This window comes from Phascolarctos cinereus, unplaced genomic scaffold, assembly GCF_003287225.1.
Source record: "Phascolarctos cinereus isolate Bilbo 61053 unplaced genomic scaffold, phaCin_HiC Scaffold_2;HRSCAF=192, whole genome shotgun sequence".
NCBI classification, from domain to species: domain Eukaryota; kingdom Metazoa; phylum Chordata; class Mammalia; order Diprotodontia; family Phascolarctidae; genus Phascolarctos; species Phascolarctos cinereus.
In genome coordinates, this window is record NW_027555625.1 from 104238826 (window position 1) to 104310914 (window position 72089).

General features: G+C 37.3%; 1 pseudogene; it reads right to left on the reverse strand.

Annotated features, from left to right (window-relative positions):
- Positions 1 to 7459: 7459 nt before the first annotated feature.
- LOC110215085 (small ribosomal subunit protein uS2 pseudogene) lies at positions 7460 to 33659 on the reverse strand (annotated as a pseudogene).
- Positions 33660 to 72089: the final 38430 nt, after the last annotated feature.

A 72089-nucleotide genomic window follows, 5' to 3' on the forward strand; every position in this document is an offset into this window, starting at 1 on the left:
CCTGTGACAGTCAATGGAGGATTGGCACCAGAGCAGGGTGGAGAAGTAGGAAAAAAGGAGTGGAAGCTGTGGAAGGAAGAAGTTCCAGCCATGAGATCCTCAGTGCAAGACTCTAGGACCAATGAAAGTTGTATAGGTTGATCTTTGCACAGTGTCTGGGTGATTGCTGCATCTTTAAAACCTTCTCTCCCATTTCTTCTTCTCTTTTCTTCTGTCTATATCCCAAGAAGGCATATACCTGTTTACCACAAAATTTCCGTTTCTTGAAAGTTTGCTTATTCTTTTCTTTAGTTTGCCTTTTAACCATTGCATTGTTGATCTCTACGTGTCCTTGTTCAAAGGAACAAGAGAGGGACCACATAGTAGCACCAAGAAGAGAAGAGAGATCAATTTACAACTGTAACATCTCGCCAAAGTGGTTCTTTGGCTGGTGGCTTAGAATTGGAGAAATCATTATTTATTCATTTTTTCATAGTTTCCAAAGTGGAGGGAATTCCCAATTCTCGAATTTTTCTCTAGGCAATGAATGAGTCAGAAGTCTGACTGTAACTAGCTGGGCTGATATTGGAAAAAGGGCTTTTGCCACTTTCCTTCTTGTTATTTCCCATAACTTGGTTTGAAAGGAAACCATTCCTGTAGAAGGATGGTGCCAAGGGAATGGATAAAAAAATAGATTTCCTCGCACAAGTCAGGGTCAAGGGCAAATGAGGGTGCCTGTGCTCTGACAACCCTCCTCAGCAGCATAGTATGACCCTACAGCTGCAAGAAGTCTGGAGAACTAACCAACAGTCTTCCTATAACCAACTTTGGAATTTTAATTCACATTGGGAATTATTCATATTGAATTGTTTTCTACTTAGGTCAGTGTCTCCCCACTGTACAGCATGATCCTGGGGAACATCTGATACCTAACACAGGAAAGTTAAATTAATTTAATATTGGCTTAATAGGAAAAGATAATGGGGTGGCAAATTGCCAGTAAAGTGAAGAAAAAGCTAAGGATAGATTGTTTTATGTGATTTGGTGTTTTAGTTTACCCACTCCACTGTTCTGTTCCATTAGTGCAGGTTTGGGGGATATTATATTTTTGTTGTTTAGTAGTTTTTCAACCATGTCTGACTCTTCATAGTGCCTTTTGGGGTTTTCTTGGCAAAGATACTGGAGTGGTGTGCAATTTCCTTCTCTAGCTCAATTTATAGATGAGGAAACTGAGGCAAACAAAGTTAAGTGACTTGCCCAGAGTCACACAGCTAATAAGTGTCAGGGGCCATATTTGAACTCAGGAAGATGAGTCCTTTTGATGATAGGCCCCACACTTAATTGTCAAGCAAATGACTAACTTCAAGGAAATAGAACTCAGGTGGGGAAGTAAATGAAGTCTGCTATTTTGAATTTCTCCTATCTTGTGCTAAATGGATGCCTTTCTCATGGAAAACGTTTAGGTGAAACACATTTCCATTAAGCAAATATAATTCTGTTATCTGTCAGCCAAATTAGGTGCTTGTTTGTTTTAGGTAAAGTCCATATCAGAGTCAATGGAGATCACACTGCTATCAGTGTGAGCAGATTATAATGTAGTGTCACTTTGGAGACAGAAATAACATTCTTCCTGCCAATTTATATACAGGGGCTATGTGCTATGTGTTTGCAGAATCTTTATAGAAAAGTAAAGAGTTGGTCTTTTAACTTATCTCCCACCGAGCCCCAAGTAGGAATTCTGCCAAAATTCAGTTGGAAGAATGTGTATGGGTGGAGGGGTGCCTATGGTTTGACTCCTCTAGTTTGTGTTTGAAGTGGACTGGAGACACAGGTTATGGGATATGAGGAGACTGATAAAATGGATTGGGACAGTGATTGCAGCAGAAAAGTGAGATATACTGAATGTTTTTGGGAGGAGAGAAAGTGACTTGGAGGTTCATAGGATCATAACAAAGGTTAGGACAGGGTAGAGAGAACTTTTGAAGGAAGAGAAGAGTTTGTTGAGTGATGGTGACAGAGGCAGTGTAGATCAGGAGAAAGCTCCTAATTCTACTTATGACATGACCTGTGTGACCTTAAGGAAGTGGCACCTCTCTGGGCTTTTGTTCCTTCATCTATAAAATGAGGCAACTGGGCTAGATGGTTTTTGAGGCCCATTTCAGCTTTAGGTCTTTGATTCTATGAAATATTGTAGTGGTGCAGAGTAACTAGAATGCCTACTCCTTAAGGGGATTCCAGAGAAAAGGAGGGTGAAGAAAGATAGGACCTGAAGAGATAGTTACAGCTGAGTTTATTATTTGGGAGGGAGGGTCAATGGCTGCTGCCTTTGCAAATGACTCCTCCCCAAACCCTCCTCCCCCTCACCCCTTTTGATTTTTCCATTGATCGTGAGTATCCTGCATAACTTCAGTTCCAAGACCAGGTGATACGTCAGGCTCAGCCTGTCCTGGTGGAAAGGCATGAGAAGGAGCCATGGGACTCGTGGTAGGTTTCATGGTGCCTGGTGGAGGCAGCACATTCAGTTGGATGACCAGCACTCCAAAGTATACCCCTCTGATGGCAAGTCCTGGGGAAAGACCCAGTCACCTCATGCTAGTTCCAATTCTGGCAAGTCCTATTCCTGTAAACGTTTTATGCTGTAAATATTAGAGGAGTACTACTACAGTTTCCCAATATCATTCTAAGCTTTTATTGGTTAGGCTTGAAGTAAAAACTATCCTAAGTTTTGGTGCTTGTAGACAGGTAATGCAGCGGGTCCTGTATTCCTAATTGTTTACTAGAATAGACCAATAATGTACTAAAAGCTAAATTCTGTAAAAATGTTAAACATTAATGAGAGAAATGATGAAAGAAAGCAGGAGTTTCCTGCCAGCAGCACTGTGGTCAGCAGCAGTGCCCTGACCTGATTACTTAAGTTGATGTTTTTCCTAAATCAGTCATGAATCAGTAATTATCAAGTTTTGCAATACTCAGTGGTTCTCTTGAGAGCAGCAAATAATTTGTAATACTTTTCCTCCTTTTCTTAAAAAAATAATAAAGCCTTTTCATTCGTCTTGGTGGGTGTCACTGGACTGCAGGCAGAATTCCTGTTAGCTCGATAGGGGGCATGTTGGCTGCTGGAGGTTTGTAGATTTATTTTTCTTATTCCACTAAACAGTGCATTTTTCTTTTTTCTCCTAGCAAAAACAAAAACAAATGCAACACTGTTAGGAACTAGTGCACGCCATCACTATTCATTTTCATGCCTTTGGCTTAACTCTTTAATCCATGATTCAGCCCTAGAAGGAGAAAGCCAGCATAATATAGTTCTGGAATTCAAGTTTTAGTTCTAACTTCTTTCTTGAGATGTTATGTATGTGATGTGAGTTAAGTAGGTCACTTGATGTTCTTTGATATCTAGTCTTTTTTTTTTCTGTCATATCTCAGCATTTGTCTCAAGGGGGCAACTAAATCCCCAAACTGTAAGAATTCTCACAGAATCATAGATCTTGAGGAGTTTAAGTATTTATCTGGTCAAATCTAGTCCAGCAGGTTATCATTGCTTTCATTTTATAGTTATAGTGGCCAAGACACAAAGAGGTTAGACAATTTGCCCAAGGTTATACAGCTAGTTCTTACAGTAGAATGAGAATTAGAATCTAGGTATCTTATCTATTCAACACTCCTTGTACCCAACTACAGTGTATTATTAAGGGTTTGGATGACATAGTAACACAGCAGTACTATTGAAATGTATTAGACCTATTGTAGTCAGAGCTTAATGGTTCAACATGTAGTCTTGTGTCAAACCTGACTTCTTTTGATAATCCATTTGATACTAGCACTGTTGCAATTACAATACTCAGTTTCTGGGCAATATCCTGAGGATCCCATTGCTCTTCTGGGTTATTATACTATTGTTCTTGTGTTATTATCATTTTCTTCCACTTTTTGCATGGGAATCACACTGCTCTGTTTGTAGTTGCTTTAACATTATAGGCAGATGGATATCTTTTCTCAAATAGCCTGCATTGATGAGTAAGAAATGCTGAAGTACTTGGGAGTCGCCAAATTTGAGGACAAGCAGGAACAAGTAACCTATCTTGTGTATCAGGAAGATGATGCAGGATTCTTTATTTCATTGTGAAAATTTATTCTGAACTTAGTGACCATCACCAAAAATATACAGACAGAAATAAAATGAATTCTGTTATTTACTGTTTGTTAAAAATTACAAATGTTAACAAAATAAAAGATAATATTGCTCCATTTGTTTTCATGTGTATTTTTTTTTTGTATTATATCTTTAGTATCATTTGTTGTTCAGTTGTTTCCATCGTGCCTGATTCTTCATGACCGCATTTGGAGTTTTATTAGCAAAGATACTGGATGGTCTGCCATTTCCTTCTCCAGCTCATTTTACAGATGAGACAAACAGTGTTAAGTGACTTGCCCAGGGGCACACAGCTAGTATTTGAGGCCAAACTTGAACTCAGGTTTTCCTGACTGCAGGCCTGGTGCTCTATCCACAATGCCATCTAGTTGCCCAAGTATTAAAGAGCTATAGATTTAAAGCTGAAAAGGATGTTAGCAAACATCTAGTCAAACTAATTTTACAGATGAGGAAACTGACTTGCTCAGCATCACAGAAGTAGTAAAAAGCAGAGCTGAGATTCAAACCCACGTCCTTATTCCAAATCCAGGACACTTCCTACTATATCACACTGCTAATCTTGTAAGAATCTATCTTTGCCAGTTTCCCACACTAGTGAAACCTATGCCCTGGAGCCCCACTTCACTAACCATGAATATCTCTTTCAGACCATTATTTCAGGAAAAGTCCCAGCATGCTTCACTTTACTCTTAACTCACCAACCATCTTCTTTATATCCTTACTTTCACAGGGGCATTCTTTCTTTCACTGTTTTTACACTTTCTCCTACCCCCTAAGTTCTGGAACTATGATCAAATGAAATCTTCTATTATTCCAGGATGAGGTAGCTCCATACTATCTCACTCATCATTCCTATATCTTTACAGACCAAAGTGCACCTCTATAACCACCATTTGCCTTTGCATATTGTTTCTCCTTTAGAATATAAACTCCTTAAGGGCAGGGACTATTTTTGCTTTTTATATTTTCAGTACTTAGAACAGTGCTTGGTATGTAGCAAGTACTTAAAATGCTTTTTCATTCATTCATCCATCCACTCATTCATTCATTCAGAAATGGTAATAGCTCATGCCAATTTCTCTTCTTTTGTCCATTTCTAGTTTTAACACCTTCCTTAATGATGTAGGGCTGAACTTCTCTGAATTGTGTATCATACTCTCTCCATTTTATTCTTCTACTTTGGTTCTGATTTTGATCTTTTTTCTAACAAGTTGGTGGTCTATCATACACAGAGGGCTAATTTGGAAATGACTGCTATATCAATAACCAGCCATTTCCTGTTAAAAATAGAATCAATTTGTTTTTTGGTATGTTATGCTCAGTACCTTCCAACTATCTTCTTAAATAAAATATTCATGTATGTAGGTATGAGGTTTCTATGAGGTTTTCTATGAGGTTGACTTCTCTAATTTCTTATTCCTGAATTTCTTTTCTTTTCTTTTCTTTTCTTTTCTTTTCTTTCTTTTCTTTTCTTTTCTTTTCTTTTCTTTTCTTTTCTTTTCTTTTCTTTTCTTTTCTTTCTTTCTTTTTTTTTTTAAGGTAGACTAACCGTTTCATTTTCTTCTGATCGGTTCAGGAATGTTGATGGGCAGACAGCTCTTTACATGGGCTTTGGAGGAGGTCTGGGGGCAGCACCCGCAGGTCTGAAGCGGGGTGGGGGTGTCCGATCCTTTTGTGCCTCACGGGACCGATTCCTCACTACCTTGCTGCGGATCACGCAGCTCACACAGGAATTCAGTTTCCACATACAGTTTGGGCAGCACAGAGGAGTCGAAGACGCTGGCCTTGGAGATGTTCCTGACGGCTGCGGCTTACACGATGTTGCAGATGACGAACTTCTTGATGGCCTCGTCCTTGGGCACGCAGGGGGCGCAGTTGATGCAGCGGCCGGTCTGTACGTGGTCCAGCCCTTCTTGACACGCTCTTGATCCTCCTCTTCTTGGTCATCTTGGAAGCCAGGAACCGAAAAATCCTGAATTATATTTTCTAACATGTTTTCTACCGTCCTCGCCTCTGGCCATCTTTCGTTTGAAGTGACTGAGTGTGAAAGTATAGCTTGTTTAATTTGGAGGTCCTTTCTGAGATCTTTATCTGTCATATTTCTCTACTTCCTCAATCTTTGTAACAGATGTTGGCCCATAAACTGTAATTATTTTAATTTTAATTTTTGGTATATGCTTATCCCAAGCACTGCAAGCCAAGCAAACCAAGAGTCTGACAAGTGATGTTTCCCATTGACCTTGAATGCACAATTAAACCAACTCTTCCAGCTCCTTTATTCTCCTTTACAAGGAGGAACTGTGAGCCACCCCTCCATTTAGCTGCAACCTTTTTTTCTTCTAGTTTCATTTAGAAAGAATGTCAAAATTCATACAACTCAGTTCCTCTAGGAGTATGTCGAATCTTCTTCAAAGATCTTACGCTACTGAGTAACAAAACTGAAATTAATGTTTGTTAACAGTCTGAAATTTGTGTGATTCTAAGCACCTGTTGTGCCCCTTTATACCATCTCTACGGAAGTAGAAGGGGGCTGTGAAGGTTTGAGAGCCATTTTGTGCTGTCATTATATAAGCTGATATTCAACAAGCAGAAGTCATCTGTTGCCAGAGCTGTCCTTGAAGCTTTTCCAGCATGGTGAAATGAGCCAGAGAAAGCTTTGCAGGTATAGCCTTTGGAAGTCAGAGTTAACTCCTCACTATGGTAAAGCATTGGACATTTAAAAAAAAACCAACACTAACCTTGCCAATTTAATGGATGTAAAGTGGCAGAACTGTTTTAATTTATGTTTTCTATCAGATAAATAATTGGCATTATTCAGAATTCTCCATGTTTCACTTGTTCAAGTGACTGCATTCTTTTTTAGGTGGTATAATTGTAATTTATATCTTTATTTTGGGTTATTGTCTCTCAGTTCTTTGTCCCCTGGAGTACTACGGAAATTTGGCATTGTTAAGTTTGAATCAGCAGTTCATAGTCTGTTGACCTGCTTACCCTGAAGACCTGTGAGTAAAGTGGTATCATGAGAGTTTGCTCAGTCTTAGTGTAGAGGTCAGAACACCTTGGCCTTCAGTCTAAAAATCCTTCCCTTTGCTTTCTTTCACTCTTCCCCTTAATCTTACTCCTTAAAGGAGTCTTTTGGATTGTGGACTGAACCTACATCACATCTCCCTTTTAATATTTGTGGGCTTTCCCCTTGATTTATGGTGCTCACAAGCTGATAAATTTTATCACTGCTCTCATAGAGGAACTAGAGCTATAGTGATCTGCTTTAGCCCAGCCCCATCAATAAACAAGTGTAAGAAGGGTTTGATAAGGGTAGTTTCTCAATCAACTTGATGAACTGACAGGGCAGTGAGTCTTTGGTTGGAAAAATCCTGGGATGCTTCCTAGGGGCTGGATTTCAGTGATTGGGGCCATCCCCAAGATGGTTTGTTTGACTAGGAACCGGGATGATAGACTCATTGATGGAGCCACTTCTTGATGCTGGGTATCAAGAAAGAGCAGTTCTCAATTTTTTTTGGGGGTTTCAGGACTCTTTTTGTTATTGTTGAGTCATTCAATTGTGTCCAACTCCTTGTGATGCTGTGGACCCTTGCACTCCAGGCCTTTCTATTTTCCACTCTCTCTCTCTCTTTTTTTTTTAGGTGAGGCAATCGGGGTTAAGTGACTTGCCCACAGTCACACGCCTAGTGAGTATGATGTGTTTGAGGCCGGATTTGAACTTGGGTCCTCCTGATTCCAGGGCCAGTACTCTATTCACTGTGCCACCTAGTTGCTCCTATCCTCCACTATCACTTAAAGTCTGTCCAAGTTCATGTCCATTGTTTCCATGCAGGACTCCTTTACACTTTTTAAATTAAAAATATTTTATTTATTTTTAAAAAATAGTATTGTATTTCCCCCCCACAATTACATATCAAGAAAATCTTTAGCATTCATTTTTATGAGATTTTGAGTTCCAAATGTTTCTCCCTCTTTCCCTCTCCTCCCCTCTTTTGAAAATGTTAGGCAGTTTGATATAGTTTATACATATGCTATCATATAAAACATTTCCGTGTTTATCACAATTGTGGAAGAAGAAATAGATCAAAAGAAAAAAAACATGAGAAAGAGTAAAGCAAGTGAAAAAAATATGCTTTGACCTGCTTTCAGAATCCATCAGTCCTTTATCTGGATATGGATAGCATTTTCCTTCATGAATCCTTTGAATTTGTCTTAGATTGTTGTGTTGCTGAAACAGGCTGAGTCATTCATAGCTGATCATCACGTGATGTTGCTGAAACTGTGTACACTGTGCTCTTGGTTCTGCTCATTTCACTTTGCATCAGTTTGTACAAGCCTTTCTAGGTTTTTTTCTGAAATGTGCTGTTCATCATTTCTTATTGCACAATAATATTCCATTACATTCATTTGCTACAGCTTGTTCAGCCATTCCCCAATTGATGGGCATCCCATCAGTTTCCAATATTTTGCCAGCACCAATAGGGCTGCTATAAATATTTTTGCACATGTAGGTCCTTTCCCCTTTTTATGGTCTCTTTGGGATATAGACCTAGTAGTGCTATTGCTGGATCAAAGGGTATACACAATTTGATTGCCCTTTGGGCATAGTTCCAAATTGCTTTCCAGATGGATCAGTTCTCAACTCCACCAACATTAGTGTTTCAATTTTCCCACATCCTCTCAAACATTTATCAATTTTCTTTTTTGTCATATTAGCCAATCTGATTGGTATGAGGTGATACTTCAGAGTTGTTTTAATTTGTATTTCTCTAATCAAAAATGCTTTAGAGCATTTCTTCATATGCCTATAGATATTTTTTATTTCTTCATCTGAAAACTTCCTGTTCATAACCTTTGACTATTTATCAATTGAGAAATGGCTTGTATTCTCATAAATTTGACTCAGTTCTCTACATATTTGAGAAATGAGGCCTTTGTCAGAGACACTTGCTGTAAAGATTGTTTTCTGGCTTTCTACTTTCCTTCTAATATTAGTTCATTGGTTTTGTTTGTACTACTTTTCAATTTAATATGATCAAAATGATCTATTGCACATTTTTTAATGCTCTCTATCTCTTGTTTGGTTATGAATTCCTCCCCTCCCCATAGGTCTGACAGGTAGACTATGCTTTGCTCTTCTGATATGATTGTTTCATTGACTATGGTACCTTCTAGAAAGATGTAATTTCCTTCCTTATTTCTTTTAATTAGGTCTATTTTTGCTTTTAACTTTGTCTAAGATCAGGATTGTTACCCCTACTTTTTTTTTTTTAGGGCACTGGGGTTAAGTGACCTGCCCAGAGTCATACAGCTAGGAAGTATTACATGTCTGAGGCAGGATTTGAACTCAGGTCCTCCTGACTCTAGGGCCAATGTTCCATCCACTGCACCACCTAGCTGCCCCTCCTACTTTTTTTTTTTTTTTACTTTAGCTGAAGCACAACAGATCCTGCTCCAGCTCCATACCTTTACTCTGTGTGTGTATCTCTGCTTGAAGTGTGTTTCTTGTAAGAAATATATTGTAGGATTCTGGTTTTTGATCCACTCTGCTATCCACTTTTGTTTTATGGTAGAGTTCTTTCCATTCACATTCATAGTTATGATTACTACTTGTGTATTTCCCCCTATCCAATTCTTCCTCCTGTTTGTCCTCTCTCTCCTTTCACCCTCTCCCAACTCACCAGTGTTTTGCTTCTGTTTACCACCTCCCCTGATCTGCCTTCCCTTCTGTTAGTCCCCTCCTCCTTTACTTAATCATCTCCCCTCCTACTTTGCTGTTCATCTGATTCTGTATGTTATTCCCTCCTTGAGCCAATAATAATGAGAGTAAGGTTCCAGTAATGCCCATTGCCTCACCCCTCTCCTCTTCTCCTTCACTGTAACAGGTCTTTCTCGCCTCTTCATGTGAGATAATACTCCATTCTACCTCTCCCTTCTGCACCCATTGTACTCTTCTTTCTCATCCCTTAATTTTTTTGATTTTTAAAAAATGTATTTATTATTTTTCAATGAACAAAAATACATTTCCTTTCCCATCCATGCCCATTGTGAGGGGCAGACCTCATAACAAATACACATAGTAAAACAAAACTAATCCTCATATTAGTCATGTCAAAAAATATGTCTCAGTCTACATTCTGAGTCCATCACTTCTCAGTCTGAAAGAAGGCAACATGTTTCATCACGGTCCTCTGAAATCATCTTTGGTTATTCTATTGATCAGGGATGCAATTCTTTTTTCTTTTAACATTTTTTTATTTATTTGTTTTGGGTTCCAAATGGTTTTTCTCCAGACCCTCCTCTACCTAAAGAGAAAGTAAGCAGTATTAAACTTATTACATATGTGAAGTCAAGCAAATCCTATTTCCATATTAGCAAGTTGAAAAAGAAAAAAAAATGAAGAAAGTGGGAAAAATGTTTCAATGTGCAAAGTTCGTCAGTTCTCTTTCTGGAGGTGGATAGCATTTTTCAGAATTGTCATGGATCACTGTATTGATGAGCGTGGATAAATTTTTTCACAGTTGATTAGCATTAGAATATTGCTAAGAAGAGCTAAGTCATTCATAGTTGATCATCACACAATGTTGCTGTTACTGTGCACAGTTATACTGGTTCTGATCATTTCGCTCAGCGTCAATTTATGTAAGTCCTTCCAGGTTTTTCTGAAATCTACCTGCTCATCATTTCTTATAGCACAATTGTATTCCATTACATTCATATATTCAGCCACTCCCCAACTGATGGGCATCCCCTCAATTTCCAATTCTTTGCCACCACAAAAAGAGCTGCTATAAAAATTTTTGTACATGTGGGTCTGTTCCCCATTTTTATGATCTCTTTGGGATACCACCCACAAAATGCTGGGTCAAAGAGTATGCACATTTTTATAGCCCTTTGGGCATAGTTCCAAATTGCTCTCCAGAATGATTGGATCAGTTTGTCAAACAGTAGATTACTATATCTAGCTAGATATCTAGATCTAGCTTATCCCCATTACATATAATGCTTGCTGATGGTCCTTAATTTTTTTTAATACTATTCTCTCAAATTCATTTTATATCCATACCCTCTCTATGCATATTCTTTCAATCTGTACTGTTAGTGGTACAATTTCAAGAGTTACAAGTATCATTTTCCTGTGTAGGGATGTAAACAGTTTAGCTTTATTGAATCCTTTATTCTTTCTTTTCCTTTTTTATCTGTTTATGTTTCTCTTGGGTCTTGATATTAGAGGTCAAATTTTTGGTTTAGTTCTGATCTTCTCCTTATGAAGACTTGAACTATTTCATTGAACAACTAGCTCCTTTGCCCACCAGAATATCATGTTACATGACCTCTGATACTTTAATGTTGTAGCTGCCAAGTCTTGTCTGATCCTGATTGTGACTCCCCAAATATTGAATTGTTTCTTTCTTCCACTTATAGCATTTTTTCCTTGACCTGATAGATCTGAAATTTGGCTACAATGTTCTTTGGAGTTTCATTTTGGTGGATTCTTTCAATGCCTATTTTGCCCTCTGGTTCCAGGACATTAGGGCAGTTTTCCTTGATAATTTCTTGGAAGATGCTGTCCAAGTCCTCCTTTTGATTATGACTTTCAGGTAGTCCAATGATTCTGATATTGTATCTATTTTCTAGGTCAGTTGTTTTTCCCGTGAGGTATTTTACATTTTTTTCTATTTTTTTCATTCTTTTGAATTTGTCTGATTGATTCTTGATGTCTCTTAGAGTCATTAGCTTGCTCTTGCCCAATTCTAACTTTTAAGGTATTGTTTTCCTCAATTAGCTTTTGTACTTTCTTTTCCATTTGGCCAATTGTACTGTTTAAGGACCTGTTTTCTTCAGTGGATTTTTGCATTTCCTTTTCCATTTGGTCAGTTCTACTTTTTGAAGCAGTTTTTCAAGCAGTTGATTCTTTTTTCATAATTCTCTTGAATCACCCTCATTTCTTTTTCCAATTTTTCTTCTATTCTCTTATATGATTTTTATCTCCCTTTTGAGTTCTTCCATGAGCTTTTTCTGGGTTTTGCCTATAGCTGTTTTGACATTGTTGTCCTCTTCTAAATTTGTGTCTTGGTGGTCCCTGCCACCATAATAACTTTCTATGATCAGATTCTTTTTTTGTTTTATTTTGTTTTTTGCTCTTTTTTTAATGTGTATGTGTCTTTTCCCTGTCTTTTAAATTTGATCTCTGCTCCCAGAGTGAAAGGGGCTCTGTCTCAGGCTTCTTGTTTCAGTGACTGCAGGCCCTGCTTGTCTACCTGATGCTGAGCTGATGTTGCCCTGAGGCCCCTGGGGGACCCTTATGTCTGGTGCTGTATTGAGGGGATGGGGTGGGGCATGGCTGGTATTCCTGGAGGCTCTTGGGGTCTGGCAACTCTCCTGGGGCTGAGCTGGGGTTCTGAGGTGGTGTCTGGCATGTGCTGAGGCCAGGTGGAGTTTTTCCTCCTTTTCCCCAGGGCTCCACTGAAACATGTGGAAGTCTGGCCTCTGGAGGACGTCTGCCTGCCTGGGGCTGCTCTAACACAAGTGGTGGTTCTCTAAGCTGATGTCTGTTGATTCCCCAGGCTATGATAAGGCATGTGTGTGTGTGTGTGTGTGTGTGTGTGTGTGTGTGAAGTTCCTGGTGTTGTTGTTTGCTGTCTTCATTACACTGGGGCTTGGGATCTCTTGCTGGTTTGCTGAGGTAGGGCTTGCTGGGGTACTTCCTGTCCTAGAATGCACTCCCCTTTCACCTGAGTGAGATGAACCTTTTTTGCTGATCCTCCAAATCTCCCAGGCTAAAAGATTGCTTCACCCCATCTTTCCGCTGACTCTGCTGTTCCAAGATTTGTTCTGGGGTGCTACTTTATGGTTGTTTGGTTGTTTGGAGGTGAATATGGGAAAGCTACAGCCATTTACTGCTTATTCCACCATCTTGACTCCTGAAAGTTCCACTCTCCTTTACACTCTTAAAAAGTATTGAGGGCCCCAAAGAGCTTTTGTTTATGTGGATTATATCCATTGATATTTACTATATTAGAAATTAAAACAAAATTTTAAAATGTTTATTAATTTACTTAAAATAATAAGCCTGTTACATGTTAATATAAATAACATATTTCTAATGAAAATATATTTCCAGAACAAAAAAATTAGTGAGAAGAGTGGCATTGTTTTATATATGTTTACAAATCTCTTTAAAGTATGGCTTAATGGAAAATAGTTTGATTGTCATGATTTCTTCTGAATTTGATTGGTTGCAATGTATTATTTTGGTTGAAGTATATGAAGAAAATCTGGCCTCATGCAGATATATAGTTGGAAAACGGAGGAGTATTTTAATAGACAAATGACATCTTAGTATTATTATGAAAGTTGTTTTGACTTTACCCCTCACCCCCAAAAGGGTGGTACACACTTTGAGAACTGCTGCCATAAAAATAAGATAACATACCTACTTGATCTTTTTTTTTTTTTTTACTTTGTGAAGAAGGGGTTATGCATGGGCATGGGGGTGGGGTAGGGTTCTATGTTTCTTCTCACCAGTAGCTGTTATTAGCTGACATGGGACAGAAGTGCATAGGAATTATATGTGTTCACCAACAACTTTTTCACCCATGTGCCACGAAAGAAGAGTTTATGAAAAGTGTTCCTTAATCACTGCCTAGTGGTTAGAGGAAGAGGTAGTTTCCCAGGCAATGTGAGTTCAGAATTTAGTTTTCTAGTAAAAAAGGAAAATTTCTTGTGGGTTGTTTCTAGAGTAACACCTGGTTTAAGAGTTTTGTATTGGACCTATTAGAAAGAGAATAGGAATTCTTGAATTATGTGCCTTTTGTAGAAAGAAGAAGATTGCTCACATGACCCCAGTAGACAAAGAGGAGTAAGGACTAGTGCCATGTCATGGGGGAGAAGAACTATACATTGTCCCCTACTATCACATTAAGTTATTTAGATAGTGTAGGTCTAATGGGAAAGAAGTGACCTGTCCTGCAGTTCTTGTGTGATTCCTATGTACAGGGAGTCCAAACAACAGGGTAGAAATATTTGTCTGGGAGCAACTTTGTGGGTAGGTCCCTGTGGGACAGCCAGGGATTTATTGGAATGTTGGAATACTGCCCTACTGGCAAGTCCAAGTTCAGTTTCCTTCTGAGGGTAGCTTATGGACCACTATGAGTGTGTTATGTACTTTCTGAATCTGCTTGTGGGCTCCTGTGAGTCCAGCGTGTCTTCTTCATTTTCTGTTGGATGAAATTAAGAACTGTCCTCTACCTGATATGAATTTGTTACCTTGAGTGCTTGTGTAGAAGCTGCGGACCCTGGCATATTTATTAAAACCTAGGCTTGATCCCATTTGGAGATTTCCCAGAGAAAGCTCTGGGTAAAGATGTAGTAAGTCAAAGAGAAACTTCCCTTTTTGGTCATTACTCAAACTCAGACACAAGTTTGTGTGAGTCCAGAGCTTGGGTGGTCCTGGGCTGTGACTTGTACAAGAATTCCTTTTGATTAAATACTTATCCCCTTGTCCCCAAAGTCCAAAACTTTTACAGGGTTTATATAACTTGACTTCTTTAGGAGGATAACTTTGACTCAGATCCACAGTGGAGAATGGATATTGCTCATAGTATTCACAGTTTATTTGCTCTTTTATGTAGTAATATCAGCATTGTTACCTATTATGCTTTAAGGAATGCAGATAGTATCAGCACTATTGTGCTATTATAGCACTGTACTAATTATTTGCAACTTACCTTATACTGCCTGATATCATTAATTATCTTTTCATTTGTACATGTTTTATCTACCCAGATCGAATATAAGCTCCTTACGGTCAGGGATAGTGTCTTATATAGGTGATTCCTGACTTACTTAAAATCATGGAATCACAAGTTCTCAGTTAGAAGGTACTTCAGTATCTGCCTAATCTAACTCATACCTGAGTAAGAATCCCTTCTATAACTTACCTAACAAGTATTTATCCAACTTTTGCTTGAGGGACTTCAATGAAAAGAAACCCATTATATTCCAAGGCAGTCCATTCCATTTTTGGAAAGTTTCAATTATTAGGAAGTTTTACCATATATTGAGCCAAAATTTGACCCTCAGCAACTTTCACTCAGAGTAATAACATGTAACAAAGACATAAAAATAGCATGTTCTCTACTTTCAAGGATCTTACTTCCTATAAGGGGGATACAATGTATACACATATAAAGGAGGAAAATTACATGAGTAGTGGGGTGAGGGGGAGGAATCAGGGAAGGCTTCATGATATAGCTAATGCCTAACTGAGTCTTGATAGAAGATAAAGCTTTTGAAAAGTGGGGATGAAAAGGTTTTGAAAAATAGTTTTTGTTTGTTTGCTTTGGTGAATGCAGGAGATCAAATCTAAATTTGCATTAAAAGTAATAATCAGTTTACAGGAATAAGTGAAGGGGGAGCAACATGGAATAAAGTTGGAAAGGTAGGTTGAAGTCAGATCATGGAGCCTTAAAAGCCAGGCTGAGGAGTATATATTTTATTCTGGAGGTAATGTGGGGCCATGGTCAGGTTTCGAACAAGAAGTGACTTGGTCAAAATATGCTTTAGGAAGATTATTTTGACAGCTATGTGGAGAATGGGAGCAGCTAGGTGGTACAGTGGATAGAGCCTGAAATCAGGAAGAGTAATTTTCCTGAGTTCAAATCTGTCTTTAGACACTTACTAGGTCTATGACCCTGGACAAGTTGCTCAACCCTATTTGACACAGTTTCCTCCTTTGTAAAATGAGCTGGAGAGGGAGACACCACGCTAGTGTCTCTGCCAAGAAAACTCCAAATGGGGTCACAAAGAGTCGGACACAACTGAAAAATGACTGAGCCACTAAACTTCGGAGAATGCACTGAGGAAAGCTTTTTCCATCATTCACTCTTGCTCTCTTTCACTGTGTGTGTGTGTGTGTGTGTGTGTGTGTGTGTGTGTGTGTGTGTATGTGGTGTGTGGTATGCCCATGTTTCTGTGCACATATACTTCATTTGTTTTTGTTTGGACCTGTGATACTGTGATTTATTGCTGTAGGGAATTTCTATAGAGGCTTCTTCTTCTGCTAATGTGAATCAGCAACTTTTCTCCCTTTTATAGGCTTAGAGTGTTGCCTTGGGACATAGACTGGTCACTGGATATCTGGTCTTCTTGACGGGGAGGTTGGCTCTCCCGTGGTCAGTCAATAAGACTGAGAAGTGTTCCTATTTTGCTATGTGCCAGGTGACCTGGGGGGAAGAGCCATAATTCGGAATTTCTTCACTTGGAACAGAAACAATTTGAGAATGGGGCGGGTGGAAGTAGTGCAGCAGACAGTCTGCTGGCACATGTAGCTGCCCAGAGAGTACAACCCTCAGCCCTTTGGGGGCCTGCAGAGAGGTTGGGGCTTGGAAACAAGGTACCATGGTGATAGGACCACAGGGCTGGGGCAATGGAGTGGTTGTGCCTGCATCCTGACTGGGAAGCAAGGTACAAGATGGCAGTCATAACAGGGAGCAAATATGTTGCCACACACACACACTTGTCAGGGCACTGTGGCAAAGTCTTGTGAGCCTTGTGCTGGGAGCTATGGCAACTTGGCTAGGAAGGAGTAGAAATTTTCATCATCCCTGCTTTCTTTTCTTGCTGCATGTAGTAATAATGAGTTTTATCACCTTAGTAAGATAGTAGGAATGTTTGTCAACTTAGCATAACTAATTCCGTTTTCTTTTCAGCCTCCATTTTATGATTGAGTTGTTTTGAATAGGTTGTTTTTCAATACTGGGAAAAGTAGTTATGTGATATGATGTAGTAAATGGCATGTGTGTGTTCTTAAACAACTGATAAACATAATACGGGAAACTGCTGAGAGAATGGACTAGCAATGGAAAAGTATTATAAATGATTTTATCAGTAGTTTATGTAATAAGCTATGAATCAGATTAACTGGAAAACAAAAACTGTAAGTAACTCGCTGGCATCTCTAGCCTTCAGAGCACTACAGGCTGAGACGGTGATCTGGTCCTGAATTCTTTACACTTGAGACTTGAGCATCCTTGTGTTTGCTTGAGAGCGGTGCTGATTGATGGAGACTTGTAGACAACCACCTTGGAGGGAGAAATGTGGCTTCCAGCTGGACAGAGAGGGGACTTTGTCTTGAGCACTGACATCAAAGATGCTTATAGGAACCTTAGAAGTCAGTTGGCGGTTTGTTCTTGGAGGGGACAGATGTTTGCATGTTTTGATGACTAAGATATGATTGCATGCATTGAAAGGTGTACATCTAATTCATCACACTGTTTAGCATACATAAATCAATTATAAATGTGTTTTGTGGGTTATACTGCAACATTAACTTTCCCATCAAAACAATCTTATAAATTAACATTAAATTGCTAGTATGTGTAAAAAATTGACAATAAGACCATTATAATATGGCATAACAAGATTGCAAGATTCCTTTGTCACCATAGTCCTGATGTATTTTGAAAGGGTAACTGAAAAGTCTGCTTAACTTCAATTTAAAAGATACCTGAAAGAAAATCTGAGGGATGTTGGTGGAGATTATATAGGAGAACACGGATGAGATTTGCATGAGGGAGGCATATAAGGTCAATAACTACACTGATGAAAGCACAGCTCCATTAAGTAAGAATGAACAGCTTACAACATAGCTAAACTATGGCATTATTTTAGCTACATTGTAGGTTAAAAGGGCTTTTGTGGCCCAGTTGGGGAGGCTAGTAATTATTTATAGTATTGTTTTTTAAAGCAAAATACATTTTAAATTCCAAACAGCCAGGTTACAAAGAAACTTTTGAAATACAACTTGCATGTGAATTAGTCTTTCAGCAACTTGAACAGAGCCTTGCAAATTAGATCTTAGGATCATAGATTTTAACTGGAAGAGACTAGCTCTAAAAAACTACAGTAACAGCAACGGGGTCACAAAGAGTTGTACATGACTAAAATGCCTGAATAACAAGGGTCACACAGTTGTTAGTGTATGAGGCAAGATTTGAACTCAGGTCTAGAATTCTATTCACTGTGCCACTAAGCTTCCCAAACCAAACCAAACCAAAACTCCCTCATAATATTTCCCTCATAATACCTTTCTCTTTTAAACTTCCTTATTTTTCTTGGAGGAATCACTATTCTAGTCACAGTTCATAAGGTTCATAACCTTAGGATGATACTTGAGTCCTCACATTCTCTCACCTCACTTATCCAGTTACCAAATCTTGCCATTTTTATCTCCAGGATGTCTCTGGACCCCTTGCCTGCTCACATAGACACCATTCCCCTCATTCAGGCCCTCATCATCTGTTTCCCAGACTTTTGCAACCGTCTCTTAATTGTTCTCTCTGACTCCAGACTCTCCCCACTCTTCGACTTAGTTGCCAAAGTGATTTCCATAAAGAATTGGTCTGACCACATCACAACCTTTTCCAATAAACTGCAGTTGTTCTCCGCAGCCCTAGGATAAATAGAAACTCCTCTGCATACCTTTTAAAGCCCTTCAGAACCTGGCCACCCCCTTTTCTCAGACTCATTATACATTATTTCCTGTCCTGCCCTCTACAATCTGACCAAGGTGGCTTTCTCTTTGTTCCTCATGCATGGTACCCTATCCCCCATGTCCTTACCTCTGTACTGGCTGCCCCTATATCTGAATGCACTCCCTGATTGCTTCCCCCAATAGGTTCTGTCTCTTCCTTCAAGATGAAGCTTAAGCACATCCTTCTACATGAAGCCATTCCTGATCCCTAGAACTGCCAGGGCCTCCTCCTACCTACCTTGCATTTATTTGTATGTATTCTGCATACATTTATGTATGTACTTGTTACCTTTCCATGGAATATAAATTCCTTAAGGGGAGGAATTGTTTCATTATTTGCATTTGCACCCCCCGCTCCCATCCAGTGTCTAGCTCTAGCTCTAGCTCTGCACATAGCAGGCTTGTTGATTGACTGACTGATCTTAGAGGCCATCTAGCCTAAACCCCTCATTTTACAAATGAGGACCCTGGAGCTCAAAGAAATTAAGTGATTTAGTTAACTGATTTGTCCAAGGTCACATAGGTACTAAGTGGAGTCAGAAATCAAACCCAGGTTACCTGAATCCAATTCCAGCCTTCTTTCCGTTTTTCTAGTCTGCTTCTGCTTAACAAATATTTATTGATGAAATAATTATTAAGATTATTTTCTTGGGGCAGCCAGGTGGCGCAGTGGATAGAGCATCAGCCCTGGAGTCAGGAGGACCTGAGTTCAAATTTGACCTCAGACACATGACTTACTAGCTGTGTGACTCTGGGCAAGTCACTTAACCCCAATTGCCTCACCAAAAAAAATATGTATTTTCTGTCTGGATTGGGCAGCTAGATGGCTCAGTGGACAGAGTACTGGCCTTGGAGTCAGGAGGACCTGAGTTTATATTCGCCCTCAGATACTAGCCGTATGACCCTGGACAAGTCACTTAACCCTGGTTGCCTCAGTTTTCTCATCTGTAAAATGAGCTGGAGAAGGAAATGGGAAACCACTCCAATGCCTTTGCCAAGAAAACCCCACAAGGAACATGAAGGGTAGGAATAAACAATAACAATAGTTACCTGGCTATAGGCATGTTGCCTGATTTGTAGAGTTCAGACAGTAGGTAGGGCTACCTCATTTGGCTGTATCCAGTCTGTTTTCTGGAACAGGGAAGGAAGTTATAAACACTGATATCAATAATAGCATCTCACATTTGAAGAACATCTTACACTTTCACATTTGATTCTTCCTGTGATGTAGGTATAATTATAACCCATTTCACAGATAAGGAATTTCATTGTGCAGAGGTGAGCTTGATCTGCCAGTCTCATCTGCTCAAAGACACTTGGCTCTCAGCAGTCAGAAGTCAGTACTCTTTCAGGGTTATCATCCCACTCCTTATATTATATCATGGTCACTGGCAGTGAAATAGATTCAGGCAGCATTTTAAGGTTGGTTTGATTCACCTGTTATCAATTAGAGTAGGTCCTAGATGGTTCTGAGAATCCAATACACTCACTTTTACAGTGGGGAAAGTCAACCCAAGTGCTACTGATGGAGAAACAATTTCAAAAGGACTAAAGAGAAGTAAATAAGGGACCATGAGATTGGGCGTTAAGGTCTGTTGTGAGGAAGGATTCTTTGAATGTCCTTAAGTAAAAAAAGAAAATACCAGTGATTTTGAAATGGCAGTTATTTTCAAGGACTCTTTCCTTCCTCCAAGTACCTAAATATTATTTGGTACAGCCTAGCATTGGGAGCTTTGGATTAGAATCAGATTTCAGATTGACTGTATTCTCTTTTACTTATTATTTTTGTGACCTTAAATAAGTCACTGTTCCTCTGTAGGGCCCCCAGTTTCTCTCATTTGTAGAATCGAGCATTTCTAATTTTCTTTGAGCTCTAATTCCTATGATAGTATATGACATTTGTGTTCCATGAGAATTCCTTTAAGTTTTTAAAGTACATGGAAAACACAAAAACAATAGACTAATACTGGAAGAAGCTGCCATTGATTTTTAGTGAATAGAACTGTGGGCATAAAAATTTAATGTATACATTTAAAATTAGTCATTTAATTTATAGCTATACCTTTTAAGAGAGTAAAATAATAAATTCAATTATGCATCAACATAAAACCAAAAGGATAGTATATTTAGGTGTCATTAATAATCTCTATTTTCCTGCTCACAGACCTCCCACTCTTTAGTTCAGTGATAAATTTCCTAATAAATTTGATCTTGGATGCTTTTAGGAAATTAAGATGAGGATAAAAAATGACTAAGCACTGATGAAAATATTTGGCAAAAGCCCTCAAACTCTTAGAAGAAAATTCTCTATTGAATTCAGGGAAATAAAATAACTATTATCATTTTATTTTTATCCAGGGTCAAACATCATTAAAATAAAAACATCTCCTGGTTTTTTCCCAAAATTGTCAAGTAATTTATTAGTCTCCAAAGATCTTTCTAGATAGCAATCTTCTTTATAAAGTCCTAAAAAGGGACACACTTGTTCCAAAAAAAAGAAGACTGAAAAGGACTTGTTTAAAAACAGGAATTTAAAAAATGTTACTAGAACAGCTCTGAAATAAATGTTGGTAGTGGGTTGAAATTTGAGTGAAAGGCATATATATGGTGAAGGCCTTTTTGGAAGGCTAAACTTACTCAGGTATTCCTAAATCCATGTTGTAGCTGCCCTCTTGTGGCCAATTTGGACATTGTGCCTTTTTGTTTTCTTAATAGAATTAGAACACACACACACACACACACACACACACACACACACACACACACACTCCTCCAAATACTGGAATATTTAAATTCAGCATGTTAATGTGAAAGGAATCATTCTAAAAACAAGACCATGTCTTACACAACATGCTAATTAGCCTTTCATAGCACATCCAAATGGAGAAGCAATTCCCAGAATACTGATAGCTTACATTAGCTGTGTTTCTCAGACTGGACACAGGCTTCTAGAGAGAGCTGTAATTCTTTGAGGGGTTTGTGGAGATAAGAATAGTGGGTAGGACTCTTCAGGGATGCCTACAGAGACAGAGATGTAGGGCCTAGGCAAATCTGCAATGCATATGTGCTGTGATCTTTTCTTTTATGCTCTCCATTTTTTCTTTCAATCTTTATGATCCATGTCTATACCATGAGGGAGGTGATTATTGTGGTTTTGGTCCTTTTTTGTCAGCAGATGCTCAGTGCTTTCTGTTAGGGGGGACACTATGAAATGTTTAGAAATGATCTTATTAGTGTAGAATACTGAAATTGAATCATAGTATCCCAACATATTACAAGTGTAAGGAGCTTTAGAGAACATCTTATATAATTTTTTCATTTTACAGGTGAGGAAACTGAGGCAAACCCAGTGAGGTCACACGACTGGTACAAAATCACACAAAGTAGTAAGCAACAGAAACCCATCTAAGCTAGATCTTCTGATTTGCATTTCAATTCTCTTTCCACAAGACTATCCTGACCTTATAAGTTTTATTGGCCATGTGAGGTTGTTTTTGTGTTTGTGATAATTTCCATTTGGCTTCATTCAAGTTTGATATATAGATAACTCTGAAAAAGTAGTTACATTCAGCATAAACATTGAAGGTTATAAAAACCAACAGGGTGGGTGAGCTAGAAGTTCTGTCAAACTCTGAATAAGCCAGTGTAAGGGTCTGAGTCTAGAAATGGAGCTCTTCTTTTTAAAGCCTACCCATAGAGCCTTTCTTAATTCTGTGAAGTGAACAACAAAAAAACAACCTAGTTCCTGGGAAAGTCCTTCAGTGGGTCACTTACCAAAGAGAAAGGAAATTTCCACCTTAGTAAGGAGACCTAAGATCTTCCTGGACAATACTTTCTCTCTTCGTTTGGAAGTTGACCTTCATGACATATGTAGGATAGTTTATTTATAAAGGAATATTGGATTGTTTGCAGTTTATTAAGAATGTGACATGTCAGCTGAAGCTTATACTGTTCCCTACTCTCCCCCCTCTTTAGACAAATCAGAATGTGTCCAATATTTTGAGTAATAAGGAGTACACTATTAGTTGTATATGCTCTTGAAAATTTTACGATTGACATTATTGAAAAAGAGTGGTATCTCATAATGTTCCTATCCATGCATAAGCATGTCTATGCAAACACATGTGTGTGATCTGATTATATGATTTCAAAAATTTTTTTTCTAGAAATGTTATGGGAAGTGCTGGGAAGACTGCTTGATGATACTGAGCTTTGCTCTGTTGTCTTGATGTTTTCTGACAAGCTTACAGATCTAGCAGATAATTTGCTATATGTGAGTTTGCCATTGAATTTGGTTAAATAAAACACATGAGCAGTTTTCAACTTGGCAGAGTGAAGAGCACAGAGTCCAAAGGTTCATCTTTAGGGCGGTGTTTGGGGAATAACCAAATATTTAAGAATCATTAAGGGTATTCCGAAAGGGAACTTGGGAGTGGCTGAAATGCTTTGTGTATTTCTAAGAAGGCAGGAGGGAGAGATTAGAGGAGGAAGAACTCGAATTTTAAAATTTCACTTAGAGATTGGTAAAAATAACCAAGCATCACTCAGAATGGATAATAAACATGACCTAACAATGGAATAACTATAAAATAGCAAAAGAAAAGATTAACAAGGCTTTCTTTTTCCTCCAGGGTTTCAACATATTTGAAAAAGGTAATAGATTATTTAGAATATAGAACATTTCCACATATGCAGATGTTATTTCTATATATGTACATACATATATGTTTTCATATTTACACATGTATACAGATAAGAGGAGTCATAAATTAGGGTTTACTCTGGGCAAACAAAGGATTTGTGTTAGGAATATAATTTTTAAAAACATTATTTAATAATAATTTAAATAATATGAATATATGACAAACTATGTTGTAATTGGTAAAAGAAGCAGCTAAGTGACTCAATAGATAGAGCAGTGGGCCTGGAATCAAGAAGACTTGAGTTCAAATCCGGATTCAGGCACTTACTAGCAGTATGACTGTGGGCAAGTCACTTAACCTCTGTTTGCTTTAATCCACTGAAATGGAAATGGCAAAAAAAAAAATCCTTTGCCAAGAAAATCCCATGGACAATATGGTTCAAGGAGTCACAAAGAATCAGATATAACTGAATGCCTGAACAGTAATGAAGGTAAAAATACACAAACAAATGACAAAAGCATTTATTAAGTGCCTACTATATGCCATGCACTGTGCTAAGCAATGGGGGAATTGGGATAAAAACAACAAAAGCAAAGACAGCCCTTGTTCTGAAAGAACTTATATCCTTATATTCTGGGGGAAACAACAGAATTGGGGAAGGGTGATCAGGGAGGTAAATTTTGGTTTGGAAAATTACTGGGATGGTGAGTTGGGCTAAAGGGAAATAGAATGATACATCCCATCCAGGAAAAATGGCAAGAGTTGATGTGAGCTTGGTTCTTGGTTCTAGGATTCGAGCAAGAGGTTGAAGGAAATGGTACCTGTCTGGGGTTGTGGAGAAGAGGAGGGAATGAAATGAAGTATAGCTGGGGCTTTAGGGAAATGATGTTCTGGAAGAGGCAGGCGATATTGCTTTTCTTTACCGATGTTAATAAGGAGATAGGACCTTAGTGAACTTCTGATATATGTCTGCGAAAAACTGCCTGGTCTCTTCTTATACCTTCATAAGCAGATCTGAAATACACATGAACATAGATTTTTCTCATAAGGATATTGCAGAGATGGGAAAACAATAGTTACTGATTTTCTTGATTACTTTTTTCAGTAATAATAAAGCCTATTTTTTTCTCAAGTGTTTGGTATCCTCTCTTCTAGGGCCACATCAAAGTACTACATAAATATCATTTATTATTACATCTATCTATTACATCTGCTTAATAGGCATATTATCTGCCTTTAAGGTGCTTATTAACTTATCCTATTTTAACTCTTGACTGAAGGAGGAGGGAGAGACCTTTTCTGTTCCTATAGAAGGAACGTATAAGGAAAAATAAAAGGGCTACTGAACTACAGAAACAAAGGTAACCTAAGGCTGGGTAAGGTATGTTTCCTATGTACATCCACTCTTCTCACTGATGCATGTGTATGTATGTGTTTGTATGTTTCTGTGTGTGTGTGTGTGTGGTGTGTGTGTGTGTGTGTGTATGTATTTACAGATAAGTGTGCCCCAGGTTTATGGGGTCAATTTTTTTTTTGGTAAGAAACCAATGTTTATTTTCCATTAGTATTTTACCAACACTATTAGAGCACGTGGGGTAAAACTTAAGAACCACTCTGTGACCTACCCACTTGGCGGCTTGGGCAGTAGGAGCCACAGACCAGTCCTCCATAGCCAGCTGAGCACTCCAATCTTTGGCAGGGAACTGCTGAATGGGCACAGATGGCACCTGTACTCCCTCAGATCAATCAGCCACCTCCCGGTTGAGTAGCAGTGAATTCTGGGGCAGGTGTAGTCCATTCACCCTGAAACTCCTCCTTTGTCACTGCCTTCTCAGCTGAGGCCTGCTCCTCCTTTTCAATTTCTTCTGGATCCCTGTAGAAGTAAAGATCAGGTATAACCTCCCAAGTGTGTTTACGGGAGATGGTATCACTCATACGTAGGACTTCATGAACCAGTATCCACCACATCAGACCCACTGAGCTCCCTTATTGTTACATGGAATGGCAATGTCCACAGAGTGAAGTGGGGAGTCTGTGTTGCACAATGCAATGGTTGGAAGGTTAACATAAGATGCTTCAGTAAGAGGCTGGTGATCTGCCCAAGGATCAGTGACCCCCAAGAGGCGAGGCTCCCTGAAAGCTGCCTGGATCTGGTTAGTGAAGGTGCTCGGTGTGAAACGTTCAGCGATAGGTGTGGCGCCAGTGGCAGCAGCAAATTTTAGAACAGCTCGCTGGCCAGTGTTCCTGGATGAGATGACACTAACATCAGCTGGATTTCAGCGGTGACAATGGCACGAATTGCCAGCAGAAGCTTTTCCCAAGTTCTCTTCGAATTGATGATGCAGATGCCATCACTCTTTCTTTTGTAGATATACTGTTTCATCTGGAAGTCCAAATTAGTGCCACCCAAATGGGTTCCTGCAGCAAGGAATTTAAGGACATCCTCTTTCATCTGCAAGACACCTAGGGCTTCGGACGTTGTGAAAGTTTCCCTTTAAAGTTACTGCAGAAACCGAGAACAATGCATATTGAACCCTCTATGGGGCAGAGCGGAAAGCGGGGTCAATATTTTATTGCTATTTTCTTACTTTGCTATTTTACCCTTGAACTAATTGTGCCTTTCTGGCTGGTTATGAAAGATAAATACATTGGTAGAGGATCATGGGTGATGGTTTGGGAGTGGGTGCAAAGCCAGAGTATTTTGAACCTGGGGTAGATAGCATTCTCTGGGACATCCACCTGTGGGTTAGGGCAGGGGATGGGGGAGGGGTGGGGAGAGCAAATTGCCATTAGGCACAAAATATACTTTACGTTTTTATAGCCCATGAAATTTAAAAAGTATATTCTATAGATTAAATGTTTTGTCCAGAGAAGATAAAATTTTTTGGGGGGGACAATGATAACTGTCTTCAAATATTTGAAAAATGGAAGAGAGATTAAATATGTTCTGCTTGGCCCCAGAGGATAGAACTAGGTGCAATAGGTGATATTTGGGTTTAGAACAGGTAAACTTTCCTAACAATTAAAACAATCCAAAAATGAAATGGGCTGCTTCTGGAGGTATTGAGTTTCCTTTCTTTGCAGGTCTCCGAGCAAAGGATGAATGTATATTTTAGAGGGAATTCTTTTTTAGGTCAAATGACATCTCCTCAAGACAGTCTTTATTGATTTCCCCAGTTGGTGGTGTCTACTCCACCCTGGGAAATTAATTTGTATTTGTTCTGTGAACATCTTATATTTACTTATTTGTGTATATATAATTTCCCATAGTAGACTATCATCTCTTTGATGTGTGTGCACATCTTTCTCTCTGTCTATCTCTCTCTCTATCTACCTACTTACCTACCTACCTATCTATTGGAAGAGAAATGGAGAATGAGAGAGAAGAGAGATAAAGAGAAAGCAAAAGGGAGAGAGTGAGGGAGCAAGAAAGCCATAAATAAAAGTTTCTGTAGACTTTCTTTTAGTTGTCCACTGTGGTAATGTTTGCCAAGTACGGTTCCTAAGCTTCATAGTATCTAAAAGCACAAGCAAAGTTTTCTGTACGGTTGGTCTCCCCATTCCTGTTTCCCCAGTATTTTTATTTGTTGGAAACAACTTTTGTTCCTCGTTCCAAGGAGAGAAGGAATAAGAACAACAGTCAGGTACAGGAGAGGTTACTGAAAAAGCAAAATGATATTGTTAGGAATAAGACAAAATTTTGCCTCAGAGTTTCTCAGTGTATATCCATATTAACCTTTGATGCTGAGATATATTTGAGCCTTTTACTGTGGCTGGTGATAGATATTCAGAAGATTGTTGAGCAAACTCCTTTTCCTCTGAAAACAACTGGATATAGGACTTCCCCCCCCAACTCTGATCCTGTCTATTCACAGAATAACTTTTTATTATTATTGATTAAGATAACAACTCATATGGCACTGTGAAGTTTATGAAGCATCTTTCTCTTGAGATTGGTAGTGTAATTATTATTATTTCATAGATGAGTAAACAGGCTCAGAGATGTTAAATAACACCCTGGATCCCACAGACAATAAGGAGCAGAAATGGAATATGAACTCAAGTCTTTTGACTTTTTCCATTACATGAGATTGTCTCTCCAATGTAGGGTGCTGAGGCCAAATATGGTTCCATCTTCATGAAGAAGCTATCCTGTTCACAAGTAGTCAAATCTCTCTAAAGATGGACACCTGGAATATGCACAAATGCAGAAGAATTTTTGGAGAATCTTCAAAGCTTAAATTAAAAATGAGCTAAGGTTAGCAAAAAATCCTAAAAAAAGGGTTCCTCCCCCAAACCTATATTGAGGAAAATAGTAGGATCAAGGAAGGGATAGGGCCTCTCTTCAAGTAAATAGGATGATAGTAACTAACACTAGAAAGAAGGCAGAAGTCCTAAGCTCTTACATTTCTTTTGTTTATTTGCTAAGAAGACTAAACAATCTTTGGACTGGATTGAAAAAAAATGAAAATAGTGAATAGGGTATTAAAATCAAAGGATTAATTGTAGTGGAGAGAAATTTGAGGCAGAGAGATTAGTTAGAAGCTTATTGCAGTAGTCTAAGTGTGAGGTAAAGAGGGGCTGAAATAGGATTGTTTGTGCAAATATAAAGAAGAGAATGAATAGATTTGGCAAAGTGGTAGCTAGATGAGGTGAATGAGAGTGACACTGAGAATGAGGAGTCTAGGAAGATGCTGAGGTTTTTGAGCACAGATAATTGGGCGGTGGTGCCCTTTGCAGTTCAGAAGGGGCAGGGTTTTGTTTTGTCTTGTTTTGAAAGGCAGTGAGTTCTATACTGAATTTGAATTTGAGATGCCTCCAGGGCATCCAGTTTAAGGTGTCTAAGAAAAATGCCCCTTTTTAGGACTCAGCCTACTTGACTTCTTTGCTGCTTTTGGTAGAGTTAAACACCTTCTTTCTAGACACATTATACTTTCTTAGTTCTTCTCCCTATCTTCTCCTTTGCTGGATTTTTCTCCTTCCAACTTGTTAATGTGGGTGCTCCTTAAGGGTTTGTCTTTGAACTTTTTTCTGCTTTATTTCTTGGTTATTGCCTTTATCTCACAGCTTTGGGAATCATCTGAGTAAGGATATAATGTAAAGCTATGAGAATGTGAGATATATATATATATATATATATATATATATATATATATATATATATATATATATATATATATATGTGTGTGTGTGTGTGTGTGTGTGTGTGTGTGTATATATATATAAAATATACATACATATATAATGTATATATCCATACACACACATAACCACACATATGTATTGCAATATATATTTATATCTTTAAGTAGTATTGTGGAAAGACCACTGAATTTGGAGTCAGAAGAACTGGCTTTAAGCCTTGGTTCTAATACTTATTACCTATGTAACACTGGGGCAGTCACTTAATTTCTCTGAGCTTCAGTTCCTCTTTTGTTAAGCTAGATGACCTCTAAATCCCCTCAAGCTCTAATATGACATTATGCTCTCCTCTCTGAATTTTATCACCACATCTCTAAATGTCTTCAGGACATCTCCATCCAATTAGTTACCAAGCCCCATAGATGGCGCCTCTCATCTCTCAGGTCTATCTTCTCTTTGCTTTTTCTCATTGTCAGCACCAGATAGTACCACTCACCTGAACTATTAAGATAGCCTCATAGCATCTCTTCCACATGCACTTTCTCTCTGCTCTAATCCATCTTTCATATTGTTTCCAGAATAATCTTTTATCTGAACAGATTTGGACCTACCCTTTCTCTACTCAAACGTTTTCCCTATTTCCTTCTGAGTAAAGTAAAACCTTTTTTTTTCCTGTGAATTCAAGGCTCTTGAGAGCCTCCATATTTCAGCCTTATTTCATATTACTAGCGTCCATGCACATTACACTTCAGCTAAGTTGATCCTCTTGCTTGTATTCCTTCGTGTGTTCTGTTACCATATCTGTAATATTCTCCTTCCTGATTTTCCATTGTTGAATTTCTATGCACCTTTTAAAGCCCATCTCAGATGTTAAAGTCTTCCTCCAAAAATACTTTCCTCATACTTTTCCCCTCCCTCTTTTTGGTAATGACTTTCCCCTCAGTCTCACATAGCACATTGCTTTTCAGCTCTTATGGATTTAAAAGATAATATATATTTGGATTATTTGTAACTGTGTATTATTCTCCTCCCATCTACTATATGTAAGTTCCATGAAGGCATGGATATGCCCTATACATATATAATTTTATATTTTCCTTCAGACTTTGCACAACAGTGCTAATAAATAAATGTTTGATGAATGAATACACAAATTAATAGATATGTAGAAAGCTTGGAACTTTAATTTCTGGTTTTCAGCAAGGCATTTGAGGAACTCTTATCATATCCTCATGGACAAATGGGGAAATGTGGACTAAATGGCAGCCCAGTTTGATAAATTTGTAACTAGATTAATGATGATGCAAAAATGCTGATTAATAGACTGATGTTTACCAGGAGGGAGATCTCTAATGCTGTGCCACAAGGTTCTGGATTTGGCCTTGTCCTGAGAGACATTTTTTGGCAATGGTGTGGATGAGGACATAGAAAACATGCTTATCAAATGTGTGAATGACGTAAAGCTGGGAGGGATAGCTAATATTCTGGATGACAGAATCAGGATAAAAAAAAACCAAAAAAAAAAAAAACCCAAACCCTCAACAGCCTGGAATGATGGGCTACATCAAACAAGATGAAAATCAATAGAAATAACAATAAAAATAATTTCCTAACAATTCTATAGCACTTTAAGATTTGCAAAGTTTTTTACATACATATATATTCTAGGGTAGGCCTGACCCAGCCTAGTGCCCCAGTAGTTTGGTTTAATATTGTAAGAAAATGAGACACTTGTAAGTCACTCAACAGTTAATAAAAAAATTAACAGCTATAGAAGGAGAATAATCAACAAGTCATTAGCACTGAGGACACCTTTGTTTAAATGAACTGAGCAAAGCTCTCTTGCCAGTATTATCCATCATGATCCACCAGGGAAACATTGTAGATTTTCTTCTTTCTAGGTTTTTGTGGCTACTTTCATACTCAGGTGATGGGAAAATTATATCAACAGCTGGAGCCCTTAATCCTCTGAGCCAGCCAAGTATCAAGTAATGCCTCAATACCTTTCTAATAAAACGAGCTTAATCTACATAAAAGGAGAGAGATTAAGATATTGGCCCTACCACAATACATTAGCTCACAAAAGCACGGTGAAATAGGTCCTATTATAATCCCAATTTTATAAATGAGGAAACTGAGTCTGAGAGAGGTTAAGAGATTTGCCCAGAGTCACATAGTGTCTGAGATTGGATTTTAAACAAGTTCTTCTTAACTCTAAGGCTAGCTATACCATGTTGGTTTTTTAATGACAAATGTAAATGTACAGTCTTGAACTTGGGTTGAGAAAATCAATTGTAGTATCATAGAGAAGGGGGACAGCTTCATTTAACAACAATTTCTGTGAAAATCCAGGATTTTAACTGGCTGCAAACATAGTAGGACACAGCAATGTGTTGTGGTTGTCCAAAAGAATCGTGTGATTTTAGGTTTCATCAGTGCATATTTAGTGTCCAAAACAAGAGGTAATAAATAGTCCTAGACTAATCCTGTTCATGCTATATTTGGAAAATTATATTTAGTGTTAGATGCCACCTTTTAGGTTGGAATTTGACATCCGTTGTTGTTGTTGCAAAGAAAGTCTTTTGGTTGTTAAAATTTATTTATTTTCTAATTAGAAAGCATTTATTTTCTCTTCTTCTCACCCCCTTCCCCCCCCCCAATTATTAAGGAAGAAAAAAAAAGTGAAATCTTTGTGACAAATATATATGGTCAAGCAAGACAAATTCCCACATTGTTCATGTCTAAAAACATACATCTCCTTCTACATACTAAGCCCATTACCTATCTACAAGATGGTGGGTAACATTCTTCATCATTAGTCCTTTGGAATAGTGCTTAGTTCATCACACTGATCAGAGTTATTAACTATTTTAAATCTTTTTTTTAAACAATGTTGTTATTGTAAACATTTTCCATAAATCTTAAAGTGCCAGATGCATGTGTTATCATTATTTTTATTGTGATGGGTCAGACAAATTTGGCCAGGAGAGTGAAATGACTTGAAATAATGCCATATGAGGAATCCAATCCAATCCAATCCACATTTATTAAGCACTTACTATGTGTTAGGCACTGTGCTATATAAGTGCCAGAGACACAATTTTAAAAAAGAAAGCCTCTGCCCTCAAGGAGCTTACAATCTAATTGGGGGGGGACAGAGAGACAACATATAAAATGAGGCTAGAAAGTGGGGTGTAGGGTTGGGAAGCAGAGGCACCTGTCTTGGAGGCATCCTGTTTTGTGGAGTTGAAACCAGGCGGAATAGCAGATGAAGAGTGGAGTGAAGGAAACTGAGTTGTTGAGGAATGCCATGATAATGGCCATCAAATATTGTATGAATTGTGATCTGGAAGAGAAACTTGATTATTTTTTTCCTCTGCAACTTTATTAGGCAAAATGAAGACGAACTGGTAGAAAATGACATAGAAGGCAAGGAAGAACTTTCTACCATCAGAGCTCTCTAAAAATTGAACTGGTAGGTAAATCCCTGTTGTTGAAATTCTCATAGTAAAGGCAAAGTAATCACCTGTTAGAAATGCATAGGATAGGAGATTTTGCCCAGTGACCTCTAAGGTCCTTACAAGGCTAAGATGTGAGTCGTCAGAGACAACTTCTCAAAGTTCATGGTCTTTTGAGTCCAATTGATCTGTTTATTGTGCTCCTCACACTTCAGGAATGAATCTCTTTCAAAGCTTGTGGACATTTCAGGCCTTAGTCAATAAGTATTTATTAAGCACTTACTATGTGCCAGGTTCTGTGCTAAGCCTTAGTGTTATTTAAATTTGGACAAAACTGATTTTCCATGCTTACAACCACTCTCCTATCTCCATGCTCTATTTCACAGGAAGCAAGGACCTGTCACAAAATAGATCAATTTCATATTCTTTAAACTATCCAGTTTCCCATTACATTTGTGGTCTTGTTATAAAACCCTGGGAGAGTGGAGAAAATGTGATAGCGATTCTTGCTCACATACACATGGGTGTTATGAGGATTAATTATAAATAATAAATAATGTTCTATTACTGGTGAAAAGGGGCTTAACAGCTCCTTTTGTTGTTGTTGTTTTGTTAATATTAGCTCTTTGGGGCTGCTAGGGTAATCCCATTGAGCAAATTAGTTCTTACTAATTAAATATGATAATCACAGGTGAATAAAGTGCTAAGTGTGATGACCTAGCTCTGTATTACTTGACTGTGCAACAGAAAAACCTCGTAGAAAGCTATCACTTGCTAACCTCTATAGTTGATCAGTGAGTCAGTTTTGTATCTGCAACTCTTTTGTACTTTGTGCATTAATCCTTCAGTTGTACAATAGTGCACACCAACCCACCTGTCTGGAGAATAAGTGTTGTTGAGTACCATTATCACCATTTCTTTTACCACTCTTTATTTAGGATTCTTACCTCTCCAACATTCTGCTGAGGGGTCCCTATATCTGAAAGGAAGTTTGCTATGGGGCAAGTAGATGTATTGAAAGCAAATTTGAAGAAAGATCATCATCAGATGGTTATTTCAAAATCTCTACTTTAACTCTTTTCATACAAATTTCTGTTCTTTATCAATTCCAAAGATTATTAGTCTTGCTTTTTTTTTTTATTACTCATGGAAAATTGACCAATAGAGCTTTGCATCAGAACAGGAATTATTGCAATTATCTTTCTGGGTTCAATTTATCCAGTTGTGTGTGAATCACTGATTAAATTCTCCTATGATTTGATTTTCCTCTGAGGTAAGTCTTTTTACAATTCAATAGGCAGCCACCTCCTGGGTGGTATCTGGAACATGTTTTTCTCATTACAGTAGTAGCAAGAGCAGCAGTTAAGAATCTTCTCTGGTCCATTCCTTTTTGTCTCTTCTGTAATTAGCAACTGGGTGTAAGCTCTTGGAAGAAGTGAGAAGGAAACCTCTCATGAATTGAAAATTGGCCTTGATATGTGTGACCCTAAGTTAATTTAGTCAAAGCGATCTACGATTAAAACTATTCCTAGTTCTTCACACTGTAATGAAAATGTCCTCATTTTTCTAAACTGATTATTCATGCTTTATGTTTCTTAGCTATAAGGCTACAGCTCTCTAGAGTATAGCCTCATTTAAAAAAATCACATTTAAATTCTATTAAAGTCTTAGAGGAACTTCCAAAAGTAAAACTTTTGAAGTCAAAATCAAATACCTTACCTTAGAGGCTCAGTATCATCTATCATATTGAATAAGTTAATATTTTGTTTAACCTACCTAAATAAATAAATATTTATTTATTATAATAAAGGATAATTGCATAAACTGGTATTGAATTACCCCAACTTTGTGGTCTTAGTGTAAACTCTTCTTCCCCTTCCCTCCTTTATTCTTCCCTCTTCCTTTTTTTCACTTTGCAGGTATTTTTACATGCATGCGTTGCTTCCCCTCTCCCCATTGAATGTCAATTCCTTGAGGGAAAACCCTTTCCCCCACCTTTTTGTATCTCCAGCATTTGGCACACTGGCACATAATAGGTGCCCAATAAATGTTCATTGGACTCCATTGAAGAGAGCCCTTATATCTCCTTTAGGACTACAAATCCATTCACAATGAAATTTTTGTACAGGCAGAAAAATGGCAAAAGATTTACCTTTGGCTAGAGTGTATAGTGGAAGAAGGAATGCATTAATGTCACCCAAAGTTCCACTTAGTAGAATAACCAACCCTTACAGTTAGAGATAATCTGGAAGAGTTAGCAATACTTGAGTGACTTTCTCTCAAACTCTTTTCCCTCTCTTCCATTTAAACCTCTAATCTCTACAACTACCCTATTTATCTCTAAGAAACCAACTATATTCAGAATTTGAGGTGCTCTAAAAATAAAGTGATTCGATCAAAAGTGGGAGCTCATCTCTCTTCATATTATACCTCAACTATTCATATCCTACCATCTGAAACTCATTTGTTGTGTGTAATTTATTCCATTAAGTTGTTGGGATAAACAAATCCTGCAGAACTCTTCAGATGTGTATTCAGTAGGGAGCTGCTTGGCTGTCTGTAATTTTCAGCTAACTCAAAGCCCTCAGATACACAATCCAGTGCTCATGGATGTCATATGGATTGGCGGTATTCTCTGAAGAACCTTGGATTATTCAGAAAGTGGAGTGTTCATGGGGGCATTTTGTCATCTGTGGCCAACACAGAATGGATTCTATTGCCCATTCCCAATTTGTTCAGAAGTATAGTTTAGAACACTAGTAACATGGAACAGAGATTTTCGTTTCATGGCTCTGCTTTATACAAGCCCAACCAGAGAGAAATGATTTGGTCAAATGTATGAGCTCCTTACCGCTTTGTAGTTTGTCACTCATATCCCTACAGCATGGAGGCACCTTGCATTATATTAATAGCTGCCTTTTCAAAAGAATGGTGATTCAGAACTAGGTTTGAACTCAACTTTGGTGATATGATTATTGAAACATTCCAAACTGCTATATGCTTTCCTTTCTTCACTACCTATAAAAGCCCACAACAGACCTTAAACCACAAAATGTGTTTTGTCTGACCTTTGAAAATTAAAAACACTGCATATTTTTCATTTTAGTATCACTTTACATCCTAATACATCTCTTTCTTTTCTAATCAGAGAATGATCCCTTATTGATGCTGTTGATTACTCTCTCTTCTTTGATACTCTTTTCTCTAGGTTTTTGGGACACCACTCTGTCCTGGTTTTCTTCCTATTAGCCCACCCTTTCTTGGTCTGTGTTACTGGATCCTCTTCTAGATCATGCACTTTAACTGAGATGTCCCTCAGGTTTCTGTCCTAGGTCCTCTTCATTTCTTATTCTATACTAATTCACTTGGTGATCTCAGCAGCTTCCACGATATTTTTTAAAAATAATATTTTATTTTTCCCAATTACATGTAAAAAAATAACATTTACTTTTTAAAATTTTGAGTCCCAAATTCTTTCCCTTTATCCCACCGCCCCCATCTCTCTAAGACAGCAAGCAATTTGATATAGGTTATACATATTCAATCATGCAAAACATATTTCCATACTAATCACGTTGTGAATGAAGACACAGACAAAAAAAAGAAAAAAGTGAAAAATAGTATGCTTCAATCTGCGTTCAGACTCCATCAGTCCTTTCTCTGGATGTTGATAGCATTTGTCATCATAAGTCCTTTGGAATTTTCTTGCTGAGAATAACTGAGTCATTCACAGTTGATCGTGGTACATGTTGCTGTTGCTGTGTACAATGTTCTCTTTGTTCTGCTAAATTCACTTTGTATCAGTTTGTGTAAGTCTTTCCAGGTTTTTTTCTGAAATCATTCTGCTACATTTCTTGTAGCACAATAATATTCCATTGCAATCATATACCACAATTTCTTTAGCCATTCCTCAATTGATGGGCATCATCTCGATTTCCAATTCTTTGCCACTACAAAAAGAGCTGCTATAAATATTTTTGTGCACTTTTAAAAATCTCTCTGGGACATAGACCTAGTAGTGGTAATGCTGGATCAAACGGTATTCACAGTTTTATAGCCACTTGGGCTGTGTTCCAAATTGCTCTCCAGAATGGTTGGATCACAACTCTACTAATAATGCATTAATGTTTGAATTTTCCCATATCCCCTCCAACATTTATCATTTTCCTTTTCTTGTCATATTAGTCAATCTGATAGGTGTGAGGTGATACCTCAGAGTTGTTTTAGTTTGAATTTCTCTAATAAATAGTGATTTAGAGCATTTTTATATGACTATAGATAGCTTTGATTTCTTCAATTTCTTCCTTTTGACCATTTATCAATTGAGGAATGACTCGTATTCTTATAAATTTGACTCAGTTCTCTATATGTTTGACAAATGAGGCCTTTATCAGAGACATTTGCTGTAAAATTATTTTCCAAGTTTCTGCTTTCCCTCTAATCTTGGTTGTGTTGTTTTTGTTTGTGCAAAAGCTTTTTAATTTAATATAATCAAAATTATCCATTTTACATCTAGTAATGCTCTTTATCTCATCTGGTCATAAATTCTTCCCTTCTCCACAGATCTGACAGGTAAACTGTTTCATTTTTTTTGGGGGGGAGGGCTAGACAGTGGGGTTAAGTGACTTGCCCAGGGTCACACAGCTAGCAAGTATCAAGTGTCTGAGGCAGGATTTGAACTCAGGTCCTCCTGACTCCAGCTCTATCTACTGTGCCACCTAGCTGCCCAGGTAAACTATTTCTTGTTCTCCTAATTTGTTTATGGCATCACCCTTTATGTGTAAATCATGTACCCATTTTGACTTGCAAGATGTTGGTCTATACCCAGTTTCTGCTATACTGTTTTCCAGTTTTCCCAGCAGTTTTTGTTAAGTAGTGAGTTCTTGTCCCCAAAACTTGCATCTTTGGGTCTATTAAACACTAGACTATTATGGTAATTTACTACTGTGTATTGTATACATAATCTATTGATCCACCACTTTAAACTTAACCAGCATCAGATTGTTTTGATGATTACTGCTTTATAATACAGTTTGAGAACTAGTATGGCTAAGCCACCTTCCTTCACATTTTTTTTCATTAACCCCCCGATATTTTTGCCTTTTATTCTTCCAGTTGAATTTTATTATTTTACCTAGTTCTACAAAATAATGTTTTGGTAGTTTGATTGGTATGGCACTGAATAGGTAAATGAATTTAGGTCGAATTGTTGTTTTTATTATGGTAGCTTGGCCTACCATGAGCAATTTATATTTTTACCATTGTTTAGATCTGACTTTATTTGTCTGAAAAATATTTTGTAATTGCGTTGATTATAGTTCTTGGTTTTGTTTTGGCAGGTAGACTCCCAAGTATTTTACATTGTCTATAGTTATTTTAAATATAATTTTAAAAAATAATATTTTATTTCCTCCCAATTACACATAAAAACAATTTTTAACATTTGTTTTTTCCTCCCTAATTCTGAATTCCAAATTCTATCCCCCTCTCTCCCTGTACCCTTCCCTGAGACAGTAAGCAATCTGATATAGGTTATTTTACAATCATGTAAAAGATTTCAATATTAGTCATTTTGTGCAAAAAAAAACTTAAACAAAAAGAAAGAAAGTGAAAAATAGTATGCTTCAGTTTGTCAGATATCAGTTCTTTTTCTGGAGGCAGATAGAATTTTTCATGATAAGTTCTTTGGAATTGTCTTAGGTCATTGCTGAGAATAGCTAAATCATTTATAGTCCTTCATCATACAATATTGCTGTATACAATGTTCTCCTGGTTCTACTCAGTTCTTTTTGGATCAGTTCATTCAAGTCTTTTCATGTTTTTTTTTTTTATCATCCTATTTATCGTTTTTTTATAGCACAATAATATTGCATTACAATGACATAAGTTGTTTAACCATTTCCCAATTGATGGACATCCCCTCAATTTCTAATTCTTAACCAAAAAGAACTGCTATAAATATTTTTGTACAAGTAGAGAAAAATTTGTTACAAAAAACTCTCCCTTTTAAAAAAATCTCTTTGGGATACAGACCTAGCAGGGGTATTGCTTAAATGGAATTTCTGTCTTTCTGCTGGACTTTGTTGGAGAAATAAAGAAATACTCATGATTTATGTGGGTTCATTTTTACATCCTGCAACTTTGCTAAAGTTGTTAAGTATTTCAAGTAGTTTTTTAGTTGATTCTCTAGGATTCTCTGAATATACATCATATCATTTTCAATGAAGGATAATTTAATTTCTTTGTTGCCTATTCTAATTCCTTCAATTTCTTTTTCTTCTTTTATTGCTATATCTAGTATTTCCAGTACAATATTAACTAATAGTGGTAATAATGCACATCTTGCTGCACCCCTAATCTTATTAGGAAGGCTTCTAGCTTACCCCATTACAGATAATGTTTGCTGATAGAAAGACACTACTTATCATTTTAAATTCCATGGTTTTAAGGACCATTTTTTATGTTATTGATTCTTAAATCTTTCCTGCCCCAATCTCTCTGCTGACCTCTAATTTTGCATCTCCAATTGCCTTTCAGATATCTTGAACTGGACATCCAGTAGACATCCTAAACTCAATATGTCCCAAATGGAACTTATTATTTTTCTGCTTAAACCTTTTCCCCCTCCAACCTTCCTTATTCCCTATTACTGTAGAGGACAACACCATCCTCCCAGTCCCTTAGGCTTACAACCTAGATGTCATCCTGGATTCCTCACTGTTTCCTACTCTCAATATCCAGGCTTTTATCAAGGCCTATTGATTCTACTTTTACAACATTTTTCAAATATGCCCCACCTCTCTCCTCTGACACTGTCACTACTCTAATGTAGGCCTGCATCACTTCATGCTTTGATTATTGCAATAGCCTGCTGGTGGGTCTGCCAGCCTCAAACCACTCTAATTCATCCTCCTAAAGTGATTTTCCTAAAATGCAGGACTAATCATGTCACCTCCATACTCAGTAAACTCCAGTTGCTTCTTTTTGCCTGCAGGAGTAACTACAAACTGATCTGTTGGGCATTCAAAGACCTTTATAACCTAGCCTCCTTCTATCTTTCCAATCTTCTTGCACCTTACTCCCTGACGTACTCTTTGATTCAGTGACACTGGCCTCCTGGCTGTTCCATGAATAAGACATTCTACTTCTTAGCTCCAGGTATTTTCTGAGTCTATCCCCCATGCCTGGAACACTATTCCTCCTCTTCTTCAATTATTGACCTCCCTGGCTTCCTATAAGTCTCAACTAAAATCTCACCTTAGAAGGTGGGAAGCCTTCCTTAACTCCTCTTAGTTCCAGTGCTCTCCCTCTTTTAATATTTCCTGTTTATCCCATATATGGCCCATTTTGTATATATTTGTTTGTATCTCTCCCATTAGATTGTAAGCTCCTTGAGGACAAGGACTGCTTTTGCCTCTTTTTGTATCCCTAGTGCTTAGCACAGTGCCTGGCACACAGTAGGCACTTAATAAATGTTTACTGAATAAGAATTTTAAAAAAATAACTGGAAGAAAAACAAGCAGTTTAGCAAAGCTAACAAATACATCAGCTCTTTAGAAAGAGAGAACTTTTTCCTCTGCATGAGTCTTTTGGCTTCTGATTGGTTTTCAAATGGCAAGAAACAGCCTTTTTTTGACCCCCATTCCTTCCTGGCATTCAGCCCTCTATTTGGGCAAACTTTCTGACTTGCCATGTTCAAGTCAGTCTCATATTGTCATCTTTGAGGGCAGGTTCTATTTTGTCTTAGATTTTCTAGCTTCTTTTCTATCACCGCTGAGGTATCACCGTCTAATGAGGCCCTGTCTGATGTCCCTATAAGTATGAGCAGACTCTCTTTCTTGAAATCACTATTTATAATTTTGTTTATACTTTGGGTTGACTTATTTGTATATATCTTTAATCTATCTAGTAGAATAAAAGCTTTTTGAAGGTGAGAAGCTTTCATTCTCTTATTGAGAATGATAGAAAAGAATGTTTTATTCTTTTCTTTTTATCCCTTACACTTGGTATATTGTCACTTAAATTGAATTGAAAATGCACAGTTGGTGAATGACAGAGTTGTGACTTGAATCCAGGTCTTCTAGAGTGTAGACTTTACAATGCCTAGGCATTCCATTATGCTCCTAAGAAAAAACAAGTTGGGGAAAGTATCGGTCAGGGATGGGGAACCTGTGGTCTTGAGGTCACATATGGCCTTCTAGATCCTTGGGTGTGGCATTTTGACTGAGTCCAAGTTTTATAGAACAAATCCTTTTATGAAGGGGTTTGGATTCAGTCAAGGGGCTGCACTTGAGATTCTAGAGGGCCACATGTGGCCTTGAGACCTCAGAGTTCCCCACCTCCTGGTATAGTAGATTGGGTGCTATTACTTGGAGTCAGGAAGATGTGGATTCTGATCCTTTCTCTAATACTTTCTAATTATGTAACAATTGACAAACTCCCTTAACATCTCTGAGCCTTCATTTTCTGTACTGTGAGGTTATGCAAAGTATTTTGTAAGCCTTAAGGTATTTTATAAATGTCAGTTATTATTATTTTTCAAGATGTCATTGTTTTGTAATATTCTTCTCTAAATGCAGGCTACATCGCTTATAAATGTTGAATTTTAAATTGCACAGATTTCATGCCTAAAACTCACATATTACCTAAGGGAAAACTATTCAGAGACATTTCCTGGAAAGTAGGCTTCCATTAGAGGAATATTTTATTCTCAGAGAATATTTTCTGCTGAGTCAATGAAAACCACTCAGAGATGTGTGGTCAGTAACTTGTTAGGTTTATTGGGCAGGTACTCAGGAAAGTTAGGCCATAGATTTGAAATTATTGCACATTAGAAACAATATGAAAAAATGTCAATTTCAAGCCCATTTCTCTTCTGAAACTGATTTTCCAGAGCATAAAGATGCAGAATATGTGAAGTAAAAAAAAGAAAATTTCAACCCAAATATTTTTCTTACAAATCTGTTTATTTAAAAGGTGAATCCTGTGTATATTTTATTAGCGATCATTATGCTTTTTCACTCCATGTGGTAACGGTGGGAAATAGAATTTTGACATTTTCTTTGGGTTTCTAAAGGGTAGTACTTGTTAACATCCCCTAAACCTATGAAGAAAGAAAGAAATGAGGCTGTTTAATTATATTCACCTAACCAATTAAAAAATTAACACTCTTTCCCAAGGCTTAAAAACTCACCAACTTCAAGATTCTTTGGTTAGTTTGGGATGTATGAGTTTGATGAAGTAGATACATTTTAAGGTACTCTGTTGCTGACATGAATAGTTTATAAACAGAATATGTTAATTCAGTCCTTGTGTTACAAGAATAAGTCCACTCTAGTGAAGGTTAGGTGATTGGTGTCTTTTCCTCTTGGGACTTTCTCAAAGAGCGGCTTTCTCTTCAAGGTTAAGTATGCTAGTTTTATTGGTGGAAAGATGATCATATCTGCTATCATCACCTCACAGACCCTTGCTCTAACTTTAGCTTTGATGCTTGTTTAGATGCTGAAGGCAATGCATTAGGAACTGATGGTGCCTGAATATTATCCAATCAGTTCCTGATGCAGTATCTGCGACATCAAAAACTCTGGAATGACTATGTTAAGCATCCCTGGATTTTCAAATTCAGTCACCTATTTATTTTTTTGTTTCTACGTAAGCATATGTCCATGAGTTCTGGAAGAAAAAACTTGCCTAATTTTTAAATCAATTAACTTTTTAGTGTATGTGTGATTATAGTAGATGAAGGATTTTCACAAAATATCAACAGACACCATTGCTCCATAAACAAAACTTACTTAGCAGAATCATTTGCTTCATTGCAAAATAATGATTGTACATTTTTAAAAATTAGAAACTGTAAATGCTTAACATAATTAAAAAACACTCCGACCTGTTCTTCATGGCAAATTTTAAAAAGAAATTAAACCTTAGTCAAGATTCCAGCAGGAAAGTTTGGATAAAATATTTTATTTTAGATATTGATCAGAATCATCAGACTGTGCATTCTCACTGCACCAAAGTCTGTTATGTATCTATCCTATAGGCAGCCCCCTTCTTATGTACTTCTTTTATATATTAGATGGACAGAGGTATATGTCACCTTTACCAGGCAGTCATGACAATCTCCTACAAAGTGTTCCTCCATTCATTCCCCTTTAAAATCCATCCTTCAAACCACAACCAGAATAAGATTTCTTTTCACATTGATCAAATCTTGTCACTCTTCTGCCCACCAGTCTTACATGGCTCTCCACTTACCACTGAATAAATTCAAACCCCTTTGCTTGACACTCAAGATGCTCCACAATTATATCTCATTTTACTTGTCTTTGCCTAGAAAGTGTCTTTGTCTATGCTATTTTATATCGTTGGAATTCTTTTCTTCCACCTCTTTGCTTATTGAATTCCTGCACATCCTCTAAATGACATCCCAGTTCTTCCAGTAAAACATCCTTGATCTTTTTCTGTACATAACACATTTCTCATGTCACTTTGTTTTGTTCCCTCTTAAGGCATTTATTGTGTATTATTTTACAGTAAACCTATCTGTACTTGTGTCTTATTGTCTAATTGGCTTGTACCCTTTAAGAAAGTGGAGACGGTTTCTTCTCTAAACTTTGCCCAGTAGTTTGCAAATAAGAGGTACTTAATCAATACTTATTGAATAGTGAATGATATTCCCTTCCCTTCCCACTGAGAGCTGCTTTGGATTCCTCTCTTCTATCGTCCCTTGAGACTGCAAGCCCTATTGAGAAATCTAACCCTGCCAAAATAGTACAAAATGCCTTTGTTTTCTGTTACTGATAATACTTTGTGGAGTGTAGATATTAATAGCTCTGTAAATGACAAAATTGATTTGTAAATCCATCTGGGTCAAGTCCCTGCTGCTCCCAATCTGGAAGTTCCATTATAGTTAGTTCAATTTTACTTTCTAAGATTGGGTTGCTTAAGATTTATATTTCTTGTTTTTGTTAATTTGGTTATTTTATGTTCTAGAGGTTTGTTCATTTCCAAGGAAAGCATTCTAGTGCTGTGGAAAAGACACTAGAGTCAGAGGACCTACCTTAAATTCTAGCTTTGCCACTTAGCTGCCTGAATGACATTGAGCAAATCACTTTGACTCTCTGAACCTCAGTTTCCTCACCTGAAAAATGAAGAGGTTGAACTAGAGGTCACATGAATTCTTGTTTTTTTTTAAAGCATATTGTTATATACAGAATGCTCAGATAATTCTTTTTTATTTCCTCTCTACTCATTTTGCTCTGAATTCATTTTGTTCATTTTTTAAATTTGGAAACAATTTTTTCCTCCTTTTTACTAAATTAGCTAAAGTTTTTGTCAATTCTGTTAGTCTATTAAAAGTTGCTTTTAATTATATTTATCATTTAATAGTCTTTTTGTTTCCCATTTTATCTATTTCTCCTGTGACTTTCAAGATTATTTTTGTGCTTATTTTGTATTTGAGAATTTATGCTAGATTTGTCAGTTTTTGAAATGGCAAGTTCTTTAATTCTATCTTTTTCTATTTTGTCATTTATTTCTTCAAAGATATGATTTTCCTCTGAAGACTGCTTTAGCTGCATTTTCCAAGTTTTGGAATGTTTCACTTTTAACATTCTCTTTTAAGTAGTAATTAATTCTTTTTATGGTATACTTGCTCTTTGATCCACTCATTCTTAAGGACGCCACTATTGTCTCTCTTTAGGTATCTTTACTCTGTTTAGGTCTCTTGTATCTTTACTTGTGTTTCCTATATTAAAATTTTACTCTATTTTGGTCTGTAATACAATCATTAAGTATTTTTTATCTTTTTCCATGTATGTATAATTTTTCTGACCTTGGAATCAAGCTTATTTGTGTAAACATACCATGTGATATTAAAAAAATATTATTTATTGTTCTCATTCAGAAGATGCCATGAGTATTTTGAATTTGACTTCTTCAAAAGTCTGTTCAGCTCTGTATTTTATTTTTATCTTTCTGTTAGTTTTATCCAATTCTGAGGTTAGAACATTAAAACCTCCTGTAATTATTGTGTTATTATCTACTTCTTTTTGAAAATTTGTTAATTTTCCTTTATGAATTTAGATCTTATTCTAATGCAAATATTTGAAAAATGGTATTGTTTCATTTTCATACTTTTAAGCATGATATAGTTTCCCTATTTAATTCTTCAGAAATCATGAATTTTATTTTTGCCTCACCTGATAGCATGATTAAACTCTTACTTTTGTGAACTTCCTGATATGTAGAAATTTTTTTTGGCCTCTTGTTTTTAATCTGTATATATGTCTTCATTTATGAATTAGCTTTTTGTGTACAGAAAATGTTGGATTTTGCTTCTTATCCATTCTGCCATTCTCTTTCATTATGTTGTATTAATTAGTCAGTACTTTGCCCTGAAATTAATTTTGTTTACACTAATTTGATTCTAGGATGTTCTAAAGGCTCTTCCTTATTCCCATTTGCCTACCTTATCTCAAGGGCCTTGAACTTACTAGTATAGTTGGGACCACCGTAGGGATCATGCATGGGCATAGGCCCATGCTCTAGTTCCTTGCTAAAGGACATGCAAAATCAGAGACTCCTGGTTAATATCCTGGTCTCTATGATGGGGTAGTGGTTCTTTATGTCAAAGATAATTGGTGACTGACCTTATTGAGTAGGATATACCACCTACTCAATAAACTTTAGGAGGAACTGATGAGAAACAACTTCTCTCTTTCCTTTTCTTAAGAGTTTGTTGCTTGGGACTCTTCTTGCTCTACCTTGGACTTAGTGATAGTACAAATGGGGGTGGGTGTATTTCTTTCCTCCATTTTCCCAGAAGCTAAGGTAGCTATAAGTACATGGCAGCAATAAACTAAATTCAGTTTGAGGCAGCCTGGGGGATGAAATCGTTATCTCGAAGCTAAAGGCTGGGGGAAAAGCTGAACCAGGAAGCAGTGTGCAGGTGTGGCCACAACTTGGTCAGTTGTGTGTGCTCAGCTACTTCCAGTTCTGGGAGGTAGAGATAGTAAGCAGATCTGCATAAAGCAATATCTGCTGTGGTGCTAATGAATCTGAGACCTGCCGTGTTGGTTCTGAAGCCCCCAAAAAAGCATATATCATGGTTGAGGTGAATAATAACCAAAAGACATCAGGACACAGAATCTAGGAAGATTTTATCCTCATGAGATGGCTTTGGGTTTCTATTCCTGTGTGTCTTTATGTGTGAATTGGTGTAACTCCTTGGGGTTTCCATCCTTGACATTTAGATTCGCGGGGATTGGTCCCATCTGTCTTTGATCTGGTACAGCAAGGATCTCTAGTCAGGGATACACTTGTCTAATTTGCCTGGGGGCAGGAGGGGCAAACTTGGGCATGGTCAAGCTTTCCTACATCACAGCAGAAGTCAGCCTGGACCCTATTTCTGTTGAGTACATACCTGAGCAGTGCTCTCCCTCTCATTACATGAGAGTATCATCAAGTAAGGGATGAAACTCTTGACAGTTGTTGAAGAAACAATGAACAATAGTGACTTGAGAGACTAAATGTGAAATATACCTCCTGCCTCTTGACACAGAGGTAATGGATTAGAGATGGAAAGTGAGATATGTTTTCTCAGGTATGGCCAATTATTCTTAGGTATGGCCAGTATGTGGAATTTTTTTTCTGGACTATACAGATTTGTTACAAGGTAGGGCTCCTACTGGGGAGAAGGATTGGATAGTAGATAGTAATAGATATACATAAAATATTATCAATAAAATATTTTTAATGTACAAAAGGCAAAAAATGCAGAAGGGAGCACAAATCAATTTTGTTCCTACTTTGTTTAATATACTATCTATCTGTCTGAAGTACGTATAAATATAGATATATATTTCTTAAAAAACAAACTTTATTTAACTGGTTTCTAGTTTCTCACATAAAGTCCCTTACTCTTTGTATGTTGAAATGCTTGGGTTGTTGATGGTGAACATATGCCTTATAGAAAACAGTATTGACATAAAAATTATGATTAAAATATGTGATAAAATATTTTCCAAATTGAGCTTTTTTAAAACAAAGGAAATAATTTTTAAAAAAATCATTGTATCTAATTATAACAATCCTTTTCTTGTGTAGTAATTTATTTGTCTTCCCCAGCCTTCACCCTTGACAATTCTACTTCTTCAAATTCCCTCATCTAAAAAATGAGAGGGTTGGATCGGATGCTTTCTTTAAGTTCTATGAACTGTGTCTATGGAGAGGTTACAACTGTAACCAAAATGAAATCATATTGTGCACTTACTTTACTTATGCTATAGATTTCAGGTAGTTTAGTTGAGCAATATGGTGCTGTGCTTTAAAAGTGATTTCAAGATCTGTAACTCAACTTCTTACAGATGCTACCTATCAAATTCCATAGATTTCTAAAGGCTTACCAGTTGATATAGTGTGCGATGTCAGTATATGTCTCAGTTTCTTCTTTCCCTATCAACTGAGCCTTGAGGCATTTTGAAAGTTTCTTTAGCTTCAAATGGCCTTGATGATCCCTTAAGAAGTAACATAGAGTCCTTCTCTTCTCAAGGTAGAATATTATTCCTTGGGAGTTCCCACAAATTATATTTTGGTGGGGATAATTATCTCTAAAGGAAATCTCTCAGTCTTTCTTTAACTATATCAACTAAAATGTGACTCTACTATGGAAAAATTCTTTGAGCTTTTAAGTTAGAGAACTAAAAATAAAAATCTTTTGTTTGACTTATTGCTGTTGTTGTTCTGGCTGGGCAAATGCTAGTAAGCCAGCTGTAACTGAGGATTGACCAAAAGCCTTAGGATGCTGATGGTTTAGAACTAAGGGGCCTCTCATATCAAGCCCAGACACTGAATCTAACATTTAATGAGAATTCCTTGGCTTGGATTTGGGTAGCAGACTGTACGTTTTAAAAGAGGACAGAGTAATTATAACTTAAAGGGGTGAAATTTGTTGATAACATCACATTATATTAAAGAATGAAGTAATAGTTTGAATCTATGGGATTCTGTATGGTGTAGGTGGAAGACTGAAAATCTGGGTTCAAATCTCACCTTAGGTAGCTATTAGCTGTGTAACCCAGGGGAAGTCACTTAATTTCTCTGAGACTCAAATTTCTCATCTGTAAAATAGAAATAATATTAACATCTGCCTCACGGTGCTGTTTTGAGGATGGAATGAAACAATGCATATGAAGTACTTTGCAAATGTGACTTATTATCTGGGCAGTTCTACCTTTATAAATCAGTGAGGAATGCTTCCACATATCAAAGAGGCCCCCTTGTACTTAGAACACAGTTATCAGTAATGCTTCAGTTGTCTACAGACCACTCATTTAGCAACTTCTGTAATCTAGAATATGTCAGAGAATCAGAAAATGATGATAATTGCGATAAGAAGAACCAAACAGCCCAAAAAGACATGACAAAAATCCATGTGCTAAAGCTCATGCACTTTACTCATGAGAAAGCCCCTTGGGCTGTCACTTGAAGCCTATTTACTCTCACATTACACACAATTTTAACAAATTTGCTAGCCAATAGCAGGTTAGAAGAAGCAAATTAGGTGTGTTTGTGTGTGTGTGTGTGTGTGTGTGTGTGTGTATGCATAATTGGTAGGGGAAGCTGGTAGTCAGTAGCAGGAAATGAGAGTCATTTAGTGCTGGATTATCTATATCTCATTAGCCTCTGATATATCACCGCATTACAGCATAGTAAAATAATTTATATTTGTAATAACAATCTTGAGTCATTAGGAAATTGTTGAATGTTTTTCTGTATATCCCACTTAAAAAGGAAAATAATTACCTAAATCATTTCAGAAAGATTTACATTCAAAGTTGCTAAATATATATTTTTTTAAAGTTGTGGCATTCAAAGCAGCTTTGGTTACTTGAAAAAACCCACTCATATGGAACCCTTACCTTCCAAAGGATTCTGGATAAATGAAGCATTCTATTTACAAATAGGAATGCAATAATCCGGAGGCTGACAGGGGATTTGAGGGGTTAGCTAGACCAGTGGCTTCAACAGCAGGACCACGTACAGCCTACTTGATATGTATGCCCATCTTCCTAAAGATATTCAAGAAGTCTTGCATGGCAGACAAAGATTTTTTCAATGAATTTTATTTAATGGAAAAGTGCTTATTGCCTGTGGAAAAGAGTAGATGAAGGTTGTTTAACAGACTAGGCTATTTCAGAGTGTCGAGCTTGACTACACTGTTGTCACGTAGTCAAGTGACTCTTGATATTCACATCAACACAGAGCATAGCTTTCCCAATTTTCTTCTTAGCTCACTCAATGGTCAGGAGGAAATTGATGCTGGCAGATTGATCAAGTTTGCTTTTCCTAGGGACACTTTTCTGGGTTTGCTTGGGTTGCCTTCAAAGTCGAAGTCAGGTCAGGAAAAAGTGGGATATGCTCAGGTTCTCTTCTTTTTATGGGTGTGGACACCCTTCCAAGCAACCTGACTTTTAGATTTTGATTCTGTTTTTGGAGTGAGAGTGCAATATCCTTCTTTGTCTTTGGAACAATCTTGGTGAAAGAATAGTTATTGTTATCATAATTATCATTGCTATTTCATGCTTATTGAACACCAATAACATTCTGGACATTGACCCTCTGATCCGTTTCATAGCCATATGTGAAATAGGAAGAAAACTGACCCTGCTTCTTGTTATAGTAAATGATCTTTATTTTTTTCTAGCATCAAAAAGATTTTATGCCCAGCTCTGAAGGGTCATCAAAATTGGAACTGGTTAAAGTCCAGGGACCTCACTGAATCCCTAGACTGAATGATGGATGATGATGCCAATTACCTTGGCAAATTCTGGAGTGAGAACTTGAAATACTCATTAAGAGGAGGGAAGGGAGACATACAAGGTGATGAAGAGCATTGCCCAGGGAGTTGATGTTGGAGGGCTGGGCAGGAGATTATGCCTGTTTGGCTTGCTTGGAATTTGACAAGTTAGCACCCAAGTACAGTTTTAGCAACGTTCCCATGGAGAATACTTAAGGGCCAGCCAGTAGTAACAAAAATATCTAGATTGCTGGCTTTGTTATTATTATGGGCAAGGGGCATAATGTTATAATAATGCCTAATATTTATGAAATGCCTAATCAAGTGTATTTCTCACCACAACCTTATGACTAAGGTTTAGAAAGGCTGAATGAGTTTATAGTTTATAGTTTACAAAATTATCTTCTCATGACAGCCTTGTGACTTTGGTTCAGACAGGTTAATGAGTTGTCCATGGTCACAGGGCAATTAAGGGGAGGCAGCTGGGAAATGAACCTAAGATTTCTGAAGCAGTAGTTGGTGCTATAGGAAGAGCTCTGGGTTTGGAGACAGAGGACTTACGTTCTAATTCCAGCTTTGATGTTATCTGTATGACCTTGGGCAAGTCACTTTATATCTCTGGGTCTTAGTTTCTTATTCTGTAAAATAAGGGGTCTTGGACTCTGTGTCCAAGATCCCTTTCAGATCCATATCTGGTACCATATTTCTGCTCTCTGGCACCATAGGAAACATATGAATCTAATGAAGGCAAACCAATTTCCACAGTCTCTTTTGCAGAATGCTAATTCAGGAAAAGACAATGTTTCTACATAGGAGAAGTATGCAGATGGAATTCAGGAAGATTGAGAGAGTCGAGAGTCCTTAAAGATCACTTAATACAGCTGGAGGAGGGTTTGCTTATGCATGGTACTCTAATTTAGGTTGCTGAGCAAGTCTATTGATCCAAGAGGGCAAGGAAATTGCTCTGTTTAGCATAATCCCAGAGACCACTGTGAGGGAATTTATTAATATCTCACAGTTGCCAGCTGAGATTAAGCCAATTCACAGCCATCCAGGTTAGCCCTGCAAGCGGAATCCTGTCAGCTAAGTTCCCTCTCCAGATGCCTTAGATAGCAAACATGGCACCAGGCCACAGACAACACCTGGTACTGTGAAGATCTGTCATTAAGGTATTTTGTGTCTCATTGCCTTTTCTTGGTAAAACATTATCAAGCTACTCCCCGTCCAGAATTCAAAGCTTGTTCAGAGATCTCTGTCCAATGCCAAGTTGTATGTACAGTGGGTAAAATAGAATCTTTGCATGTTCCCTCTAGCTTAGGAATGGCTTTGTTGGATTTAGTTCTTATGTAAGAAGGAACCCAGTTAAGTTTGAGTTCAAGTTAAGTGTGAAGTTGAGAACTCAGAAACAGTCTTTAAGGTAGACTAAATCATCTGAAAAAAGGGTGTTAGCCTGGAAAAGAATTTGGATATGTTAAAAACAAAACAAAGCAAAAAAAAATCCTCTGAAAATAATTGAGCAAAGAAAATGAAAGTAAACAAACAAACAAACAAAAATCACCTAGTGAATGAGCAAACAGTCCTGTGGTTTTTGAAGTAATTAAAATATAAGTATAATTTAAAACAAAACAAAACCAAACCTCGGTGGAATGAGTTTCAGCCTCTTTCCCCTCTGCCAAGGTTTTAAATAAGCAGCCAACTGGTAATGACTGATCTTATTATTAGTGACAGTAATTACTGCACTCACCAAATAGCGGAAGTACTACAGAATGGCATAGTGGCCCCAAAGCACCCACTACCACCAGAGGTCACCTGATGCCTTGCTTTTCTCCTTCAACTTTTCCCTGGGTCAGAGACACCCAGAACTCATCTAGGCTATGTGCTCACAAGGCTAGATAAGATGGGGTTCCTACCTTCTGAAAGGCTTAACCATTTGCTATTCCACTGCTTCCTGAGGTTCTATAGCCCTTACTATCTGCTTTGCTTCCACAGCCTACAGACCCCTGGTACAGATATTTGGCTTACTGAGGACTCCTGGGTCTTGCCCCTACTTCTGCACGGCACCCTTGGAACTTCCAGGCATTTACATCCCCTCTGAAGCTGAATTTTCTTTTATGTGTTGTCTCTCATATGTAGAATGTGAACTCCTTGAGAGCAGAGACAGTCTTGCTTTTTCTATGTATATCTCCAGAGCTTAGCATAGTGCCTGACATATAGTGGTCACTTAATAAATGCCTTTTCATTTATTTATTCAAAAAGGTTTGTGGAGGTTGGCGTAAAGGAGTTACACAGTAACTCACACAGTGGACACCTGAATAATCAGTGTCAGATACTTTGAGGATAAAGTTGTAGATTTATGAAAATGCTGTCCTTCACTGAAAAAATGATATATATGAAAAAACTATATATGTGAAAATTCTTTCCACTAAAAAAATGGTACATATACATATATATGGGATACGTACCATTTTTTAGTGGAGAGAATTTTCACATATATATTTTTCATATATATATATATATACATATATATATATATACATATATACACATACACACACAAAATAAGTGGTGGTGTTGGGAAATTCAACCACAGAATGGCAGAATCACATGTTGGAAAGGATTTGAATGGTAATATAGTTCAATTTCTACTGGAAAAAGAATCCCCACAATACATACTGATTATCCAGCCTTTACTTGACGACCTCCAATGTAAACTTAAAACTTAAGAGAAACTTGTAACTTCCAGAGACAATCCATTTCAGTCTTGTATAGCTCTAGTTGTTAGGTAACCTTTCTTATATCAAGCCTACATTTGTCTCTTTGCCACTTCCACCCATTGTTCCTACCTTGGTCTTCTGAGATGAAGCAGAAAAAATTTAATCACTTTATGATATAACAGTCCATCAGATACTTAAAAAAAAACCTATCATGTGCCTCACAAATCTTCTGTATTCCAGGCAAGGCATTCCCTCTATCCATCCTCAGTCCTTCACCATTTTAGATGCCCCTCTATGGATGTTGTCCAGCTTATCCAATGGCTTTTCTAAAATGTGCCCAGAACTTAACATGATACTACAGATGTGGTTTGACCTAAGCAAATATCAGTACTTTATCTGTCAAAGAAAAGACTTACACTTTCCAAGGATCACATGTAAGAAAAGTATTATAAGGTTTAAAAGTTTCATCATTGTAGATTACCATTAAAATGTCTGAGTGTTCATTCTGGGGAATAAATGTTTAGACCTAAAAAAGGAAACATAGCTATTTTACTATGTTCAAAGCAAGAAGAGTCTCTGCCCCAAAGCTTTCCCTTGCCTCTTCTATAGTTGAGACTAGGACAATACGGTATTTTCAAGTGCATGGTCATGTTTTTTCTATCCTCGATTTTGGTTTCCTTTTTCTCTTCTATGGGATTGAACAGTGAAAAGTAAATATAACAAAGTGGTGGAAAAAGAAATAGTTTTTCTTCTCACTCATTCCTAGAAAACCATGCCAGTAAAAGCAGAACATAAATTGAAATACCCCAATGACATAATAGAACTGCATTTGAAATGACTGTGCTTCCAAAGATCCTGCCATACCTAAATTGTAGGTGGGCCATGTTTCCCAGGACGCAGGACTGTAAGTGAGGCAACACTTGTAGTGGAAACAGAGACACTAGATTTAGATTCTAGACTCTCATACCAGCCTGTCAATCTACCTCATAGGGCTGCTGTGGGAATCCAAGGAGATTATCTGTGGGAGAATGCTTTGAAGAACTAAAAATTACTATATGAATGTTTGGTGATGTAGTTAACAACCATCTTAGTAAACACAAAAACAGTAATAATAATGATGAACAACGTAAGGTAGATAAACTGATAGATGGGCCAAAAAAGAAAGAAATGAGGTGCAAAAAATGTTTGTAAACCCAGGTGTGACCATGGTTTATACTATAGTTGTTGTATTGGGAGACACTAGAGGAGGGTATGTTTTCTTTTAGCTGTAATGCTCCTGGGGGCAGTGGGCTTGTGTAAGCTTCATTACTAATGTTTCCTTAGGGGTCTAGAAGGAAAGTACATATTACTGTCACTTTAGTTTTAATGGTTCTAGTATTTTTAGGATAAGCTCCTTATAGGTTTTTAATTTAGTGTGACATGGAGATGCATGTCCTGTTAAATGGGTCAATACAAATGATGGTAGTGTGAACATTTTTAGAAGTTTGTGATGGTTTATTTAAAGGTAGAACTATGAGGACTGTCTCCTTCAGTATTTGGATGATGACTAACATTTTGGAAAGGCTTTTTATGCCTGTTTATAATTTAGCGGTAGATTTGAATTAGTTTTATGATTATATGTTTCATATTCTTTAACGATTTTCCTTTTTTTGTAACCTGCACCTTCAGATTCTTAGCAACCTCACAGTCCCAGATATGCTCAATTAGGGAGACACAAATGACACTAGTATGGAGACTATAATAGAACTATAATACTGTAAAGCTATACTAGAACTATAATAGGACATTATGGTATAACAAGTATGGGGAAAGCAGCTGATTAGGCCAGAGGCATATGGAGAACTGTGCTAGAGGCAACAGTTATGAGGGCAGGGAAGAGGTCTTACACATACAATGTCTGAAGGAGGAAAAGATAACAAAGGCATGGAAAAAATCTTGGATCTTATTAATAATTTAAAAAAGGCAACAGTGAACATCAGTTGCTACCAAACTATATGTGTAGTCTACTATCCGTACAAAATCTTTAGGAAAGAGAAAAGATATAAAAACAGTAGTATCCTTATTCAGTGACCCTCTCATTAAAAATATAAGGGGAGCCATAAAATAGGGAACGAAGTATGGTCACCACTGCAATGGAGGAGATTTAGCAGGGTTGAAGGGTTGAAGAAGGGTTCCCTATTGACGTGGAGATCTTCCATATATTCCTGTTTGCAGATAATTGTGTGCTATTTGCATCAAGCCTTGAAATGTTGCTATCTCTTGAGAGATCTATAATTATTTCAAGGAATACATCTGACTTTCCACACAGGAAGGACCAAATGGGTGAAGGATATATATATATATATATATATATATATATATATATATATATATATATATATATAGACCAGATTACTACTGCTATTTGGTTTGTCTATAAGTATGTATATCTGGATTAGTCAGTATAGATGGGCAACAAGGTGGGCCCAATGTTGAACAAGAGGAGCAGGATGAGCTAGATTGCTTAAGGAATGTAAAACCCCTTTATTGACCCCAAGTTTCCTGGAAAAGCAAAGATCCTTTAAAATTGCAATATTCTATCAAGTGTTGTTGTATGACAGTGAACTAGGGAATACAATGGCCCCTGAGGAAATGAAAACAGAAGCCATGCATGCAGCATGGAAAGGCACGTAGTAGATATGAGCTGGCTGCAACATATGACCAATGAAGAATGCTAACAAAGAAGAGAAGTAAAAGATATCATCAAGGACTTGTATGAGAGGAAGAGAAGATGTGCTGTTAAGCGGAGTGGGAGAGGGATTACGGTTGGATGGCCACAGTGTTCTTGTGGTTCCCTCTCAACACCAAGAGAAAAAGAGGAGGACCTCTAGCATAAGTGTTCTCTTTACAGTGAAGTTTTGGGAGGACATGGACAGCAAAAGTAACACAGAATGAGGAGGTTTGGATGTTTTTTTACATGCATTGTGGAAGGAAATTTAAAAGTCGATGAGATTATTGATATGAGTATTTGCACATCTCCAGATTCTCTTTCCAGTTAGGTCTTTGCTGGTTTTCTTCCAAGTTCCAGCCTCATCTTCTTTTGTTTTCTCTTATCCTTTCTCTCTCTCCTATTAATTTTCCCTGCCCCATGCCACCTCTTGTGCTTTGCTTAAGTTCTTTGTTTATGGCTATAGGAATGGGGGTGTCTCATATAAGAGTATTTCCAAATTATATCATAGGGTATAAAGAATTATTTATCTTTAGAAATAGTGGGTACTAAATATAATCATAGGCTTACGGTATTTCATCTCTACATTAATGTGAAACCCATAGTCTGACAGTGTTCAGCACTAACATATGATATTTACATAATTTTGTTACTCCTAGTGACTATGAGTCTCTCTTAATTTGAAATTAAGAATTTGGCCTAAAACTCTGATTTATAAAACCTTGAGAATTGTATGAACTTTGCCCCCTCCTCCCTGGTCCTTTTTTTCCCTTGCCTATCCAGCATCAGTATACCAACTCTATGAAAACTGATACAGTAACTAAAAGCTCTATTACAGCAAAGACCTTGTAAGATCCTATCAGCTGGATCCAAAATTCTTTGCAAGGTGTGTATGGGAATCAGAGTCTCCAAGACAGGATTTAGCTCCTCTACTCCTAGCTGATGCTATTTCTTTCCTCATATAAACACCTTTCCCAAGGCTACTATCCTTACAGGACTTCTTCATATATCTTATGAAACTGTCTCCATTTTTGAAGGGTTTGAAAGATAACAGAGCAAGGCATCATTTAGTATGTATTTTTGGAGTCCTGAAGGCATTTGGGAAATATTTGGCCTCAAATTGGTTTCAATAAAATTTTTGGCTGAAGCTACAAATGAGAATTTTGGCTGGAATTTTGTTAAATACCAGTTTGAACGAGAGTTTTGGTAAAGCTGCCCCCAAAGCATCTATCTTTGTCAATGGATCTGTTTGTTTATGAAGTACATACTTTCTGGATTTTTGTGGGAAGGAGAGGTCAGACAGAGGAGCAAAAGGATTAGAAATGATTACTAATAGAGAGATGGATTCATAGAGAATGGTGTCAAGAGATAAGGCCTTCTGAAAAGGGTGTTGAATTACACTGTAAATAAAAGTGGATGCTATATAAGGCCAAAGCAGGAACTTTTGTTGACTGACATCTGGTCTATACATGTTTTCGTATTTCTAAGTGGTTAGAGACATACTGGGGCCTGAACAGTAGCCAATATAGATAGAGGAGCAGAAGTGTTGCTGATTTGAAGAATGCTACTCCATTTTAAGAGTCTATCTACAAAACCTTTAAAGGAATCATTCCCAACATGTAAGCCAACATGAGGGGGAAAATGCATTCTTCACACCTGGAGCTGGGCAGATGAATGACTTCTTTAAGGATAATCAAGTAGTCTGAGTAGAAAGTATGAAAAGACATAGAAAATGTCCACGGGGTGGAATCTTTAAAGAAAGAGCAACCTGAAAATTAGGAGGCTCTCTTTCCTGCTTGGTTGCAACCATTACCACTTGGAAAATCATGTAGATGTTAAGTGCTTGCACACCCAAGTTTCATTTTCAAATAGCAAAGAGAAAATATTAGGATATGTCATTTTGGGTAACTAACTTTAGTAATATGGCTCAGCAATTTGGCCCATCAAGGTTACTGCTGTGTGAACAATCCACCTAGACAAACCGTTCTGGTTAGGATATGCCTGCTGAAAAGAATGAATGAACATCCCTAAGTGAGTTTGGAGGAGACAATGGTAAAAAGTCAGATCTCTAGAGATTACAGTATAGAATACATTTTTACCCCCTAAATGTTCTGAAATGAGAGCGCTCTGAAATGATGTGTGGAGTTTAGAAAGATGAAATGAAAGTTTGAGCCATTAGTTAGATAGAGATTATGTGCCAGGCACTGAGCCTTTACTAACAAAATATCAAATAACAAAAGGTTGAAAAATGAAAATGTAATTGAAGTGTGGATTATCTTGATATCAAAGTTTTGTGCAGCTTGACTTACTGGATTTTAAATTTCTTAAAGGCAAGGACCATATTTCATACTTCTCTATTCCACTCAATATTTAACACAGTGTGAAGTATGTGGTAGGCATCCAATAAATACTAATTGATTGATTGATGCTTCCCTTTGTTTAGGACTTGAAATCCTCTCCCCTTTCCCCCACCAGCCAAAACAATTGCCAATGCAGCCTTGCCCCACTTGCTGTGGCTAATGCAGCCTTCTTTCCACTAGCTATAGCTTTTACTTTAGAACAAAAATGTTCTATGAATAAAACATATATACAGATTCCATTGTACTTTAATACTCTAAGGATAGATAATTTCATCAGTGTGGCCACACTCTTTCGCAGATGCAGACTGTAACTCCTCTACACCCTAGTAGATGGTATTCATGAATTACTACAATCAAAATAATTCAGCATCTCACAGTCAACCTTCCTGTGATGAGTCACCCATAGGCTGTTGCTTATACAATAGACATTAAATCCATTGGTGGATCAGTGATTGAAGCTTTCTTTGCTTTCTGCCAGACATTGTCCTTTACTGACACAGCCTTAAAAAAAATCCCAAACCCCAGGGTTACATGGATTTGAGACATGGGAACAGGACTTCAGTGGATGTTAGATACCTTCATAAAGAACATATACATATATTAACATTTAGAGAGATCAAAAGGAAATCCCCCTCATGACAGCAAAAAAGAAAAAAAGCTCAAGATCAACATTTCATTGGCTTTTTAGAAATGCCACTACCAAAAACACAATGGTTAGCTCTGGAGGGCAAAGGGACAGAGAAATATAGCTGGTGGGGTGGACCAGTTTATAGGGCAACAACAAAGAAGAGGTGGCCATTTGGCAGGTTCATAATCACTTCTGTTAAGGCATGACTGAAGAGAATTTAGAAGAAAATTAACTGCTAATCATTTACAGATCAGCAGCTGAAAGCTTCAGTTAGGGTAGAAGCAGCCAGCGATTGTTTTTCTGTGTATAACAAAAAAGTGACGAAGGGTAGAATGGAGGAACTACTTAAGTTATTGTGGGTAGAGCTGATGGAAAAAGCACTAAAGAAAAAGAGAGCTGAGTCTGATGGAATGTAACCCCTGAAGATAAATTCTTTGGGATCATTTCTTCCTAAGCCTAGAAGAAGCAAGGGAGCCCTGGAAGTTGGAGGGAGAAAGACTAACTACTAAGTTTGTCCTAATCTACTGTCACTAATAGCTTGGGCACCAATGATTCTGTATAAAATTGATATTTATTAAGGAATTATGGTATTCAATCAGTCTAATCTATATTTTGTGTCCTAAGTACACACAGATTTAAGGGACAGAAGTGGTCAGACAAGATGATCAGATTAGTAAAATGAGAAAAGCAAATGTTTTATTACAGGAGAAATTTTAGGGGGAAAATGAGAGAAAATACTAACAAATTATAATAATTCCACAAAAATAGGCTACTCAAGCCTGAATAGATTGAAGAAAGTCACTTCAGAAAAGAGAAAATATTCTGCCACCTGCTTTTACCCCAAGAATCTCCTCAGGATACTACAACTAGAGGCAAAAAAGAGATAATTCCTCAAAAAATAAATGTATATGTGGTTAGCTTTGACCAAGGCTTTTAAAGAATATATAGCATCTAGCATGGTGCCAGGATCACAGTATGCTTAGCAAATATTTGTGGGTGATGGTCATGGTGATGACTTACCCTTTTTCACATGATTAAAGTTAATAAAAGTTGATCCTCGTCGTTCTGAAGCAATAACTTGTGCAAAGATATATGGCTTTTAGTTTCTTTAAAGCTCTTGGTCTAGGTATTGAGGGGGAAAATATTTTTGTGTGACAAACAAACCCTACCCCCAACACACATATCCACAAATGCACAGTAAGGACTTAAATTGAGGAAAATTGACTTGGAATGGTTCCCTATCCCATAACCTGTACCCTGCCCCACAACTATTAACTGCTTTAGGTTTTGGAGGAGTAGGGTGAGGACAAGAAGGGGATAAATAAGAGCAGACAGGGTATGTGTTTGGGTGTGAGGGGTAGACAATCTAATGTTGATTGTACTTACTCAGGAATTGAAGAGCAGAATTAAAGTCACATCAAGAAGAGCCCTTTTTGTTACTTGTCATCCCTCACAATATTTAATAATATATTAATTATATTAATAATATATAAATAATGGGGCAGCTAGGTGGCAGAGTGGATAGAGTGCTGGACCTGGAGTTAGGAAGACTCATCCTCCTGAGTTCAAGTATGATCTGAGACACTAAGTGTGTCCCTGGGCAAGTCACTTAACCCTAGTTGCTTCTTCCACAAAATGAACTAGAAAAAGAAATGGCAGACCACTCCACTATCTTTGCCAAGAAAGCCCTAAATGGGGTCATGAAGAGTTGTATATGGCTGGAACAACTGAACAACAACAAAATTTCTTGGACAAATGATATTCATGAGAAAGAAATAGTCTTGTAAAAGGGATAAATGGTCATGAACACTTACTACAAAATGGAATATGGATTGATAGGAAGATGACCATTGAATCCCATGATCTTATATCTAGAGCTGGAAGGGACCTAAGAGGTCACCTCATCTAACACCCTCATTTTATAGGTGGAGGCCCAGGGAAGTTATGATTTCCCCAAGATTACACATGAAGTTGTATCATCAAATTTCTTTTTATTTTGCATAATCCAGACCCATCTTAAGTAATCAGAAGGAGTTGTCTTTTTGTGTTTTTAATTTAATTTTTGAATGAGGCTGCATTTTTTCCAGTTGAATTAATTTCCTTACATCATGAGAAAATTATATAGGTCAGAAACAATTAGAGTGAGTTTATCCAGACTGAACTCAAAGATAGTCTAAGAATATCCTACTAGAAGTTATGGATAAACAGATGTGACAAATGGCAAATTTTGATGTCAAAGGACCACTGTACACACACAAAGTCACAGAATTTGTATTGTAAGAACTTCAGGAGTGATCTCATCCAAACAGTACTTAAACACAAATTCCTGCTAGAACATATCTAACAACTGGTCACCCGGATCTCCAACGACAGGAAACCCACTACATTTTGAGATAGATCTTTCTGCTGTGGACATCTATCTATGATTTCCCCTCCTTACATTATGGCTAAATCTGCTATTCAGTCTATTCATTAGGAAGGAAACACAGCTAAGTTTAGGTATGGTGATCTTGCCATATTTTCATATGGCATCACTTCTGTTCTAGAAACTCCTCCTTTCCTACACAGTTTGGGCATATTGTTAACCATTTCAATATTGTCTCTGTTTCACTCTCTCTTTTTAATTTATTTTATTCTGAATTTAAGAAATAAAACAAGCATTTCCATAACATAGTAGAATAGAAAAAAGATGATTGTATATAAAACTGCAAAACTATTTGTACAATTTGCTATTCCTTTTAAATATGTAATAAAGTTATTGAGTAACTTCCTCTTTTTTCTTCCTTTCCTGCCCCCCCCCCGATAGCTACTATTAGATGCAAATATATGTTTAAATTTTATCAGTGTCTAATATTTATCAGTTCATTCTCTGGATGCAGATAGCACCTTCCTTCATAGGTCCTTTGTAGTTAATTTGCATATTTATAATAGTCAAATGACTTAGTCCCTCAAAGTTGTTCTTAAAACAATATTGTTGCTACTGTATACAACATTCTCTTGGTTCTGCTCATTTCATTCTTCATTATTTTGTGCAAGTTTATCCATACTTTTCTAAAATTATTGAGCTCATCATTTCTTAAAGCACAGTAGCATTCCTTCAAGAACACATATCATAGCTTGTTCAGCCATTCTTCAATTAACAGGCATCCTTGCAATTTCCACTTGAAATTTTGAACCCTTGACTTTCTTCTGCTGTTGCCCTGTTAACCTCTACCCTTGGATAACTGTTATAAATATCCCTTCTTGCATCTTACTGCTGAATGGTAAAAGGTTCCTGGGAGAAATTACAAAAATGTTTTGATTGAGCTCCACTACAAATTTATGCTATGTAAGCGCAATTGGACCCTTATTGCTACGTGATGATGCTTTTATTCATCTCGTTGACTTTCTATCACATTTCCCACAGTGTATGTTCCAAACCTTTTTTTTTCTCCTCAAGTCCTCAAGTACAGCACAACTGTCAGCTTCTCATTTTACCTTGTGCTTTACTAACATCACAATTGGTCAATAAGCATTTATTAAACACTGTGTCCTTGTCACTGTCCTAGGTGCTGGGGATGCAAAAATGTAAAATAGTACTTAATTTTAGGGAATTTGCTATCTAGTGGGAGGAGGGCAATATACATATGCAGGTATATAAAAAACATATCAGAATTTGGCAGAGGGCACTAGTATCCGGGGAATTAGGTAAGGCTTCACGTAAAAAATAATGCTTGAAGTGGGTCTTGGAGGAAGCTAGAGGTTCTAAGAGACAGAGGTGAAGAGAGAATACATTCTTGGCTTGGAGGACAGCCCGTGCGAAGACAGAAGACAGAAGATGGAATGTAATAGGTAAGGAGCAAAGAGAAAGCCAATTCGACAGGATTGTAGAATGCATGAAGGGGAGTCCTGAAAGATGGGTTGTGGCCCAGTTGTGAAGGGCTTTTAAAGTGAAATAGGAATTTTAATTCTACAGGTAATTATGGGACCACTAGAATTTATTGAGTAGGGGGATGACATAGTCAGACCTGTGTTTTAGGAAAACTATTCTTGCATCTCTGTGGGGAGGATAGATTTGATAGAAGGAAAGACTTGAGGCAGAGGAATCAATAGGAGGCTAAATCAATAATAGTCCAGGACAGAGAGGATCAAGACCTGGTGGTGGCCATGGGAGTGGAGGAGAGAAGGGGAAGGATAAGAGAGTTGTGCAAAGTAGAAGTTATAAGATTTGACAGCTTCCTTCTCTACTCTGGACTCTCACATATCCTCTCCTTTCCTTCTAGTCTCAGGGGTCTGGGTACCCTTCCCTCATTCTGAGGTAAAACTCTCCATCCTTTTTCTTGAACCCATCACCTCTTATCTCCTTTTTTGGCTTTACTTCCATGGTGATATGCTCTCTCACATATCTTCAAGCTCACATTTTCTACCTGGCATTTTCCCCTCTGCCTATAAATATGTTCAGACTAGCATAAGAACTTTTAGACTTGAGCCTGATAGGCCATTGTTTTAGCTCTTTTCTTCCATTTACTGACAAACTTCTGGAAAAGTCATCTGAGAAAAATATCTTTATGTAAAATTACTTTGTGTTTACTTTACATATGTATATCTATCTATCTATCTATCTATCTATCTATCTATCTATCTATCTATCTATCTATTTAATTTCTTTTCCCCTGCAAAATGTAAACTTCTTGAAGGCAGGGACTGCTCATTTTTATTTCCGTATCCATAGCACCTAACACAGTGCTTGGGAATAGAAGGAACTTAGCAAATGCTTATTGAATTAAATTTGTTGAATTAGATTGAATTGAATTTTTAGGTTTCATTTTGCCTTTTTGCATTGTGTATGTATATATATGTATATTATATATATACTCACATGTAAATATGTATCCAACAAAGACTCTGTGTGTGTGTGTGTGTGCGTGTGTGTGTGTATGTGTGTGTGTGTATATATATATATACACACACACACACACACATGTATATGTAGAATTTTTTACTCAGTAAAAGAAAAAATTATATGCTTTAGTATTTAGTATACAGAATTTAGATCTATTATAGATTTAACTGTTAAAAGGGAAAATTATATAGAAAGCATTGAAAAAATCCCTCAACCAAAGTCTTCTCAAGATTATTTGGAAGAGGCCCTCAATTCTTGAAGACTATAGTCTATATTTCCCTACAGTTTAATAAAAAGTCTGTCAGGTCCTAACAAACTAGAAAAGCTTTGATTATAGTTGTAGGAATGTGTGTGTATCTTGTGTATGTGTGTGTATCTTGTCCAAGGACCAGCAAAACTCCATGTGGAAGGGCTTATACTCAGGAAGTTGTCAAGGTAAAGAGGTTTTCTTTTTGTTTTTGTTTTCTGGCCACGTTAACTCCTGAAGACACACACACACACACACACACACACACACACACATGTTAAGATACATAGGGATTGTGACAGTGTGCTATCATGTTAAGAGTGGTGAACTTAAAATCAGGAGAGTCCCGGGTTCAAGTTCCACCTCTGACACTTACTACATATGTAACCATGGGCAAATTACTAAACCTTCCTTTAAGCCTCAGTTTACTCTTCCATAAAATGAGGAATACTGATATCCATAGTGTTTACCCTACAGGGATTTTGGGATCAAATGAGATAATGTATGCAAAGTGTTTTATAAACCTTAAAATACTGTATAAATGCCTGTTATTAGTTTTGGTTTAATAGACAATCTGCACCAATGAAATTGCCAACCTTTTGAAGTATTGAAAATGGCAAAATATATGAAGCAATCTATTTTATTTTGAAAAAGAAAATCTATAGAGATATTCCATATTAATCCCCTAAAAAGTTAGGTCAGATAAAAATGATATCATTAGCTAAAAGACATTTGCTTACAGTTTAGATGCATGTTTTATGCCCTTAGGAACAACTTCATAAAGCTGTGTGGAGAATGTAGTAATAAATTCCAACAAGAATTATTGCTCATTACTTACATCATGTCAGTGTTCCTTTAATCCTCCCAAACTTTTTATCTCTGAAATGTCTACTATATCTGTCCCTTACTTTCCACCCCACTGCCATCACCCTAGTTCAGGTCCTCTTTACCTTTCTCTTGTATTACAAAAATCTTAATTGGCTTTCCTCTCACCACACCCTCCCCCATCTCCACCCCAGGCTTTAATTTTTTTTTTTATGGATGCTTTTCGTTTCTACATCACGATCATTTCCAGATATTTGAAAAAGAACTGGGGATTTTAGTGGGCTACAAGTTCAGTGAGAGTAACGATGTAACATGACAGTCAAAAAAATTTACTTGATTCTAGGACAATTTGATTTTAAGATACATTAAAATTGTAGAGCAAGTGTCCAGAAGGAGGAAAGATAGAAGTTCCTGCTACTCTGCCCTGGTTAGGTCACATGTGAAGCATTATGTTCAGTTTTGGGTACCAGGCAAGGGAGCCTGAGATGGTTAGCCTGGAGAAGCAAATGGTGGGGCCAATGAAGAATATGATCATGGTCTCTAAGCCTTTGAAAGGTTGTTAGGGGAAAGCAAGATGAGACTTCTCTATTTGGGCTGAGAGGATAGAACTAACAGCAATGAGTGCAGGGAGGGTCCATGGAAAAAATGTTCCCAAAAAACTGTCTCTGGGTAGAGTGGGATAGTAGTACAGCTTCATCACTGAATACCTTAAAGGGTAATCTAGATCTGTGTTGTCAAACTCAAATAGAAACAGGAGCCACTGATCCATATGTAAGAATCCCTGGGAATCACATATTGATCTATTTAAAATGTAACATCATCTATTTTTATGGTATTTGTATTTATTTCATTAAATATTTGCCCAATTACATTTTAATCTGGCTCCTGCATACTTGGAAAGGTTGCAGGCTTCGTGTGTTTGACACTTCTGATCTAAATGACCACTTGATAATGGTATTGTAGGGCAAAAAAGATCTGGACTGGATGACCTCTGAGGTTCCTTTCAACTCTGAGATCCAAAGTCCACTAGTACTGTAAAGTTTAAAAAGACATTTATTTCCATTTAGAAATGCTTCATGAGGTCACTCCCTCGTCATAGAACTCTATCCAGGAGGATAGGATCCCTTTCAAAGGGCATGCTTATTCTTCAATGCTCATGTGCTTGTTGCTAGTATGTGGGGTAGTGGAAAGAACATTGGCCATAGAGGCAGAGGAATTGGATTCATATCCTATCTCTGAGGTGCTTACTACATCTGTGACCTTGGGCAAGTCACCTAACTTCCCTAGTCGTTCCCTGGTCCCTTACCCGGAAGGATTAGACTAAGGTCCTTTCTAGATCTGTAGTCCTATGATCACCAGAAGTTCTCCAAATGTAGTACTAAATCTCTTTCTGCATCATGCTTAACAATATCTAATCATTATAAAACCCTCTCATTCCATAAGTTAGGAGGCATGACACACTGGTATCATTTGGATACCCTTGGTTTAGATGATAAAAAAAAATCTACCACAGTTACCTATGATTTGGTAATTTTGTTAATCCTACTTTATTCTAAGCAAAGAAGTAACACATAGAAACACAGTTGAGAAAGCACAGATCTGATGTATGATGTCAGATTGCAGAATCTCTACAGGTAATTGTGTGATAACTATAGCAACACCACTTTTGCCTGCAGAGATTTCCCAGTCTGCAACTCACATTCAAGTTGGGAATTAGATGGAAAGAAGCACCCTAATTCTACAGTGCTTTTTTTATTCAGCCACCCATTAAGAAGAACTTGTACAGGCTGTGGGTAGGGTTTGCCATCACTTTAGCTGGTATGCAGACAGAAGAGCAAATGAGAATACAATTTCTTTGCTTCTGTCCCCTATTTTCAATGAAAATAATGGGGGAAAAGGTATCTTCCAGAAAACACAATGATCTTACTTAGAACAGTATGTTGGGGCTCTTCTTAGTACCAGAAAGCCAGATGAAATACTCCAAAGTTCTGATTCCTACAGTTTGGAGAAATACATTCAAGAGGCCAGACATTTGCCGTTCGGGAACTGGACATCTTTTTCCATAATAATATAGATGAAAACAAAACAAAACAAAACAAAACAGGAGGAATAGGCAGGAAGGTTTGCTTTTTTGCTCTTTTTCTTGATACTTGTTCTATGGAACATACCAACCATCCCATGGCCATGGTATTATAGAAAGAGTGCTGAACTTTGATTCAGAAAACTGTATCCCAGATCTCATTTGTGTCCTTGGGCTGTGTGACCCTTAACCTCTCAGCTTCAGGATGCTCATATACTTATTTATATCTTAGGGTTTTTGTGAGGATCAAATGAGATCATGTAGTACCATAGGTTCTTTCTATCACACTATGCTGAAGGGGTAAGCGATGATGAACACCAGGGTCAGATCCAGTTTAGAACCAAGCCAACCATCTGAATTATACCTGCTGACCTTACTCCCTGTTTCCCATCTCTAGAGAAACATGCCCTACAATGGGTACTCAGCATATGTGACAACATTGACATGACAAGACATTGTATAGGGGTTTGAACAAATGTGTGTGAACTTGCAGCTATATCCATTGCTATCTGCGGGCATGTTCAATTTCAGACGCTTCAATATGAAATCAGAAGAAACATATAAAGCCATATCATCCCTGGAAGCTAGGTGGCACAGCAGATAGAGTGTTGAGGCATAAGTCAGAAAGACTCATCTTCATGAGTTCAAAGCTGGCGTCAGACACTAGCTGTGTGCCTTGGGCAAGTTACTTACCCCTTTTTGCCTCAGTTTTCTCATCTGTAAAATGAGCAGGAGAAGAAAATGACAAACCGCTCTAGTGTCTTTGTCAAGAAAACCTCAAATGGGGTCACAAAGAGTCAGACATAACTGAAATGACTGAACAACCAATATCATCCATCCTGTTGATAATAAGCTCAGGAAAAATAATTGACAATGACTCTTAGGATATTTCTTTTGGGGCAGTGCTATCCCCTAATTCATATGCTAACCATGTCATATCAGGCTTCTTAGGTTTTAGGGTTTAAATTTGACCTGTGTTATATATGAATGCATATAAAAATCTGTTATAGCAAAGTTTGACTGTATTTAGGACCCTAGTCAACATTGTCCCTGCTGCATGTTTATCTACCCCACAAAATTTTCAGCCCCAAGATAATAGAGAACCCTCACAAGAAAATTTGGGATTCTCTTATATGAACCATAATATCCTCTGTAACATTAAACTCTTCATATGAATGTAGAAGATACAACAGCTGGACCTGACTTGATGTCAGTTGAGCTGAAAGAATGTGTTGAAATAGCTACAGCCTAAGAAGATAGAAAACATCTGGGTACAAAGAAAAAATGTTCCGTCATTTTGACTATTTTCTTAATAGGGAGCTATATTATAACAAATTATCTAGAAAGAAATGAATTCTTTTAAAAAACATCATGTACTACATTCTTTCCCATCCAATGACCCAAAAGATTAGCATAACTTCCTAGACATGAAATGAGAAAAGGTTTCTTCTATTTCTTGATATACTGTCATGTAGAAAAAGTGAAAACACTTTTTTTTAAAGGAAGGGGAGCCCACATCCAAGCAATGATGACAGAAGATCTAATGAGGTTTGTTTCATAGAGATTGTAACTAGGCCTCTTGAGAGGAGTATTGGCTATGTGGATGGCAAAATGGGATAATGGCAATTTAACTGTTTCTAGCAGAACATATCGTTATCTCCTTATCACATTGATTGTTATCCGTTATTTCTCACCACAGCTGTTTCTTGTTTATTTGAGATTGAATGGTTTGGAAAGATTAGATATAGGTGGGAAAATGTGACATGTAGAACAGGAGATTGATTTGAAAGCAAGGCCATCTTTCTGTGAATATAGATCAGATTGGCATCATTTGAGAGGCTTTGTCCTGGCCAAAAATACCTTTCCCATTGTCTAACTACCATTTGTCATTCATTCATCCATTCATCCATCCATCTACCCATTGATTCAACAAATAGAATTTTTTATGTATTGACCTACTACATGCCAGACATTTTCCAGGTGCTAGGGATACAGAGACAAAAATGAAACAAGTCCTTGCCCCCAAGGAATTTATGTTCTATTAGAGGACTTTCTCTCTCCTTCCTTCTCCCCCTCCCTCTGTCTGTCTCCACACATATTTATGGAGAGAGAATATATACACACACACACTGTTTCTATAAATACACACATACAGACAAAATTAATATAAAGTCTTTTTTTGGGGGGGAGGAGAGGGCACTCGTAACTGGGGAGAAACTAAAAGACCTCATTTGGTGTGGCACTTGAGAGAGAATTGTAGAGCTTGGAAGGACTGTAGAACAGATCTGATAGAATTTAAGTGCCATGAGAGTGGAAACAATTCCAGTATTATGTTCCCACCTCCAAGCCCAACCCCTTGCACATGTTTGATAAAGGTTTACTAAATTGTATCTTCATGCATATGAAGAAACTGAGGCCTAGAGAGGTTGATGACTTGCCCAATGTCATACAACTGGTAAATAGAAGCCAGATCTCTTAAAGTTTAGCTCAATTTCCCCCCCCCCTTTTTATTTGGCTTAAGGCATTAAAAAGCCTAGTTTAAATTAAAATGGTACATGGAGGGGGTAAGATGCCATATCTGTCCTTAACTTTTTAACCACAAATTGTTAGATAAAGTTTCCCCTTAGCAGAGATCAAGGGGTGGAGGGAATAGGACACAGCACAGGTAAGTTTTGACAGACAGAGGCAAAGTCCAGAGCAGCTACAGCAGGCCTGGGTGGGGCAAGATGTTTGGCACCAAGGGATGTGGATGACATCAGTTGGAAGAGAGGAAAGGAGGTATTAAGTAGGGTGGGTGTATTGAAAACAAACTCCCTACTTTACACTTTTGCCTAAGGCCAATCCTTTGTGGTAGTCCTTAATAAATGAAAAGATGGGCAGAATAATTGAAATTCGAGTTTCTTTGAAGAACAGAGGTTTTGGAATCCTCCCCTTTTTTCATCTTGTATATACTGTATGTTAATCTATGGAAACTAAGAAGCAATTTGTAAGGTGGAATAGAGATTTGGTGCAGAAATACATAAGAAAATCAACTTGCTCTGGAGCTAGCTTGTCTACTCACTCTTATTTCCTGATGCTCTGTAACAATGGTTATTCACTAACAGCTGGCATATGTCTCCCTCAGACAAAGCCACTGTGAAATTGAAGAGCTCTTATTGGTGAACCCTAACTGTTCCCCTGGCAACAGTTAACTAGCACGTGTTTTATCGTTTCCAACTGCTTTTCCTGGGGTATTTGCAGGTGGTGGGAGATGCTTTCTCAAACAGGGGGTCATAACCTCATGAACTTTCAGATGTCACAACAAATTGGGGGACAAAATATTTCTTTTTCTCTCATATAGATTAAGTAAATCTTGTTCTGTGCCACTCATCAGAAAGATGCAGCCCAACAACTCTACGTTACTTCCAGATGTTCATAGCATCACTTTTGAAGTCAGTTTGCTTTTAAGATTAGGACCCTGCGCTCCATAGGATTGTAACATGGGAAGCGAGGTGGTTTGTTTGTGGCATGAGGGTCCAATTTCAGCCACTCCATGCACCCCCTCCCTAACCCCAATTCTTTTTGGCAAATGTGTAGTGTGCCCTCAGTTTACAATCTATTCCTGCTGACTGAATTTGGGCATTCTTACAGTTTGTCTCCTTAAAATGGTTTATGACCTTTTGCCTCTCCATTCATTGTTTTAGTGTGAAGCATATGGCTTTGTACACAGTTTTCTAGCTCATTTTTATGCACAAGAAAACACTAATGCCTCTATAAAACAAGCAAGTCAATACACCAAGACTTTAGAATTTAAATTAGAACTTCATGGCTTCTAAATTTGTATTTATTTATTTATTTATTTTTGGCCAGTAATTGTCCAAACAGACAACTAGCTCCCTCTTCTGTTCAATTGGCAGAATTCACATGTTATTTAGAAAGCTTACCGGGAGGATAAACTGCATATCACAGCATCTGAGGTAGTAGCTGAAGACTATAGGCTGATGATGTCTACAGCCAGTAAGAATAACTAGCAAATCCCCAGAGCAGGAGGCAACAGGGTAAAATAGTGGAAGGAGTGTTGGAGTTGTAATCAGAAGCCTTGAGTTCAAATTCTGGTTTTTTCATTGGTTAGCTGTGTCATCCTTGTCAAGGCAGTCACTTCATCTCTCCTATACTCAGACTGCTCCTCTGTAGTATGGAGATAAAATACTTGCACTATCTAACATAGGGTTCTTATGACAGTGGAAACATTGCAAACTTTCTAAGTTGGCTTTATTGAATTATTGTTATGTTTTTATTGTCAAGGTGAAATATTTATTAGTTTCAAGGAAAACATTTTTTTTTCCTGATTAAGGCCTTTCTTGGTCAAGAATATTTGAAAATATTATATAGTAGAAAGAATATTGGAGTGTTTGAAGAGATATTGACTCACGCACTGATTAGCTCTACTTAAATGGCTATGGACACATCCCTTAAACTCTGCATGTCTCAGTGTTCCAACCACAAAGTAGGTGTTTCATAATTTCATAGACTTTGAACTTGGAGAGACCTTATAACTTAATGATCACGTGATCTTAGATTTAGAATCGAAAGGAACCTTAGGGATCATTTAGCCCAGTCTCTTCATTTCACAAATGAGGAAACTAAACAGTGTTCTGTGAGGATCAAATGAAATAATACATGTAAAAGGAATGGAACTCTATGCTAATGTAAGGTATTAGTATTCATCTAATTAATATTAGGTTAATAAAGATAATTATTTTTAAAACTTCTCTCTTTCACAGACTTCATCAACTCATTTTCATATCTGGACATTCATAGTCAAGGACAAGACTTCATGAGTGTAAACAGTCATTTGTTTGTACTTGTCATTATAATGCTTCCTTCTCTCCATTTCAACACACTTTTCACAACATGTTATAATTCCCAGGTTAGTGATTATTTTTTATTGATCACATTTTTGTTTGGCTGATTCTAGCTATCATGTGAGAAGGAACTCTAATCACAGTAAATGCAAGGTGGTTTACGTGGAAAGATGGCTTGATTTAGAGTATTTGAGTTCCAAATCTGACTTAACCTCTGTGATCTTTGGCAAATCATTTAATTTCTTTGGCTCTCAGTTTTCTCATCCATAAATGAGGTAGGTTGGACTAGAACCATGGATTCTCAAAAAGAGGTCTGTTAAATTCTTTAAAAAAATAGCTTGTTGACTATTTAAGTGTAATTGGTTTCCTTTGTAATTCCAAGGAGTTTATTTTATTCACTTAAAACATTTATTATGTAAAGGGGCCTATATATTTCACTGGACTGCCAAAGGAGTCCATGATACAAAAAAGTTCAAGAACTTCTGATCTAGACAATCTCTTTGGTCTCCTCTAGTGTTATGTTTTATGACATTTTGATGAAGCTAACCATGGTTAGTTTTGACAATAGAACCAATATTTATAAATTTTGCCATTATCTCCCTCATTGGGTATGAACTAATATTTATTCCTTTCTGTCTTAGTTAAACTTTTTATTTCCTCATTGCCTAATATAGTATTTTTTTCACACAGTAATCAATGAATAAATGCTTTTTGAACAGATGAACAGTTGATTCAAAAACACTAAAGATTATGTTGAATTTTAGTAGATTAGTTACATATATAACAGTAGAACATAATGTATATTAGTTGATATATACCACTGAAAATAAAGTACTGATCTCTTCAGTGGGAAGGGTGCTTGTATGTCAGATAAATCAAACATACATTGGTTACTTAGTTTTATGGCCTCTACGCAATACTGCAATTGGATTGTTCTGAGATTATTTGAATATATAGTCATGATTAATATATTGTCCAAGTTTACAAAAAAGATGTCTGTTCATAAGTTAGATTGGTGGTTGTATTTTTAGAGCCTAAATTTCATGAAGGCCTGTGGTACAATGTAAAGAGTGATGGATATGAAGTCAAGGTGGTTGACTTCAAATCCTAGTTTTGCCATTTATTACCAATGTGACCCTGGACAAGTCACTTAATCTCTCTTGACCTCAGTTTCCTTATCCGTAAAATGAAGGCATTGAATGAAGTGACTTTTAAGGTGTCTTTTGGCTCTAAATCTATGAACCAATTCCCCTCGGGGATTCTTTGGAAAAAACCAAACCAATCTGTGGTTGTGGTAGATATAATTGACAGGTTTCTTTTAGGGTCCATGCCAGGGTTACAACAAGATTGGGAATGGTCTTATGAACATTAATTCAGAAAGGGGGGGAGGAAACCAAGAATTTATTAAGCATCTGCTGTGTGCCAACCAGCATTGCAATCATTATCTCATTTGACCCTCAAAATAGTCTTGTGAGGTTGGTGCTATTATAACCCCATTATACATGAGAAAACTGAGTCAAAGGTGAAGTGACTTGCCCAGCATCACACAGCTAGTCAGTATCTGTGGCTGGATTACTCTCAGGTCTTCCTGACTTTGAGTTCAGCTGTTTATCTACTACAACTTTCCTTATTTTGTGAAAATAATATATTCAATGTCTATTTCACTTGTGATAGACACCAGAAAAGGCAAAGTGGGTGAACATTTGAAGGAGAAACTGCATTAACCAGACATAATGAGTAATTGATTCATCTTCGTAAGGAAAAAACTCATTCTTTCCTTCACTTTCAGTTCATGTAGAGACAAAAACCACAATTAAGAAACAACAATAATAGCTAATGTTTATGTAGCACCTACTATGTGCAAGGCATGGTGCTAAGCATTTGATAATTATTATCTCATCTGATCCTCACTGCAACCTTGGGAGATAGGTGCTATTATTATCCCTGTTTTTACAGATGAGGAAACTGAGGCAAACAGATTAAGTGACTTGCCCAGGGTCACATAGCTAGTAAATGTCTGAGGTCAGATTTGAACTTAGGTCTTTCTGACTCCAGGCCTGGCATTCTACCCATTGTGTCACCTAGCT